At 45.2% G+C, this 72,089-nt stretch overlaps 2 protein-coding genes and 1 pseudogene across 2 annotated transcripts; 2 read left to right on the forward strand and 1 right to left on the reverse strand.

Annotated features, from left to right (window-relative positions):
* The first annotated feature begins 7,768 nt into the window (after positions 1-7,768).
* LOC140222662 (uncharacterized) lies at positions 7,769-9,020 on the forward strand (annotated as a pseudogene).
* A 3,412-nt stretch (positions 9,021-12,432) lies between these two features.
* On the forward strand, positions 12,433-19,920 carry LOC117851221 (protein NRT1/ PTR FAMILY 4.6). The gene is made up of 4 exons (XM_034732992.2): positions 12,433-12,625; positions 12,769-12,877; positions 14,406-14,623; positions 18,256-19,920. The coding sequence occupies exons 1-4, from the start codon at positions 12,623-12,625 to the stop codon at positions 19,693-19,695; spliced, it is 1,770 nt and encodes a 589-aa protein (XP_034588883.1). The 5' UTR covers positions 12,433-12,622; the 3' UTR covers positions 19,696-19,920.
* A 31,799-nt stretch (positions 19,921-51,719) lies between these two features.
* Positions 51,720-55,956, reverse strand: LOC117851977 (uncharacterized). Its single transcript, XM_034733896.2, has 2 exons — positions 52,478-55,956; positions 51,720-52,321 (listed from the first exon to the last, which is right to left on the reverse strand). Exons 1-2 carry the CDS (start codon positions 55,500-55,502, stop codon positions 51,936-51,938), a joined length of 3,411 nt encoding a protein of 1,136 aa, XP_034589787.1. The 5' UTR covers positions 55,503-55,956; the 3' UTR covers positions 51,720-51,935.
* Positions 55,957-72,089: the final 16,133 nt, after the last annotated feature.

The raw sequence follows: 72,089 nt of genomic DNA on the forward strand, positions 1-72,089 counted from the left end.
GCGAGGGCGACGACGGAAGCTCTACATCACTAGATCGGGAAGTCTTCGCTGTCTCCGCAGACGAACCTTAAAAGTTATGTACTCTTTTTACATTTTGCATTGAATAAATAAAACCTCAGAGGTTCTTTGTGTATCTACTACCTTCTTGCTTTCTTACCTGAGCCCTTACTCACGCTCGGGGGGCTGTTGGATCTAATCGACAGACTATGCCCTCGCCGTTATGCTCGGGGGCTTCCCCCATTATGCGCTGACCTTCGGGTCTGACCCATTCTCCTACCCCTCTCATGGCAAATATGACTAACTTGTGTGGATGGTGTCCTAGCTTAGCTCACGAAACATAGACAACTTTGCATCCACCCCTCTACAAGCTCGAGATCCGCTCTCAGCAGAGTGCTGGCCAGGCAACGATGGGCGCTTAGCGGGTACAGGCCCAATCTACACAATGTCCTGTCGTATACACAAAAGGAGGGATGGATGCTTTCCATTTGCACAAGTTAATTGCCTAGCTTACTTGTCTCACAATACAGATTGATACACATCATAGTTTTTTCATTACAGGTTCAACTCTTTGACTACCTCCTCTGCGACTTGTTGATACTGGTCAGTCAATTTCGGAAGGCATTTGGGGTTGCGCCCTACAAGTGCCCAGCGCACGCTTCCGCTTTTTCACACAGTTCTGACTACTTTGCGGCTTGTCCGTCTCTCTTAATAGTTGCTAAAGTACTCGGATAGCACATGCTTTAATCCGTGAAACCTCGACTCATCTTGTGATGCCCCATCTACAAGCTCAAGATACACTCTCAGTAGACTGCTGGCTAAGCAAGGCTAGGTGCTTAAATGTAACAAGCTAACTACCCGAAGAAATTACATAGCCCACAAGAGCAGCACGCACAAGAATTTACTTCTACGCTGAATAAAACTCTGAGTTATTTAATTATTAAATACTCTACATTATGCTACATAATCTTTGTATTATTCTTTTACAGCTCTGAAACTACTCGGTGTGCCCTCCCGTTGCCCGACCAACCTCTTTGGCTTGGGACGGGAGGCGACTCAGCGTGCTTTCGTGGCTCAGCCGACTCCCAGGCTCGAGGGCTAGGTACCACAGAAGACTCGGCATGCCTCCCGTTGCCCGGACGACCTCTCTAGCTTGGGGCGGGAGGCGACTTGGCGTGCTTCCGTTGCTCACCTGGCTCCCAAGCTCGGGGGATGGGCGCCACAGACGACTCGCATGCTTCCATGGTTCGATCAGCTCCCAAACTCAAGGGCTAGGCGCCATAGATGACTCGGTGTGCCTCCCATTGGCCGACCGACCTCTCTTGCTCGAGGCAGGAGATGATCTGGCGTACTTCCACAACTCGGCCGGCTCCCAGGCTCGGGGGCTGGGTGCCTTACTTTGGTCGGCGTCCCTCCTTGGCTCTGCTAGTCCTCACGCTCGGGGGCTAGGCACCACATTGAGATTGGCATGCCTCCGTGGCTGCACCAGTCCTTGCGCTCATAGGCTGGCCGCCTTACTTTGGTCGGTGTACCTCCTTGGCTCCGCCAATCCTCGTGCTTGGGGCTGGGCAGGTCAGCATGCTTCCTTGGCTCCGCTAGTCCTCGCGCTCGGGGGCTGGGCGCCTATTTCAGGTCGGCGTACCTCCTTGGACCGATCTTAAGCGCTATACCAACTATACGAATTACAAGATTCTAGACCCTTGGACCGATTACTTTAATCATTTCAAGGCTCGGGGGCTACTCCATATGGAGTGCGTCTTGTGACGCCCTCCATGTGCTTCTCTTCGACCTGCAGGATGCCCAACATTTTGAAGCTTGGCAGTTGCTTGCGTCACGCGCATTTGGTCAACACTTGCTCAAAATACAATTCTTTCTTCTTTTTTAGCACTGCGCAGCCTCTCTGTCATCATGACAAAACTGCACCATCATCCGGATACATTGAAGACCTTGCTACACATCCGTCAAGTTCCTGTTCGACTCCACATTGCTCAGGGGCTTGAAGGATACGGGTACTCACAGGCCCCACCGACTAGGATACTAGTCGGCCTGACAAGTGGGCCCTACCTGCCCGTGGCGTGTGGGCCAAGGCATGAATACATGTGGTGCACAAGCTCGAAGGCTAGGCGAATGGATTCTGCCCGAATATTGCGGGAAACACGTTGTAGTCCGACTCAGATTGCTTTCCATGTAACAACCGACTAGGATTAAATCCTATCTGACTGTAACCCTAGGTCGTCAGCCTATATAAGGTGGCAAAGGGCGCCCCCAAGGGCACGTTAACTCTTTGCACCAGCAATCAACAATACAATCCACCAGAACACAGGATGTAGGGTATTACTCTCCGGAGGCCCGAACCTGTCTAAATCTTGCGTCTCTGTGTTACCATTCGAGTTCTTAGTCTTGCGATCTCTCCCACCTACAAATCTACCACCTGGGTAACCCCCTGGTGGACTGCCGGTCACTAAATCCGACACTATATTAAAAAATATTTATGAATTTTTCATCATTATTTTTTAATAATTTGTTATCTCAAGGATAACTTTAATTATTAAATATTCTACCCTATCAAAATAATCATAAAAAATTTATGATATATTTTTCTAACATGTTTTATGATGTCTGCTATCATCTCGCAAAATTTGAACTTAATACTCCACTTGTGCGTGGAGAAAAAAAAAGATAAATTATGTTAAGGGTAAATTGAACCAGATGTTATAGTTTAGGGGTAAACTGAACCAAGAAATACTTCTGGGGTTATCCAAACTTTGGTTACACTTCAAGGGAGTAATTTGGATTTTTTTCTTTTAGTTTCAATATGCAGGAAAAAACTTGGTGACTCATTACGCCGTAAAAGCATCTGTGGAAATGCCGGTCAATTCCGAGGCTAGTCACACTTTTGGCACCGGCCCTCGAAATAGTCACACTTTTGGCGAGGCTCATTTAACAGAAATACAGAATGGTACTGGAAAAGCATTTCCATGGTGGAGCCGTATAAGCTAACAAATCATGGAAACGAGTCAATTTTTAGGACCGGTTCCAAATGTAGCCCGTGCCTAGAAATGGACGTATTTTTAGGGCCCGTCGTCTATACAGATCCTTTCTAGCCATATATTTACAGGGCTGGTCGGTATGGATGGAGTACACTGTATACTACATATTGGTCTTACAGTTAAGCTCTCAGTGTAATTTAGGGCTAGTTTGGCAGCCCACTTTCCTGCAGGATTATCAGCCTTTTCCCCGCGGAGGAAGCCCACTGTGACGACCGACCCCAAATCTTTCAAGTTAATCTTAATCCGAGTCCCTGATCTCCCTATCTCAGTTTCCCCGAGTTGAGTGCTCACTCTCAGTTCTGGTCCCGACCCCTGAGATCCGACCCCTCTCCGCTAGCCCCCAGTCCCGACCCCGCCGACCCCAACTCACCCGTCGGATCCTTCTAAGTCTTCCCACAACACCTCCCCTCAATCTGAGCAGTGGACCAACCGAGACTGACTGGTGGACCCACAAAAATCTTTTCCCCAGATCTCCCGTGACAGACGCACTCGAGTAGCATGCCCGCTTCAGAGTTCCTCCGCCACGTGGCTCAACTTCTGCGACACCCGCCGCTCCGCCCCGTCGCCGGTCACGACCGGATGGATTCTCGCGCCCCCTTCCCCAATCGCAGCGGAAGCCCCCTTCAACCCTTTCTGCAGCGCCTCACCGCTCGCGCCCATCATCACCCCGTCGGACCCCCGGCTGCAAGGCTCGATGCCTCCCGGCTTTTCCGCCGCCCCTCCACAGTCGCGCCGCCCCGGTCCGTGCTACGCGACGATTCCTCCTCCGCCAACCCCGACCCCGGCCGCGACAGTCCCTTTCCCACCTTATCAGAGCTGCGCCCGACAGTCTGTTGCTTCACGCTCGTCCGCGCGACCGCAGCCCGCCTGTCTTCTCACCTGTGCGCCCTCGCTTCTAGCTCCGTTCCCTCGATCACGTCCATCAGATCCGCCGCACGACGATGCCCGCCTCCGCCAAATCTCAACCACCGGCAAAACCGCTCCTGCGCCGCCCTGTCTCTGGTGCCCAATGGCCAACGGTGTTTTCCCCGAAGTCCTACTCCGCCGCACTGCTGCTTAATCGCCGCCCCGGCAGCGCACTCCATCATTCTTCCCAGTCTTCGCGCCGCTCCAACCTTCTCTCTTCCGCGCAGCTATAAAAGGGAATACCAGAGCTCCGCTGGAGTCCCCTTCGCCATCGCTGCCTTGCTGCCGTTCCTTTGCTTTGTGCTCAAAGCGCTACAGCCTAAATCCCTGAGGAACTCTCCTCTCCACTCCACGCCCATCCTTCCAATCCGTCCAGCCGCTTGCTCCTCCGCGCTGCGCAAGAGCTTGCTTGTTTCCACAAGAAACGCCGCCGCCGCTGCCGGAGCACCACCGGGCATCGCCTGCCGAGTCTTAGTGCTCCAGTTCTTCCGCCCAAGTCCGCTCCTTCCCGACCCCAAGCTCCACCTGTAAGACGAAGGTAAGCTGCCGACCCATCTCCGCCTTGTCCGACCCCTTCTGTTCGTCCGACCCCTGTTCCGTCTCGTCCGACCCTGTCTGTTTCGCCGACCCTTCGTCCGCCTCGCCCGAGGGCTCGGCTGTATCCTTTTCCCTGACCCGAGGGTATATGTGTAAAAATCGGGGACTACTCTGCGTTAAGTCTGAGGACCCCCAGCACATCTATTCCTCTAGTCCAAGGGTCCGATCATAAGTTCCCTCCCATCCGACCCTTATATCTTGATCTCCACCAACTCAAGCGAACTTCCCCACCTTTTTCCGTAGCCATGCTACAAAGTTTCTGGGCTAGAACTCGCAAGTGTTGCTGCTGAAATAACCGTCTAAATGCTAACTCTTACATTGCATTCGCGTAGAGCTGCGTCTCGCTGACAGCTTCTACGAGTTGCACCCGGTGCCAGAAGACGAAGCTGTAGCCGAGCTTCCGCTTCCCGAAGCCGAAGCCGCCCCAGCAGAAGACCCCTTCCCTTCCTCCTCGCTTGAAGGCAAGCCCCGGAGCATGAACCCCAGTTTCCCAAACTTGCGCATGCCTTCTGCTTCTTGTTTGTGCATTTACATATAGGAGTTGTTTGCAACTGTAGATGCATGACTTAGTTCCCTGATCTGAACACTAGTTGTTGGACCGAGTAGTTGCCATGCTTAAATAGGAAGCGGTAAAAGTTGAGTGATCCCCTATCACTCGCAAGTTGTAGGAGTTGATTATTTTCCTTCTGTCACAACTATAAGGACGATGGACGGGGTAGGGTTTTGGTTAACTCTTTGGTGGTTGGCTGATCGCCCCGTCTATCTATGAAACTTGTTAAGGCCCGACAGTGGTGGTGTTCGTGATCAAGTGTTTGAAAGTACTAACCTCATACTTATTATGGGATGAGGAAGCCGAGTACCGGATTGAACCTAGACGTGAGCGGTCGCCCCATTGTCCTTGGAACGGAGTTCCCCTGTGGCCGCACGTGGTGGCAAGTGTGGTCACAGGACGGCAGAGGCCGGGTCTGTGGAACATTGCACCAAAGGAAATGGGCCCGACACGGGTTAGAGGATTGATGGGGAAGGCCGACACAGGAAGCGACCCTCGGTGGTGCGTGGATGTCGTGAGGTTAGGTTCACCATGCATGGTTAAAGAACTCGAATCAATTCGTCTACCTCTCACAGTTTGAGACTGCTTGATTGCTATGCTACCCTGAGTAAGAAAGAAATATGATGATGACATGGTTTTGATGATGTTATATATATACCTTTTGGTTGGTTCTATGTTTGCTTAGAGTAAGTTGCTAACTTAGACCGGATAATGAACTTAGAACCTGAGCTAAAACTTGAAAATAGGTATCTACATAGTGCTTTTGGCAAATAAACCCCTCAGCCAAAGAGCCTTGCATGTCTAGAAAGGTGGAGTAGCTTTACTCTTGTCGGTTAAGTCTTGTTGAGCTTAGTAGCTCAGCCTTGTTGTGGCTTTCTTTTTCAGGTGAAGTTGCTGCTCCCGAGCATTCTTCCGTTGGCACTTGGCCGCCCCAACTCCCTCCGGGTTGGACGGTCGAGTGGGATCCCTCCTCAGACGGTGAGGAGAGGGATCACTGACGTCTTGGCTGGCCTCACCAGTGACGTCCGACCCCGGCGCTAGCTCTGCTGTTTTATTTTCCGCTGCTTTTGAACTTGTAAAACTCTGATGTTTGTTTTATTGTCAAACTAAAATGGCCAAATTTGTTTAACTCAGTGGACTTGTTGTATTCTCTGGAACCACTCACCTTCGTGTGGGTTTTGCTAAACTCAGTCCTGTCAAAGTGGTTAAATCGGAGGAAATCCGACGGCATCTCGAGTTAGCCCGATTAAGGCCGAGTGTCGCATGTTAGGCGACTTAACCGTGCCTTGATTTAGCTAATCCGAGGTGGATCCGCCACACCCACGTAGAAACCTTCCACGCATTATCTTTCCAACCCATTTGGAAGCCTGCTGCGGGGAGTTCTCCAGCCCGAGCAAGCCCAACTATCTGCGCGGAAATGCACCCGACCTACTGAGGCCTGGTATTTTTTCCCGTCATGCCCTCGACTCGACTCCCCTATCGCTTGACAGATCGCCGCTGCCACAGTCACCGTGCGTGGCTGTTTTGCTCTGTCCTCCTCCATTGCGCGCCCCTCACTGTGGTCTCCTCCACCACCTCCGCATCAGGTAAGTCCTCCTCCACCAGCCTCTCCTTGCCCCCTACTTGCTACGCATTCAATCTGCGTCCAATTCCTCCTAGGCTCCTCTCCTCTCCCTTTTCGAGTCTCTGTCGAATTTTTAGCCTCGCTTCGGTTTCTTGTTCTTTGGGAGTAGGATAATAGTTACACTACCCCTGTTGGTTTCTGATAGGAGCTCGGCTTGAATTTTCATCTGCGTCGATCTTGTCCGTGTTGGTAGTAGTAGATCCTTTCTACTAGCTGCGGCGTGCTCTGTTTCATATTCTTGCCGTTTCTTGTTCTAATAACCTATGGACGCATTCAATTTGGGTTCAATTTTGCAAAATGTGGGGGAAAAGGTAGCTTCTGAAATTGTTGTGCAAAAGCTGAGTAGGTGACAGGATATGTTGTGCTTCAGCTAAATTTCTGCAGCACATATTAGATCTCAGCAAATGATGTTTTCACCTAGTTGTGAAGTGTTTTGTGCATCTTTACAAATTTCAGTCCCCACAATGTTCTTCTGCATTAGGATTCCAGTAACATTTAACTATTAACTTCAGAGTATTGCAGGTTTAATTCCGCTGAACATTTTTGCTAGATCTAGCCTAGTCTCTCCACAAAACAGTTGTGTCTCAGAAGTTTAGGACATTAGAAAAAATGATTTGAATCCTAGCATCAAATTTATCAATTGCTAGAAAACAGAAAACATGCTCTCCCAAGTATGTTGGCACTTCACAATGATATATCATATGAGGACCCTATTTTCTATGAGGACCTACGATGGTGTGTTCGTTTTCCTATCATTGGATGTGTTCTTTTCTAAAAAAAGATATGGTCAAAATAATACCATCTCTTTCAATTTGTATCTCTCAAATTTCTATGGATGGATAGAACTATATGATTGTGGATGGTACTGTGATTGGTGCATATTTCAATTAGAATAGAAATAGGAAAGAACACAAGCAAAAGACTGCCTTAAATCTGATATATGCTAGGTGCATTCATTTCCTATTTTTTATTACTAAGTATATGATAAATGTTTAGATCATTGTGCTAATTAAGAATATGATTTATATGTACATACACTAGATAATGGGATCTTGGCAGGAGCAAGTTAGGCAGTTCTTGTTGGAGGAGGAGGAAGAGGATGATGAGCTATTTTTTGTACTTGTTCCTGCCATAATTTCGTACCTACAAGAAGAGAAAATGCCAGTGCATACATCTTCTCTTCCTGGTACCAAAAAGGTTAAGGAAATCCTTGAAGGGTACCCGAGTTGGTGTAAAGTTGAGTTCCGAATGGATCCTGAAATATTTAAAGCCACAACAGACTTTCTTAGAAGAGAGAATTTGCTTCGTGACACACGAGGTGTTGCTGTTGAGGAGCAGCTTGGGATGTTCATGTTTATGCTCTCACATAATGCTAGCAACCAAAGGCTACAGAAAGATTTTCAACACAGCGGCGAGACGATCCATCAAAAAATTACAGAATAATTCCTACCTTAACTCATCGATTTGTGAGACTTCCAAGTTTATTTCAAACTCACATCAGAATCACGACGGATCCTCATTTTATGTCTTTCTTTCAGGTCTGCATAATCCTTTCCCCAATCTTTTCTTTCCTTGCATGCCAAGTACTTAATTTCTTTCCTTCTGTGCAGAATTGCATTGGTGCAATCGATGGCACTCATATACCAATCACCATTGCAGAGGACAAGGCCCCTCCCTACAAAAATAGGAAAGGAATCCTATCACATAATGTTATGTTAGCCTGCAACTTTGACCTTAACTTCACATTCATTTCATGTGGATAGGAATGGTCAACATCAGATGCAAGAGTTCTTAGATCTGTTGTTAGCAAAGGATTTATTGTACCAGAGGGAAAGTTCTATCTTTTAAATGGTGGGTACAATACATCATCCTTTATTACCCCATATCGAGGAGTTCGGTACCATCTCAGTAAGTTTAGAAGGCGTTGTTCATCTCAAAATGGTTATGCAAACTACAAAGAACTATTTAACCATTGCCATTGCTTCGCAACCATATAGAGAGGGCCATTGGTGTTCTAAAGAAGAGGTTTCCGATTCTGAAAGTAGGCACTTTCCATCCCATAGAAAATCAAATCAAGATTGCAGCTGTAGCAGTTGCATTTCACAATATAATTAGAGGGCAAATGGTCAAGAGGGGTGGCTGGATGACCAACCAGAGTATATCCCAACAGATCAATATGTTGACGTGCCAGAAGGGGGCCGACAACTATCCAAGTGAGGCAGAGTCAAACGATGGCAGTACTCTAAGAGATCAAATCGCACACCAAATGTGGGATGCTTATAATAATAATAACTAGTTTAGAATAATATCTTTTTAGAGAAGTATGGTTCCTCTAGTTTGTGTATGATTTGCTTATGTAATTTTTGGAACTTTCTACTACAAACATTATTGTAATTAGTGCCTTTCTTAATGCAATTGTTATCTTTGTACTTGAATTTCTTTTTTTTGAGACACCTAGATCTTGCTTATGTTTCTTTGTACTTCATCTTAACATGTTTTGGGAAATGCAGCCATGGCAGGAGAAGCTGATAGGGCTGCTTGGAACTCCGCTTATGAGAAAGGTCTTGTTGAAATATTACATGACTACAAAGATAACCCCAAATATAAAGGTCAAAATGGTTGAAAGGGCTCGAAGATTATCACCATCAAGTTCAATGAGAAGTTTCCCGTAGCTCATTTCACAAAGAAGCAGGTGCAGGAGAAGGAGAAGGAGCTCAAAGCTAATTACAAGGCACTAAGAGATGCTAAAAGAGACAATGATAATGGTTGAAATGAATCTTTATGTATGATACTAACGGAACCAAAAGTATGGGAGAAGCTAATTGCGGTAAGCCATTTGGACTCTATATAAAATATGCTAAGAAGTAGCTAAGTTATTGTTGTTAACTAATTATCCTTTTCTGTTACATTCAATAGAATCACCCAAGAGTAGCAAAGTTTCGCAAAAAGCCATTTTCCCTCTTTTACCAATTGGAATCACTATATGAAGGTGAAGTTCCCTCACTTGCATATCTTAATTTGTTACTTTGAAACTCATCTAATCTGAGTTCCAATTGTCTTCGTGAACTGGAAGTGTTGCTATAGGAAATCTAAACTTTACATCATCTGCACCTGCACCTTCTACTCCTACTCCTGCACCTACTCTTGATCTCCCTCCTCCAGCTCCTGCTCTCCCTCCTCCAGTTCCTATTAAAAGAAGTAAATTTGAACAAAGCCTTCATGATGATCTCAATCTCTATGGTACAAATCCCTTTGCCTCCAGTTTTGATATCCAAGAGACCTCGAGTGCATGTAATGAAAATAATGAAGCTCAATCTGCCTCATCAAATCAAGATTCAAGGTAGGAAGAAGGTGGAAAAAAGCATAAGAAAAGTCACATTGGATCTGCTCTTGAGGGATATGTGGAGTACAAAAATAGCCAAACCAGCACAACTTTGGAAGCTCTTGAAGAAAACAAAAGGCGTGAAGAAGAATTTTCAGTTGAGAAATGTGTTGATCAAGTGGATGCTATGGTTGAATTAACCAATGAGGAGAAGTCATATGCTTTAGATCTTTTTGATTTGAGACACTCAGGAAGACATTCATTACAACCAAGAATCCTAATGTTCGATTACTGTGGCTAAAGCAAAAAATCAGGTATGTCTCTTTGAATATGCTCAGTGTATGGTTAATGAAAAACTTACTTGTCTCATCATGTTTAACCATGTAAAATTTTGCTTTGTGTGAACCTTCTGCTGCTGACATGGCTAAATTATTTCACTTTTTTTGGTTAATTGCAGAGCCCTTATGGGAAGCACTACATGATCCGAGAGTCAGTTGCCAAGATCCCAAAGGTAACTTATGTGTTGTTTCTTTCATGCTAAGTATCATAGCTTTTCCGTCATGTCAGTTTTGCTACAGTTTGCTCCATGTTTACTGAAATGATTAGTTCATTTTTTCTGAACTTTTCATAGACCAACTTATTTGCTAATTCTTGATTTGTTCCATTGATCATTGGTTGGTACAACAAGTTACTATTAATCAACTTGTGCTAGATATTACACTCTTGCTTTGTGTGAATCTTCTGCTACTGACATGGCTGAATTATTTAAAAAAAATTATTCTTTTGTTAACTGCAGTGCCCTTAGTGTAAGCACTACATGATCCTAGCATCCTGTGGATTGTCAAGATCACTAAATAATGAGTATCTAAAAGACCGAAACTTGAATATTTAAGTGACTGTGCATGCAGATTTCTAGTTACTTGTGACATTTTTAATAGGGACAGATTGGATTGCTAGTTCAGTTACCTAAGCTTCCTGAAATTTAGTCACAATGCATATAAGAAAAGTTATACCCCGAGTTTGCTTGCTTCCTGACAATGAGGATCTTGTTACATAAGCTTCCTAAAAGATCTTGTGATAGATTTTCTTTTGACTGTGTTTTTGTGATAGATTGTTGTGAACCCTTGTGTAAGTAATTCTGAACAAGTACATTTGTTGCAAGATTTTGTTTGCATTGTCATAGCAAAATTATTGTGAGCTAAGCTAATTTGTTTGGTTTTATTTTCGAGCTTAAGCTGAAGCCATATTTTGATCTTGTCTTGTCTAGTACGAAACTCTTGCTTTGTGTGCTGCCAGTCTGCCACCTTCTACTGCTGACATGGCTGAATTATTTCACAATGTTGACTCTTTTTTGTTTACATGCAGAGTCCTTGGTGGAAGCAATACATGATCTAAGAAAAATGAAGCAACTTGTGCTGAATTGGCATGCCATTTACTAGTCCTTGATGCTTGCACGTGTGTTCTTTATATGCTGAAGTGCGTGGTATTGTGCCATGATAGCAGTTCTGAAAATTTTTGAGTATGTTGTGTAACATATGAGTTGCATAGTGTGAATCATTTTAACCGTCTTTTCATTTTGAGTATGTTGGTGCTCGTCGAGAAGGGTTAAGCTTATATGTAATAGCATGTGCCTGTTACCCCCGAGGACCATGGAGTAATATTCTGCTACTTTGGATAATATCTTGATAATATATACATTAAGCTTATATGGACTAGTATAACATCTGACACTCTGTGTCCATTAATCTTACAGACAGTATATCCTTGTATTCTAAAGGCAACTGGGTTATATTGTTGCTCTATTTATCTCCTGATTAAATGTTGCTTATATATATTAGTACAAATACTGTTTACAATTTCTCTATTGCCACATGCCACCCAACAGAAAAATCTAGGCAAATTAACACCAGCCAACAGAAATCCCCATATGCTAAGCAAACACTAGCGGGGCTTCCAAATAGCAGAGGGGCATTTTTTAGGGGTATCTTTTTCAGCGGGATTCTGTTGTCCATGGAAATTCGCTTTCTTCCCTAGGGTTAGTTTGCTTCCACTGCCAAACTAAGCCTTACAGTTAAGCTCTCAGTTAAGCTAATGTCTGGCGAATGAGATAGATATGCTTTTAGACTTCCACAAAGAAAAACTTAGATGAAAATCGAATTATATCACAACGCCATGCATATTTTACATACGTACATCATATATGCACACGTCCCATCCCTTTTGCTGGTTCTACGGGGCATCTTGAGGTTGACATCCCCGACCCAGAGCAGCCGTTGTTGTGGTCGCGTCCCTCTCATCAGCAGCCCTGTGTGCCGGGCCGGTGGTGTGGGTGTGCGATGTGGTGCCCCTCCCTGGCGCCCTTTTACACCCCCTGGCGCTGCCCCAAGGACGGGGCCCTCCTCCCCCCGTCTCTCTCCCCTCTACACTTTTAAATACACCACACCCCTCCCTTCTCCCCTCAAGCACTGAACTCAAACGCGATCCCCTGATCTGGCCTCCTCCCTCCTCGTCTTCCTCCTCCCGCTCGCACTCCAGAGCCCCGAGCGAGGCTGCCGCCTGCAACGGCCGCGAGCACCATGGTGAGTGTCCTGGCGCTTGTTGATTGAGATGCTCCTCCGGCTAATCCTGCTTGGGCATTTCTTTATTTGCTCCATCGTTGCCGCTGATCCTTGGCTATGGCTGAAGGCTGATTTCTTTGCCATGGTGGTCGTGCTCGTGACAGGAGGGCGGCGCGCGGGACGCGGAGCGGTGGGAGGGGTACGTGGACTGGCGGAACCGACCGGCGACGAGGGGCCGGCACGGCGGCATGCTCGCGGCCTCCTTCGTGCTCGGTAAGCGATCGATCGGCGACGCACTCGCCACCCGCCGCTTTTGATTCCAGATTCTTCTAGAGCTCCGTCCGTGCGTCCCCCTCTACCGCCGATTGCGCCCGGGCCCCGGCGGTAGGGGACCTGATTGGGGGGGAAAGGCCTGCACGACGGATCGAATAGGATACCGGCCTCCATGCACGGACCCTCCTCTCCTCTGGCGCTCTGGCCTCTGCTCTGGCAGCAGAAGAAGTCCTCTGCAACCCTGAGACCCACGCCACGGCTTCCATTTCCCTCTGGTTTCTTCTTCCTCCCCATCCCTCCTTTTCCTGATCGGGTTCCAGCTGCTTTTTGGACAAGTGGGTGCCCGAGACCCTTTCTTCCTCGCCTTGCCTCTTTCTCCCTCCCCCACTGGTGTCCGTTGGGCTCCATTTCCCTCCATCCTTTCGCTCCCTTTCACATACAGTTTCCGTTGGCTCCGGCCGGGTGCTCTCTCTCTCTCAACTTGCCCGGGAATTCGGCACCTTTAGCGCCCAATTGCACCACGAACCCCCAAAGAAAAAGCAAGCGCAACTTGCATGCGCTACTGCCTCTGCATGACCCGTGCGTGCAATTGGTGGACGGGTTCGTTTTTTTTCTGGGGGGTTCCATGAGCAGCGGAGGAGCACTGCTCGCTCGCGTCCATTGTTGATCCATCTTCTTCAGACCACCGGCTCACCAAACTGATCGTGAGAGCTCGTGGCTGCGGCTGCCCTCGTTCCAAGGAAGGCTTCATGTTGCTGTGATCTGGAAGGCTCTGGCTGCAGACAAGCTCGGTTGCATGTGTGAAGGGGAAACTAGTTCGTGTTGTCATCGTCATGAATTCAGGATCCTGGTGTGTGTGTTCGTGTATGAGAGAGGCAGAGGCCCCTCTGTTTTTTCTTCTCTGACGCGCGCGGTTGGATTGGTAATGGTTTCAACACTTCAACCGTTGTGGTTCATCAGACAGACAAAAAAAAAATGACCCGGACTGCCGCCGGCCTGAATCGTCCCAAAAAGCCCGCATTAAAACGCGGCACGAATCGCAAGGCACGATGGGGTCGCGGAGTAAATTTGGCCGGCCGGCCGGTACGCATCGGGAACGCCACCCAGCCGCACATCAGGGCGTTAGTCAGTTACGCCGCACATGGTTTTGCTTTGCTTACGTAATTTTTTTTATTCAACCAATTCGTCGAATTTGCTTTTTAAAAAAATGGGGGAAAAGTTAGGCTACTTTACAGGATTATATAATTTGTAATTTCCGCCTAAATTAATCACTTGCAAAAAAAATTCATGTTCCAAATGGCTTGCTTAGTACCCCTTCTATTTCAAATTGTATCGTTTTGTACCCCTTCTATTTCAAATTGTATCGTTTTAATTTTTCTAAGTTCATAGATACTATGTCTATATACATAATAATATCTATAAATTTAGAAAAATCAAAACAACCTATAATTTAAAACGAAGGGAGTAATAACCTGATAACCTAATGGTATTTGTTGGTCAAAATTATGCTCATGGTAACTTACTGCAGTGGTGGAGGTGCTTGAGAACCTGGCGTTCCTGGCGAACGCGAGCAACCTGGTGACCTACCTGATGCGGTTCATGCACTACTCGCCGTCGCAGTCGGCGACGGCGGTGACCAACTTCATGGGCACGGCGTTCCTGCTCGCGCTCCTCGGCGGCTTCCTCTCCGACGCCTTCTTCACCACCTACACCATCTACATCGTCAGCGCCTTCATCGAGTTCACGGTATGTCGTCTATGCCATCTTTGATCTTGTTGCCTGCTATAGTGCTATTGCAATACAATGCAAAATAGTACGAGCACACTGCACATGCAAGTTCTTCCATCGTCTTCTACCTCTGACTGACATCACGCGACGATCGACCAAAAAATATGTGAGTTAGTTGGTAGCAGATGCTTCCGGATCGGATAGGAAAACATAGCTCCATGGTCCTCGCCGTATCTCCACGCTGGCGTGGGAGGAATATACTAGCCGATATGATTTGCAGCCCAGCTGTGTGCTTGACCTCCCACGTTGCACTCATGATCTGTTTTCTGCTGACGGGATGCATGGCTGTGGGTCAAGTAGAACATCGCAGCTGCCTCTCATGCATCGAAGCCGGCCAAACAGCTAATTAAGCTGACGAGGCAAACACGTGGCCTCTGGTTCAGCTGACACTCAAAGTCCTGTGAGAGACCGAGCTAGAGAGTCACTTTCATCACCAATCTCAATGTGATCAGAGAACGTAGCGTCCTGCGTGCGCCACGTCCATGCATCACAAATTGCCTAGTGCCCGCACTCGCACACTCAGGTAGCCGTCCATCTCGCAGTGGCCAAATTAGAGCCTGCCAAGCTCATGCACAATTCCCTGCGATTTGGGTTAAGCAGCTGAGAGCGCGGATTGTATTAGGGCCAATGATGATTGGTAGCCATCACTTTATTCGACAACAAGACGATATGGGGGCCGATTTGACTCGGTACCCTGGGTCAAAGGGAAGCTAATCACACATCTTGTTCATACATTGTGCTGTCACGTACAGCACCACCCTATGTGGCTATGGGCAGTGTAGCCGTGTAGGGCATGGGCTTAACCGTGCCGTGCGTAGGGGCCTTGTTCGGGAAATCAGTGGACCTCCCTCCTGTCGCTTTTAGAAAAGAACCGGCGGCGCAAGAACATCCATGTGAAACCCGTTACCGATCGCAAAGGATGGGCGTACTACGTACCCTACCCTCCTGCGTGTGCTAATTTCTGTGTGGCATGTTTTCTTTTCCTGCGTGTTAGGGAATGACATACTATTCATGTATTTGTTTCCTTTTTTTTAATTTTGGGGTGTTTTTTCACCTTGGCTCTGAAGCCTACAAATATCCCCTAAATATATGTTAGACATTGGATGAGTAGGATGGATGTTGATTTGTAGCGAGTAAAGTGACATTTCTTTGTGGATCACGTGGGTACTTCCTAGCAAGTTGAGCAGCATAATTGTACTTGCAAAAAAAAAAGACAAAAAACAGTCATTTGCATCAACAACCGTAAGATGTAGGGCAATGGCAACGGCTGAAGGCGATGGATGTTAATAATTTTTGTCACTACACAGACAAAAAGAATACTATATTCCCTCTAAATATCAATTCGGACACCAGTGCCCCGAAAACACACAAGTTGTTGTCAATGTGACAATGCAATGCATGTCATCAACCTAAGAGCTTTTGTTTGGGCCGGGGTGCCGCCAGGTTCGCTTTTGGAACGCCGACAAGCCGTCAGCATCTGGGACGCCGAGGTCCTAGGAGTGTTTGGATACTTATGCTAAACTTTAGCAACAAATTTGCCAAACACCCTTACTAAACTTTGCTATACTATGGGTGCTAAACTTTAGCTCTTTAGCAACCAGCTAAACTTGGGGCTGGACACCCTTTGCCCTTTATTATTGTTTGTCTGGACCCTCTCTCTCCCCCCTCGCAATCGCATTAAATAAGAGCAGATAGATCTTTCTACACCTCATTAAATGTTATTTAACCCATTAATCCAAACAGCCCTGATTAAAATTTAGCACCTTAAATTTAGCAAAGTTTATGTGTGCTTGTGACACGGCGATCTCATCCCGTCCCCCACTCCGCACGAGAGGCCAATCCCTGCGGCGGGGTCGGCACGGGGAGAGGGAATCTCCACCGCCATGTCGCGCGCGCACGCTGTGAGTGTGAGGTGACCGACCTGCCCGCGCGACGCGTCCCGGCTCGTCTTTCTGCTCTGTTTTTGCATCGGAGAAGCCAAGATCGTGCGGTCGGGTCGTCTGATAATCCTTCGATTGATGACTGGTAGATGGTAGGGACGTGATGCTTTGAGATGGAACCACGACGACGATCCACGAACGGGTCGAGGAAGGATCGGCGACAGGGACAGCTGGTAGGTAATGATCCTGGGCCGCTGGGCTGGAGCAAACAAACCGGGTGAGACTACGGCCGAACGTTCTGGAGGCTTTTTGCCGTGGTCCGTACCGAACCACCCCTGGCCATCCCCACCAGACACGTAAAACTTAGAATATTTGTGATCTGGGCACTTTACATCGGAACGGCATGATTGATCCTGATCCGGACGCCTGGGGTTTCGTCCGTGTACGGCGCTATGGTCAGCTTGCCATGCCACGTCGCGACGCGGGGCAAAAAGCCAATAGGCTCGCGTCTCGTTGCTGTTGCTGGGCACTGTGCCGGAGCTGCGGAGCAGCGGCAGCCGAAACCGCTGCTTCAGGGGCTGCCTGCGCGTGAGGACGGATTTTTGCTGTTTCGGCCGGACGCGAGCCGCCGCGGGCCCGCGCGTATCTCCAGCCTCGTCGGGAAGCTTCGGGGGGCCCTGCGCAGCCGGGAACGGGAAGAGGGAGGAAACGATTGCGCGGGGCCGGAGCCCGGAGCCGGAGGGTTGGGGGACAGCGACGGGACGAGGGCGCGTCAGGTTCCCGTCTCCCGGACGCGCCTCGCGTCGGTTCTCGTTTACTCGGTTGCTCGGCGCCTGGGATTCGGGCGAACCTGAGCGAGCCTGATTCGATCTGCTAGTGCTGGACACCATAGTCCATAGCACGACAGACCAGACTGTATTTTTTTTAACACACATTTTCTTTTCGTGCCAGGGAAAACTACGTGGAATCATCTTTCCTTTTTTTTTCAAATTACACAGTACACACTCAGACACTCACATACACGCATGCACACTCGACCTCTACAAACACAAGTAGGAAACTCTATCCTTAGCACCTCGCTGTCGAAATTGATAAAATCATTACTGACACCTCATTATTGATGGGCACGTCGACTGCCCACTCCTGGAAGTTTTAGCCAGCGCTGACAAAATATAGTGCACAGAACTGGGCGCGGCCTCCCGGTCGAATCGCCCGCCATTTCCATGGTTTTTGTCTGAACCCCGGCCGGACCCATATATGGCTGGTCAAAGCGCTAACTGCATGGGATGGGACGGCGGCCACCGGGGGTCGGTCTCCTCCCCTGCTTTGGCGCCCCGGATCACGGGCGCAAAGCGACGCTCGCGCACGGGCCGAGAGCCGGAGCAAGTAGCTCGCCCGCCGCCGCCACTTGCCCTCCTTGCCGCGCGTCCGTGCGCTTGCTTTTTGTCGCCGTCGCCTGATATTTACCCAATCATTCGACGTGATAGACTCACGTCTCGTCACTTGACATGATGATGTATCTTCTCTGAAGTAAAAATCCTGCAAAGAACTCGCGCACCAAATCATGACAAAAAAGGAAAAAAAAGCAATGCATGTAGAATTTGGGCTCGGTCCAGATACAATGGGCCACACATGGGCTGTGCAATGTCTGACTGTTTCTTCCATTAAAATGTGTGTGCTAACTGCAAGTAAATGTTTGATGGCGCGCAGGGGCTGGTGATCCTGTTGGTGCAGGCGCGGACGCCGTCGCTGATGCCGCCGCAGTGCGCCAAGGCGCCGTGCGAGCCCGTGTCGGGCGCCAAGAAGGCGATGCTGTTCGCGGGGCTGTACGTCACGGCGCTGGGCATCGGCGGGATCAAGGGCTCGCTGCCCTCCCACGGCGCGGAGCAGTTCGACGAGCACGCGCCGCGGGGCCGCAAGGGCCGCTCCACCTTCTTCAACTACTTCGTCTTCTGCCTCTCCGTCGGCGCGCTCATCGCCGTCACCTTCGCCGTCTGGGTCGAGGACAACAAGGGGTGGCAATGGGGGTTCGGCATCTCCACCATAGCCATCCTCCTCTCCATCCCGGTCTTCGCCGCGGGATACGGGATGTACCGGAACAAGGTGCCCACGGGGAGCCCGCTCACCACCATCGCCAAGGTCCTCCTCGCGGCGGCTCTCGCGCGGCGCGGCGGAGCGCAGAGCGCCAGCAACGGCGCCGTCATCGACCGGGCGCCCAGCCCCACGGGGAGCACCGACATGAAGGAGTACTGCAAGACCGGCGAGATGGGGGTCATCTCCGACGCCGCCGCGGCCGCCGGTGATGAGCCGGCCGAGCCGTCGCGGGAGCTCGCGTTCCTGAACCGCGCCGCGCAGTGCCAGGCGCCGCCGAACGGGCTGCTCGCGTGCACGGTGCAGGAGGTGGAGGACGTCAAGATCGTGCTCATGGTTCTGCCCATCTTCTTCTCCACCATCATGCTCAACTGCTGCCTGGCGCAGCTGTCCACGTTCTCGGTCGAGCAGGCGGCCACCATGGACACGCGGGTGGGCAAGCTCACCGTGCCGCCAGCGTCGCTCCCCGTGTTCCCGGTCACCTTCATCATCCTCCTCGCGCCCGTCTACGACCACGTCATCATCCCCTTCGCGCGCCGCGTGACGGGGACCGAGATGGGCATCAGCCACCTCCAGCGCATCGGCACCGGGCTCGTCCTCTCCATCGTCGCCATGGCGGTGGCCGCCGTCGTCGAGGTGAAGCGCAAGAACGTTGCCGCCGACAACGGGATGCTGGACTCGGCCAAGCCCCTGCCCATCAGCTTCTTCTGGATCGCGTTCCAGTACTTGTTCCTGGGGTCGGCGGACCTGTTCACGCTGGCGGGGCTGCTCGAGTTCTTCTTCAGCGAGGCGCCGTCGCGGATGCGCTCGATGGCGACGTCGCTGTCGTGGGCGTCGCTGGCGCTGGGATACTACCTCAGCTCCGTGCTGGTGTCCATCGTGAACAGCGCGACGGCGCACGGCGGGCACCGGCCGTGGCTGCAGGGTGCCAGCCTGAACCACTACCACCTGGAGCGGTTCTACTGGGTCATGTGCGTGCTCAGCACCCTCAACTACCTCGTCTTCTTGTTCTGGGCCATCAGGTACAAGTACAGAAACGCTGGAGTCATCAAAGGGTAATGCCATTGTCAAATAGGCATTGCCGTTGATCGGATCGCCATGGTAGTGAGAAGAGAACAGCTGGGTGTAACTGTTTATATTGGTGGCAAGGAGGGAGTAAAAAAAAGAAGTACTAGGTTAATTTCTGCAGGATGTGGGGATTATATTGGTGGTGGTTATGAGGCTGCCATGAATTTGGTTGATTGGTTCATCCACAAGTAAATCAACAAGAGGTGGTTCAGTTAATCTGATGTCCATTTGTTAGAATCGATCAAGCATAGTTAAATTTGCCATTTGCAAATCTCAAAGCAAAAACGATTACCAGCATCAATGTTAGTACTTAATTGTACTTGCAGCCTATTGCAAAACTTGGCTTAAAAATGATCTAACATGCTGACAAGATTAACATAGGTCAATACTAACATATTTGTTAAATTTTTTTTTGAAGGGTAAACTGTGGGGGAGTTCCCCACAGCACTTCATTTTCATTTCATATAAAAGGGATGCAAAAGAGAGTACAGGGGGTATACTTACAGACGGGAGAGAGAAATATACAAGAAAGCAGGGATGGGGTGGGGGGGGGGGGGGTGATTAAACTATGTAATCTTACCTAGCCATTGTAAAACTATTCATCTACGGTCCTCCCTGACTCGGTGCAGCTGAAGGACAACTTGCTCTTTGAATCTCACGACCCACAGACGTGCTGATGCTGTTTCCCCTTCAAAGACGACTGCATTCCTCATCTTCCAGATTTCCCAAGCGGAAATTAAGAAGATTTCCATAAAGAATGGCAGATGAGAAGCGTCTCTTGCGACCTGACACGATCATGTATATCAACTTGAGTACTCCAGGTTATATGCAAAGTGCTCCAGCACCTTACAGCAAAGGGGCACTCAAAAAAGAGGTGATCCCTATCTTCGTCAGTGTTGTTGTTGCACAGCACACAGTTAACTCCCGATTGAGTGTTGAAATGCCTTCTTCTGAGAATGTTTTTGGTATTCAATCTGTCCACCATTAGTAACCAGGCAAAGAATTTGATTCTTGGGGTGCACTTTGATCTCCAAATCCATCTAAATGTAGAGGGAGTGTTCAAACCAGAGAACGCCAGTTTGTACAGCCGGTTTGAAGTATAAGCTCCATTGCCCCAGATGAATATCCACTGATCCTTTGCCGTGTTGTCATATGAGATTTCAGGCAGTATTGTCTGGAGTTGTAGAAGTTCCACATAGGCTTCCTGGGAAAGGGGGAGGTTAAGAATACTTGCTAGATCAACTGATTCCATGACATCTTTCACTGAGGTTTGGGTGTTCACTGCATGGGAGTATAGATGAGGGAAGTCTTGTGCCAGAACCATTTGGGCCCATTGATCTCCCCAGAAAAGAACCGTGGACCCATCCCCCAATTTACAAGAAGCAACCCCTCTGTAGAGAACATTTAAACGAAGCACATCCTTCCACCAGAAGGACTCTACTGCATTGCCAGCATGAGGAACTCTATTCTGATAATAAGATGACCATGTTAGTTTGACCCATGGGATTTCTTGCTTTGTATAGAATTTATGAAGATGTTCTAGCAGTAGGGCGTCATTCTGTAGCCTGAGGTTGAGAACACCCAGACATGCTTTGTCCTTTGGCATTTGAATCATTGACCATGCTGCTAAATTCCCAGACTTCTTTGATAGATCATTCCCTCTCCATAGACATTGCTTTCTGGCTCTATCTATATTGTCAATGACTCCTTTGTGGATTTTCAAGGTGCACATGGCATATGTAGTAGAAGGGGTGATAACGGAGTTCACCGTTTCAAGCCTGCCTGAATAGGACAGCAGAGAGGAACACACACTAAGCCGGCGCTCTATCTTATCTATCAGTGGAACAAAGTCCTCAATTCTTGGTTTGGTGGTTCCCATTGGGAGTCCTAGATATGTGAAAGGCATAGAGCCTATCTGACATCCGAAGGTGCTTGCTAATGTCTGTGATTTTTCTGCTGACAAGTTGATTGATTTAAGCTGTGATTTATTATAATTCACTTGTAGGCCAGTTGACTATGCAAAAGTATGAAGTAAAGCTTTGAGGCATAGCAGTTGGTTGGCATCAGCCTGCATGATTAGCAGTGTCGTCTGCCTACTGGATAATTGGGAAATCATCATGAGCTTGAGGGAGAGGTGCATGCAATAGACCCAAGTTGAAAGCTTTGTTGACTATGTACTGTAGGAGCTCTGCTGCTAGCACAAAGAGTAATGGAGATAATGGATCTACCTGTCTAATACCTCTTCGACATTTAAACTTTTTACCTGGCACACCATTCAGAAGTACAGCCGAATGTCCTGATGCAAATAGCAGTTCTATCCACTGAATCCATTTTGTGGGGAAGCCCATATGTCTCAACCTCAATCATTGCAGAGTGTTCCACGGTGTCAAAAGCTTTTGCAAAGTCTAATTTGAGAATGATGATTTCCCTTTTTGATTGGTGGCACTGATGGATATACTCAAAGAGCTCTTTACGGTGGACAATACTACCGGTTGGTAGTATAGAGTATATGTCCTTTTTTAGTATGGGTAAAATTGTAATTAGCACGGTATATATTATTTGGAGAATATGTTTTTCCGAAGGTCATTTTCCCCGCACGCCAGTCCCCCGCGATCCATTTCCCATGCGCCGCCGGTCTCCCGTCGTGGGCACGGCGCTCCGCCCTCGCCCGCACGCCGCGCCGCCGGTCTCCCATCGCGGGCACACCGCTCCGGCCCCACCCGCACGCCGCGCCGCCCGCCGTCACGCCACCCCAACCCCTCCCAGACGCCGCCCCGCCCCCTCCCGCACGCAGCGCCGCCACCTCCCGCACATCGCCCCGCCGGTCGCGCCGCCACGCCCTCGCGCCGCCACGCCTTCACGCCGCCCCGCGCCGTCACCGCTCGGCCATCGCCACCGCCGCCTCGCCGGCACCGCCCGCACGCTTCCACGTCCTTCTCCCCACACGCCGCCACCCCCCCACGTCCCACATCTCCAGTAACAATTCCAGGAGATCTTATTTTGTAAGAAAGCGACCTTTCTAAGAATTTGGGTATGTAATAACATGTTTCTTGCAGTATTCATTTATGCAACTATGAAATTCTTTGTTATATTTATTTACAAATAAGTGTGAAATAGCTTATTTCTTTTTCCCTTATTAGGAATTTACAAGTTTCAGCTATTTACTGGCCTACTCTAGAAAACTGAGTTTCATCGAACTTGTACTTATTTAAGCGAGAGAAATAGCAACAAAGCTTTAACTTACATAAAACCTAGCACTGCAAACTTTTATTAGAAGAGATTAGAGAGCTGTAGGAAATGGAACCACAACTGGACTAAAGCTCCCAGCCCCAACGAGGTTATCAGATGAAAAACCATTAGTTGCGTGGGCCAATTCAGCATAAGATACCCTCATGTGTTGTTCACCAATGACTGAGCTCTGTTGGTTTGCTTTTATTTTTTTATTCTTTCTGTATAATGAAGACAGTGCAAATTCTAAAATGCAACAAAAACACAACCACTGCATGGCAACTATTATGGCAAGTTTTTGCAATGGCTTATTCCTGGAGTGGTTAGAGCAGTGTGGCAATTTCAGTTGAGGGTTACCACCACAAAGGCCATCATTTCCAGCAATGGTTAGGTCAGACGGTGTATTGCTTAGCTAATTGGTGCTGATTATTTTAATATTAACCTGCAATTGCAGATGTGGTAAGCTTTGTTAGTTAGGTTGGGATGAAGAACTTCAGTTCCGTCCTATGTTGATACGAAGGTATTCTTTGAAATGGTTGTAATACCTGTAATTTTTTTTGTTGCAGGTTACCGTAATGGAGGCAGGAGGGTACGTTAGCCTGGAGGAAACTAAAGAATATAAGTGTATTGTAGATCAGACTTTCACGAGGGAGGAAGATTTCTATGAGTTTTACAATGATTATGCATACCATAAAGGGTTCAGTATCAGAAAGGGCAGAGTTAGGTACAAGACAGGCACCCAAGAGGTGATATGGAGAAGACTCATGTGCTCCTGTGAAGGATATAGATCTGTTAAGTACTTTAAAAGGATGGATCAAAAAAGACAGCCGCGTGCCCTCACCCGTTGTGGATGCACAGCTAGGCTTGATGTGGAGTGGAGTGAAAGTATTGGCATCTGGTATGTGAAGGACTTTGTGGATGTCCATACACATGCCCTTGCAAAACCAGAGCATGTTTTTGTTTTGCGGTCTCATCGAGGGCTTAATGATCCTCAGAAAGCGGAGGCAGTAGAGCTGGGACTAGGTGGGCTGCGTCCATTTCAGATTATGGACGTAATGGAGGCCAACCACGGTGGTCCAGGGGAGACTGGATTTCTTTCGCAGGACTTGTACAATTTCTTTTCAAGGTACAAGAAGGGAAAGGTTGAAGGAAGCGATGTAGAATTTGTGTTGAATCATATGCGTCAGATGCAAGAGAAAGATCCGGAGTTCTTTTTCACATTTAGTGTGGATGCACAAGGTAGGTTGAAGAACCTATTTTGGTCGGATGCACAGTCGCAGATAGACTATGGTGTTTTCGGAGACGTCGTTGTATTCGACAGCACTTACCGAGTGAACCGGTACAATCTTCCGTTTGTCCCTTTTATAGGAGTTAACCATCATCGAAGCACAGTTATCTTTGGCTGCGGTATTTTATCGGATGAAACTATCTTGTCATATGTGTGGCTCCTCGAGGCTTTACTGGAGGCGATGCACCAGAAGCATCCAAAATCCTTAATCACTGATAGGGACGCAGCGATGATGAGAGCTATTGAGATTGTCATGCCTGATGCAGATCATAGATTGTGCAGTTGGCACATAGAGCAGAACATGCTGAAACGGTTCCGTGGTTCGAAGCTCAAGGATTTCAGAAAGTTCATATACCATGCAATGGAGGAGGGTGAATTTGATAGGCTTTGGAGAGAGTTTATGGGTACCCATAATATCAAAGAAGATAACCTATGGGTAAATAGGATGTACGAACTTAGAAGGAAGTGGGCTGCCACGTTCACAAGAGGGAGACATTTCTTGGGCATGCAAAGCAATCAGAGGAGCGAGAGTCTGAACTCAAGGCTTCACAACCATTTAGACCGAAATATGTCCTTGGTTGATTTAATGGAGCATTACGAGTTTTGCCTATCACACATTCATCGGAATGAGATTGAGCTTGATGCGAAGGCTCTATGTTCTATCCCATTCACTAAGATTTCTGCTGATGTTCTTAAGAAAAGTGCTGCGCAGATCTTCACACCAACTATTTTCCAGAAAGTGAGCTTCCAGATAAGAAAATCAAGTAATTGGTCGGTGACGGAGGTGACATTGCAGAATGGGTGTTTGAGGTATGAGGTTTCATTGCAAGGCAACAACAAGCGTTGGTTTCATGTGACTTGTACCTTTGGGTCATCGTTGGTTGATGCTAGATGCCATTGCCGGAAGCTGGAGCGGGAAGGAATTCCATGTGCGCATACTTTCTGTGTCATGAAGTATTCTCGTATAGAGAGCATCCCTTCTTGTTGTGTTTTCGTGAGGTGGACTATGAATGCGAAGAGTGCTTTCCCAACGGAGATGCGTACCAACACGCATGTTTGGACTGAACAAATGGATCGTTACCATTCCCTTCGCTCAAAGGGCAATCGTGCTTTATTCAAAGTTTCTAGGAGCCAAGGTGAGACGGAGAGGGTAATGAAGTTACTTGATGATATTTTGAACGAAGACACGCAGGAGCAAGGGATGGAAGAGGAAACGACATTTGGGCCTTTGCCGGCTCATTTCTTAGCAGCCAACCAGCCAGGTGGCACCAAAGTACTTGATCCGGTGAAGATTGTTTCGAAAGGTGCTCCGCGATCCAACAAGAGGTGGAAGGCAAGCCATGAATTCTGGGGAACTGTTTGAAAATATGCAGGTTAGATAGTTAAATTTTTTATTTATGCGATCAGGCACGCAGGTGTTTGGGAAGAAGTCCTCTTACTTTTTGTGTTGTTCGCCTAAAATCTTGGACAATCTTGTTTTTCTTTATTGCTCAAAATGAAAAATTTATTGCTCAGATCACAATGAGAATAATTGCATATGATCAGTTTGGATAATCTAAAGTTATTCACTTATTCTTGAATGCTGAAAAGGACATTGTGATGGGCTTCATCCTTTACGTTTTATTCAGGCAGTTCACATGCAGATACGATGCTTGGCTTGAGTTGTATATTCGCATTTACCAAGATTGTCTATGCATTAACTTCTTCGTTTTACATGAATAGTGGCTAGCTCAATAAGATACCTTATATCTCCTATAAACTTAGGTAGTTTTAATACTCATGATTGTAGCTTAATTGATATGGAAATGTCTTTTTTTTCTACAGGATGTATTGGACAGTCTAGAATTTGCAAGGGGGAGTGCACATTCAATATGGGGCTCTGTTCGTGCTGCAATGGGGCACCCTGAACCATTCCCAGTGAAATATGTTGCAATTGGAAATCAAGATTGTGGGAAAAAAATTTACCGCGGTAAATTTATCAACTACATATATGTTGCATCCTTTGTGGAGTTTAAGTCAAAATGGTCTTGTGCACAAGGGCTTCCTGAATCCCAATGTCCTTTTACTAGCACAGAAAAAGTTGAACATGATTCCCAGTGGTAGTTGACAAGGGAAATACTTCACCTACAATCTTTTTTATTGATGAAACATACTTTTAGCATGTCATGATATTCTCTATTTCTGTTGAACAGGTAATTACCTCAAGTTCTACAATGCTATAAGGCAGGCCTATCTAGATATTCAAATGATTTCAAACTGTAATGGTTCATCTAGACCACTTGATCATCCTGCTGATTTATACGACTTCCATGTAAAGTTCCTGTTGCCAAGTCTATTTATCTCTTTTTTCTCCTGTGTCTTGATTCCTGTGTTCTGTTAAATAATTCATTGTCAAGGTCAATTTTACTTCTCTTAAATTTCAATATCGCTTCTTTTTCTAGGTCTATACCGATTCTAAAACTTTGTTTAACATGAGGAACACCTTTGACAGAACATCTCGTAGTGGACCGAAGGTAAGTCTCAATTTTTACAAGGTAGATTTTTGTGAAATAACTCTTTCATGACCTGTCATTTACATTGATTCAGGACATCCTAACAAGGTTGCAAATTCTTAGGTGCATTCTAATTCTAAAGGACTATAAGAAATGTTGGGATACGAGGTAGGCTACACTAGCGTAAATCAAAATTCTACCGCGTAAAACCAGGAAGAACTGCCGTATAAGGATCACCGGATTACCACTCGATGCACTACTGGTGCGGAAGATGTAGATTTGCGTTGATGCAGTGAAGACGATCAACGTAGTCGTACGTAGTCGATCAACGTAGTCGTACGTAGTCGATCACGTCAACGTCCAGCAGCTCCTCAGCAGCTCGTCCACGTGCAGCAAGATCGCCCTCGTGCCGCGGCTCATCGTTGGCTCGTCGTGGTTCGTCGGCGGCTCGTCGTGGCTCGTCGGCGGCTCGTCCAAGTGCTGCAGGCGCAACACCTCCAAGGTATCCACACGTGCAGGGAGGAAGCGTCGCAAGCCGGACTGCTAGATCCGCGAGTTGCAACAGGCGAGGGCGTGGGAGGCGCGGCAGATGTGTTTCGCCAAAAGGTGTAAACCCTAGGGCGCCCCCACCCCTCTATTTATAGAGGTTCCTAACGGGCCTCTGGGTCCGAGGCCCATTAGTACTTCTAAACCTAATCCAACTCGAATCAGATCCGAATTGGGCTTCCAGCCCCTTAAGTGTGTGACCCTATGGGTTCGGATACGTATAGACATGGCCCGAGTACTCCTACTCGGCCCAATAGTCGGTAGCGGCCTCTAGCAAGACTTGCCAACTCCTATACGCACACGAAGATCATATCAGACGAACCATCACAACATAATATACATGCTATTCCCTTTGCCTCACGATATTTGGTCTAGCTTCAAGCCGACCTCTCTTTCTCGATCCTGTGATTCGGAATCCCTTTGTAGGTTAACTCTTAACCGTACGTAGCATGGTCATGCATTTTTGGATCCGATCACTCGAGGGGCCCAGAGATATCACTCTCAATCAGAGAGGGGCAAATCCCATCTTGATTGACCATGTCTCATAGCATGCTTCTTGAAAAACCCGAAAGCTACCTTTATAACTACCCTGTTACGGCGTAGCGTTTGATAGCCCCTAAGTAGGTCGATCCACATCTTGAATACATGCGACAATCTCAGGTCTAAGGACAAAGCGTATATGTTGTTTAAAGAGAGAACTACTTCTCGTGTTGGGTCAGTCCTAGCACATGTCTCCACATGTGTCCACATTATTAGTTCAACATCTCCATGCCCATGACTTATGAAACATAGTCATCAACTAATACATGTGCTAGTCTAATATTCATGTGTGTCCTCACATGAACTCCGACTAGGGACAACTTTAGAATAACCATACAAGTAAAGAGTTTCACATACAATTCACATAATTGCAAATCAATTCAAGTAGCCTTTAATGGATATTCAATGAACACAATATACAAATCATGGATACAAATGGAATATCATCATCTCTATGATTGCCTCTAGGGCATATCTCCAACAGTCTCCCACTTGCACTAGAGTCAATCTAGAAGGTACCTAATACCCATAGCTCTTACATGCGCATCATGCTTAGCCTGCGGGAGTGGTTTTGTCAACGGATCAGAAATGTTCAAATCCGTGTGTATTTTGCATATCTTGATCTCACCCCGGTTAACGAAGTCTCGAATGAGATGAAATCGCCGCATTACGTGTTTGTTCTTCTGGTGGTTCCTTGGCTCCTTTGCTTGCGCAATTGCCCTATTATTATCACAGTAGAGATTCAATGGGCTGGACGCATTTGGGAACACACCAAGCTCAATGAGGAAATTTCTTATCCAAACACCTTCCTTCGCGGCTTCCGAAGCTACGATGTACTCGGCTTCTATCGTAGAATCGGCCACCGTCTCCTATTTGGAACTCTTCCAACTAACAGCACCACCATTTAGCGTGAACACAAATCCTGATTGTGACTTTGAATCATCTCTGTCGGTTTGGAAACTAGCATCGGTGTAACCTGTTACAACGAGCTCCTCCTCACGTCCATAGACGAGGAACATATCTTTAGTCCTTCTCAAGTACTTAAGAATGTTTTTCACCGCTGTCTAGTGACTCTCACCTGGATCAGATTGGTGTCTGCTTGTCATACTTAGCGCATATGAAACATCTGGGCAAGTACTTATCATTGCATACATGATAGATCCAATAGCCGAGGCATATGGCACTCTACTCATGCGATCCCGCTCATCAGCAGTCGAAGGACACTGAGTCTTGCTGAGATGTATGACATGTGACATAGGCAAGAACCCTTTCTTTGTCTCTTCCATGCTGAACCGCTTGAACACTTTGTCAATGTAAGTGTCTTGACTTAAACCTATAAGCCTTCTCGATCTATCTCTATAGATCTTAATGCCCAGAATATATGCCGCTTCCCCTAAGTTCTTCATCGAAAAACTATTTTTCAGTGAAGTCTTTACGGACTCAAGCATAGAAATGTTATTTTCAATCAGTAATATGTCATCCACATATAAGATTAGAAATACTACAGAGCTCCCACTAACCTTCTTGTAAACACAAGATTCTTCTTCGTTCTTGGTGAAGTCAAACCCTTTGACCACTTCATCAAAAGGAATGTTCCAACTCCTAGATGCTTGCTTCAATCCATAAATGGATCTCTGAAGCTTGCATACCTTTCCAGCATTTTTTGGATCGACAAAACCCTCGGGCTGTATCATATACACGTCCTCAGCTAGGTTTCCATTCAGGAAAGCTGTCTTGACATCCATCTGCCATATCTCATAATCGAAATATGCAGCTATAGCTAGAATAATCTGAATGGACTTAAGCATCACTACGGGCGAGAAGGTCTCGTCATAGTCAACTCCTTGAACTTGTCGAAAACCTTTTGCGACAAGTCGTGCTTTATAGATGTGAACATTTCCATCCATGTCCTTTTTCTTCTTATAGATCCACTTGCACTCTATGGCTTTAACACCATCAGGCGGGTCAACCAAGTTCCAAACTTGATTGTCTCCTATGGACTCTATTTCGGATTGCATGGCACTCTGCCATTTTTCGAAGTCTGGGTCCATCATTGCTTCTGCATATGTCGCAGGCTCATCATTGTCCAACAATAATATCTCCCGCATTTCGTGGAGCCTTGCCAACCTTCGTGGTTGTGGCGGTGCTTCTCTTGCCATGGGTATCTCAACTTGTTCTGCTACGTTAGCATCACTCATTGATTCTTGCCCGATCGGCTCATCTCGAACTTCTTCAAGATGCACTGTCTTTCCACTCTTTTCTCCTTTGAGAAACTCTTTCTCTAGGAAAACCCCGTTCCGAGCGACAAACACTTTGCCTTCTGATCGGTTGTAGAAATAATATCCCAAAGTTTCCTTTGGATATCCCACGAAAATGCACTTATCCAACTTGGGTGTGATCTTGTCCGACTGAAGTCGCTTGACAAACACTTCACATCCCCAAATCTTTAGAAAAGACAAACTAGGAACCTTTCCAGTCCATATCCATATGGTGTCTTAACTACGGATTTAGATGGTACCCTATTAAGTGTGAAAGCTGCTGTTTCTAGAGCGTATCCCCAAAATGACAACGGTAGGTCCGACTGGCTCATTATTGATCGAACCATGTCTAACAAAGTTCGATTACGTCGCTCGGATACACCGTTTCTCTGAGGTGTTCCAGGTGGCGTCAGTTGTGGAACAATTCCGCAACTCTTTAGATGATTGCTAAACTCGTGGCTCAAATACTCGCCTCCACGATCAGATCGTAAGGCCTTAATTTTCTTGCCACGCTAATTTTCAACTTCATTCTGAAATTCCTTGAACTTTTCAAAGGTTTCAAACTTGTGCCTCATCAAGTAGACATAGCCATATCTACTAAAATCATCAGTGAAAGTTATGAAGTATTGGAATCCTCCACTAGCCGTCGTGCTCATTGGTCCGCATACATCACTATGTACAAGTTCCAACAAGTCTACTGCTCTCTCAGGAAATCCTGTGAAAGGCGTCTTGGTCATCTTGCCTAGCAAGCAAGCCTCACATGTCTCATATGATTCAAAATCAAACGAAGTTAAAAGTCCATCAGTATGGAGCTTCTTCATGCGTTTCTCACTTATATGATCCAAACGACAATGCCACAAGTAGGTAGGACTCAAATCATTAGGCCGAGGCCTTTTAGCACTTACGTTACAAACAGGTGAACCATCAAGATTTAAAACAAATAATCCATTCACAATGGGTGCAAAAGCCATAAACATATCATTCTTAGAGATCACACAACCATTGTTTTCACTCGCAAATGAATAACCATCCTTCATCAAGCATGAAGGAGACAAAATGTTTCGACTTAAACTAGGAACGAAATAATAATTATTTAACTCCATAATAAATCCTGACGGGAGGTGGAGTTGCATCGTCCCGACGGTCAACGCAGCAACTCTTGCATTATTGCCCACGCAGAAATCAACTTCTCCTCTTTCCACGCTTCTGCTTCTTATCATTCCTTGCATCGAATTGCAAATATGAGCAACCGATCCGGTATCAAATACCCAAGAATTAATAATTGTATCAGCGAGAAAAATATTGTCTATAACATTAACAACAAGCGTACCTGAGGTAGAAGTACTCTTACTTCCGCCATTCTTCAACGAAGCTAGGTACTGCTTGCAGTTTCTCTTCCAGTGACCAAGTTCATGATAGTAAAAGCACTCTTTGTCTGGAGCAGGTCCAGGTCCAGCTTTAACCTTGGGCGCTGGGTTTGGCTTGGACGTTCCAGCCTTGCCCTTCTTCTTCCAAGAATTGCCCTTCTTCTTAAAGCTAGGCTTGTTCTGTATAGCCATCACATGGCTGGTACTAGCGCTTTTCTTGATGTCAGTCTCTACTGTTTTAAGCATGCCACACAGCTCATTCAGACCCTTCTCCGTCCCATGCATATGGTAGTTCGAGATGAAGTTCCCATAGCTAGGCGGAAGAGACGAAAGAATGAAATCAGTGGCCAACTCTTGGCCCAGTGGGAAGCCCAGCTTCTCCAACCGTTGAGTGTAACCAACCATCTTGATTACGTGTGGTCCTACTGTTGCGCCTTCTACTAGCTTGCTCTCCACAAATGCCTTAGACACATTGAACCTTTCAGTCCTGGCCTGTGTTTGGAACATGTCTCTAAGCGCCACGATCATATCGTGCGCCTCATGGTTTGTTTCAAACTGCATCTGCAGCTTGGGTTCCATGCAAGCAAGCATAAGGCAGCTTACTTCGAGGTTAGCATCACATGCTTTCTTGTAAGCATTCTTAGCAGCAGCGGGTGCATCATCAGCAGGTTCTTCTGGTAGTGGGTTGTCTAGAATATCTTCCTTTTTCTCAGCTCTGAGAACAATTCTCAGGTTACGGATCCAATCCGAGTAATTTGTTCCATTCAACTTGTCCTTCGCAAGGACCGAACGCAAAGCAAACGGCGTAGTGCTGCTAGGTGCCATTTAATCTACAACAAAAGTAATGCAAAATACACTAAGACAAACGTATCCATGATAGAGCAAATCACATTAAACTATTTTAACATAATCTACTCCCACTAAAATCAATATCCCTCTATTGAAACTTAGTGATTCAGGATCCACAACTAACAAGTCTACTAGTGAGCTTTAGCATCACCGCTAGCAAACAAGGTAGATCGGTAAGCAACTCTTGCTAATCATATCACATATGACTCCTGTTGTTGGGTGACATCTCTATGTCTCGGCGCCCAACCTTTATGCCCCAAGGTCCTTAACCGTTAAGATAACCTTGTTAAGCAAACCAACCCTTATGCGTGTAAGTGTCCAACACAAACTCGTCTAGTCAAGGAAAACTAGTGGCACCCTAATTTCATAGACCCACCACTAATTGTACAAGACATGAGACGGTGCAAGTTTTAGTTGGGAGGGCATACTAACTTAAACTTTGTGAGGGATCGTTCTACTTCTAACATCACAACATGCAGAAAGTAAAACATAAACAGAATAGCATTCACACAGTTGTGACACAGTATGGCCCGTTTTCATATGGTGATCTCCATCTCCATAGAACCTGTTCACCATGGTGATCTCCATCTCCATGTTCCATGTGCGCCATCCTCCTGGTGATGAGTCCTCCAAGAACTAGAACATGCTATTACGCCTAATAGCTAGTAAAGAAGCTAGTAATGAAGATTACATAGTTGCTTGGATCATCACAGATTGGTACGCAGACCATTAAATACAATAAAGTGACAACACATGTGGCTCCTGCCGTGTTGCCGTACGCGCGACATGCATGTCACGAATGAGTTACACAAATGCATCACATACACAAAGGGCCATACTGATCACAAGATACATACATCCTGCAAAACAGAGTTAAGCATCCTAACGTTCCAAACTTCGGATGCCCGAAACTCCATCTTCCAAGCCGAATTTGGGAAATCTAATTTCGCCGAAAACGGCAAAGAGGTTGAATTTCATGTGTAACTTTTTCTGTAGATCAATTTTCATATAAAATTCGCCCCGATCCGAGATCGTACCGAAAAGTTACAGCTGATTTACCGAAGCATACGCATACGGCAAAAATCCCGACCCCGGTAGTAGATCCCATCTACTTTTGCACATCTAATGCGCCTGGCGTATGACCCTGGATTTCGATTCGACCAATCATATTGATCTTCGCTCACTGCAACTGGATTTACGTGTATCACTTAACTCCGATGGCGGAAACCGACCGGTAGGAGTATGTCGTTACACTACCATTGCAGCAAGAGCACGAAACCAGGACATAGATCAAACTGAAAACTCGAATATCTCCATATGCACACATCCCGAATCCAAAACTAAACAGCTACGGCTCTGATACCACTGTTGGGATACGAGGTAGGCTACACTAGCGTAAATCAAAATTCTACCGCGTAAAATTAGGAAGAACTGCCGTATAACGATCACGGGATTACCACTCGACGCACTACTAGTGCGGAAGATGTAGATTTGCGTCGATGCAGTGAAGACGATCAACGTAGTCGTACGTAGTCGATCACGTCAACGTCCAGCAGCTCCTCAGCAGCTCGTCCACGTGCAGCAAGATCGCCCTCGTGCCGCGGCTCGTCGTCGGCTCGTCGTGGCTCGTCGGCGGCTCGTCCAAGTGCTGCAGGCGCAACACCTCCAAGGTATCCACACGTGCAGGGAGGAAGCGTCGCAAGCCGGACTGCTAGATCCGTGAGTTGCAACAGGCGAGGGCGTGGGAGGCGCGGCAGATGTGTTTCGCCAAAAGGTGTAAACCCTAGGGTGCCCCTACCCCTCTATTTATAGAGGTTCCTAATGGGCCTCTGGGTCCGAGGCCCATTAGTACTTCTAAACCTAATCCAACTCGAATCAGATCCGAATTGGGCTTCCAGCCCCCTAAGTGTGTGACCCTATGGGTTCGGATACGTATAGACATGGCCCGAGTACTCCTACTCGGCCCAATAGTCGGTAGCGGCCTCTAGCAAGACTTGCCAACTCCTATACGCACACAAAGATCATATCAGACGAACCATCACAACATAATATACATGCTATTCCCTTTGCCTCACGATATTTTGTCTAGCTTCAAGCCGACCGCTCTTTCTCGATCCTGTGATTCGGAATCCCTTTGTAGGTTAACTCTTAACCGTACGTAGCATGGCCATGCATTTTCGGATCCGATCACTCGAGGGGCCCAGAGATATCACTCTCAATCAGAGAGGAGCAAATCCCATCTTGATTGACCATGTCTCATAGCATGCTTCTTGACAAACCCGAAAGCTACCTTTATAACTACCCTGTTACGGCGTAGCGTTTGATATCCCCTAAGTAGGTTGATCCACATCTTGAATACATGCGACAATCTCAGGTCTAAGGACAAAGCGTATATGTTGTTTAAAGAGAGAACTACTTCTCGTATTGGGTCAGTCCTAGCACATGTCTCCACATGTGTCCACATTATTAGTTCAACATCTCCATGCCCATGACTTGTGAAACATACACTAGTAGAGAATTGGCTTTCGATCCGACCCCTTTTGTCCCGGTTTAAAGTTGGCCCGGGACAAAAGGGGGTGCGCCGGGGTGGGGAAAATTGGAGGGGAGCATTACTCCCGGTTGGTAATTGCAACCGGGACTAAAGGCCCCCCTTTAGTCCCGGTTGCAACGGCTAGCTGGGGGGCGTCGGTGGCGGGACCCTTTTATCCCGGTTGGATCCATCCTTTTATCCCGGTTGGAGGATCCAACCGGGATAAACTTCCAACCGGGACAAAAGGTGTTTCCTTTTGTCTCGGTTGGAGTTTTTAACCGGGATAAAAACTCATCCCCCACTATATCCCGAGACAGAGACTTTCTTCTTCCTCCAGCCCGAGCCAGTCCAGCACATTGATAGAGAGCTGAGCTTCACCTACTCTCCGGTGGTGCCAAAGCAAGGGAGGTGCTGCCCGAAGTTTTTTCCCTCATTTTCGTGGGAATTTGACTCAGCCAACACAAGTGTTGCGAAGGTTTGCTACTTCATCCTCGTGTTATGCTTTGATTTATGCTTTGGAGATGGAAAGATTATTTGCTACAATGTGATGATGAAGTAGAAAAATGGAGAGGTATTTTGAGCTAGAATGTGAGGGAGATTGATGTGTCATATATAGTATGCATTATTTCAGTGGTTTAAAAATGATGCTACCTTGTCTAGACGGTTTATCTTATCAAATTCAATATGGTTTTTTAAATCCATATACTTGTTGAACTTGCATACCGTGTTCATTTCTGCTACGATGTTCTCCGCCGAGTAGCAACGTATGTCAAGAAGGAGGTTCGATTCTACGAGAAAGAGTGGATACAGACATCGTGACCGTGTCCCCTTTTCCGTAGCATCTAACCTCTTTCATGACGAAGTGCGGTGCCGCCCAACTGAGGACATCCTCGCGAAATGAACACGGTCTTCAAGTTCAACAACTTCTGTAGTGGTAAGGAAAGAATTTTTGTACATAGATAACTTCTGCTACTTGTTGAACTTGCATACCGTGTTCATCTCGCCGAGGATGTTCTCCGCCGAGCAGCAACGTATGTCAAGAAGGAGGTTCGATTCTACAAGAAAGAGTGGATACGGACATCGTGACCGTGTCCCCTTTTCCGTAGCATCTAACCTCTTTAATGACGAAGTGCGGTGCCGCCCAGTTGAGGACATCCTCGCGAGATGATCACGGTCTTCAAGTTGAACAACTTATGCAGTGTTAAGATAATAATTTTTGTACATAGATGGCTTCTGCTACTGGAGGAAGTGGCGATGGTGGGGGCGATCGTGGTTCCTATTATGGCAAGGTTCCAATCATAGTTGGCCCTCAGCATAAGCCGAAGAAAAAGAGCGCGCTGGAAAAAGCAATGCTTCGTTATTTGCAGCAACATCATGAAGAAGTCCTCCGTGATAATAACCAGTGGATGGCTTGTTGTATTGTATAATGTTGTTTGGGACTTTAATTTAAATATGTGTATTTGGATCTTCATGTTGTTGTATTGTACCATGTTGTTTGGATCTTTAATCGATTTTCACGCGTAATCCATTGTCAAGTGTAATCCATTTTCATGCGTAATACGATGCAGATGGACCGGTAATGGATGTATAATGCAGACAGGCGGAGCAAGGCGTTTATTGATGGCTTGCATTATTTTCTCGAAGTGGCAAAAGCGAACAAGCCAGAGAATGGGTTCGTATGTTGTCCATGCTTCCAATGCAATAACAGGAAGGAGTATTCAAAGGATTTCTGGGGGACTATTCACAGCCACTTGTTTAAATACGGTTTCATGCCTAACTATTTGGTTTGGACCAAGCACGGTGAACTAGGGGTTGTAATGGAAGATGGCGAGGAGGAGGAGGAAGATGACACCATTCCGGACTGGGTTGCAGGCCAAGCTTTTGCAGGTACTACAATGGGCGAGGCTGATGAAGATGAGTTTGCAGAAAATGACCCTACTGATGACCTTGGTCAGGTGATACGAGATGCATACAGAGATTGCGAAACTGAGAAGGAAGCAACAAAGTTGCAGCGCATGATAGATGATCACCAAAAATTGTTGTACCCAGGTTGCCAGCAGGGCCATAAAAAACTAGGTACGACACTAGAATTTGTGCAATGGAAGGCAAAAAATGGTGTATCCGATAAGGCATTTCAGGGGATGTTGAACATTGTCAAGAAGATTCTCCCTGAGAATAATGAATTACCGTCCACAACATATGAAGCTAAACAGATTATTTGCCCTCTCGGATTGGATGTTCAGAAGATACACGCATGCCCTAATGACTGTATCCTCTATCGTGGTGATGAATACGAGAAATTGGATGCTTGTCCCGTCTGCGAAGCCGTGCGGTATAAGATCAGGCGAGATGATCCTGGTGATGTCGAGGGGCAGTCTCCCTATAATACCACGCTTGAAGCACTTGTTCAGGAACAAGGCGAATGCTAAGTTGATGCGATGGCACAAAGAAGACCGTAAGGAAGATGAGATGCTGAGACACCCCGCAGATGGGGCACAGTGGAGATCAATTGATAGAACATTCCCAGACTTTGAAAGTGAAGCAAGGAACATAAGGTTTGGTTTAAGCACTGATGGATTCAATCTATTCGGTGAGTTGAGTAGTGGTCATAGTACTTGGCCTGTGACCCTTTGTATGTTCAACCTTCCTCCTTGGCTGTGCATGAAGCGGAAGTTCATTATGATGCCGGCGCTTATCCAAGGCCCAAAACAACCCGGCAACGACATTGACGTGTACCTAAGGCCGTTGGTTGATGACCATTTACAGCTCTGGAAGGAAGAAGGTGTACGTGTGTGGGATGAGGATAGACAAGAGATCTTTAATCTACGAGCACTGTTGTTCGTAACCATCAACGATTGGCCTGCATTGAGTAACCTTTCAGAACAGACAAATAAGGGATATCGGGCATGCACCCACTGTTTAGACGACATAGACAGCATGTACTTGAAGCATTGTAAGAAGGTCGTCTATATGGGTAATCGTCGATTTCTCCTTGCTCACCACTAGCTGAGAAAGAGCGGGATGCATTTCAAAGGGACGCCAGACCATCGTAAAAAACCTGCACACCGTAATGGAAAGCGTGTGTTCGAGATGATGAAGGATGTATATGTAGTCTTCGGAAAGGGACTTGGTAGCCAACCTATTCCGAACGACGATAACGGACATGCACCCATGTGGAAGAAAAAGTCAATATTTTGGGAGCTACCTTATTGGGAAATCCTAGAGGTTCGCAACGCAATAGACGTGATGCACCTGACGAAGAATCTTTGCGTGAACGTGCTAGGCTTCATGGGTGTTTATGGAACCTCAAAAGATACATTGGAAGCACGACAGGACCTGAAAGCCATGGGGCAACTAGATGACCTACATCCGGAAAAGAGAGATAATGGACAGCACTACTTATGTCCTGCCAGTTACACTCTCAGCAAGGAAGAGAAGGATAGCATGTTTGAATGCTTGAATAGTATGAAGGTCCCGTCTGGGTACTCCTCGAATATAAAGGGAATAATAAATATGAAACAAAAGAAGTTTACAAATCTCAAGGCTCATGACTACCACATGTTGATGACCCAGTTGTTTCCGGTTGCACTGAGGGGTGTTCTACCAGAAAATGTCCGGTTGCCGCTCGTAAAGCTATGCGCGTTTCTCAATGCGATTTCGCAGAAGGCAATCGATTCATCCAAGCTATCAAAGCTACAGAACGATGTGGTGCAATGTCTTGTCAGTTTTGAGTTGTTATTTCCACCATCCTTCTTCAATATTATGACGCACTTACTGGTTCACCTTGTAAAAGAGATTGGTATTCTCAGACCTGTATACCTGCACAATATGTGGCCTTTCGAGAGGTTCATGACAGTCCTAAAAAATTATGTTCTTAATCGTGCCCGTCCAGAAGGAAGCATCGCCAAGGGATATGGAACAAAGGAGGTGATCGAGTTTTGTGTTGATTTTATTGATTCAATTGACTCGATTGGGGTTCCAACTTCACGCCACGAGGGGAGGCTCCGAGGAATGGGCACCCTTGGAAGGAAATCAAGTTTGAGCAATGATACTGATTTGTTCGACAAGGCACACTACACTGTTCTACAACAGTCATCCTTTGTGTCTCCGTATATCGAGCAGCACAGGCAGATGATAGCTTCCAAAACCCGACCAAATCCGATGCTTGGCTTACCCATCATCACATGGAAACTTTTCCCTCCTGGTTGCGCCAACAACTTATGGGTAACTCTGAGATTCACCCACAGCTTGCCTGGTTAGCCAGGGGACCTGCTACCACAATCGTCAAATTCCAAGGCTATGAGATAAATGGTTACACATTTTACACGAGAGCCCAGGACCAGAAAAGCACGAACCAGAATAGTGGTGTCCGCATAGATGCCATGGACAGAAATAATAGCAAGGAGTCGTATTATGGTTTCATACAGGAGATATGGGAACTCGAATACGGACCGCTGTACATCCCTCTATTTATTTGCAATTGGGTGAAGCTAACTGCCGTCACCAAAGATCAGTACGGAATGACAATAGTAGATCTGAGCAAGACTGGATACAGTGATGACCCATTCGTACTTGCCAATGATGTGCATCAGGTGTTCTATGTGAAGGACATGTGCAGCAAACCCAAGAGGAATCCAGAAGAGACATGGGAGCCAAAGTGCCACATAGTTCTTCCAGGTAAAAGAAAAATCGTGGGAGTCGAGGATAAAACAGACCAATCAGATGATTATGATCAGTTTGATGGCATGCCTCCATTCGCCGTTGAAATTGATCCAAGCATCCTGCTATCCAAAGAAGAGGCTCCGTACTTACGCCGCGATCATGATCAAGGAACTTTCGTGAAGAAGAAATTTTACAACGTTGTATTGTAATGCGTTAAATGTACATGACCTTTGTGTATTAATTGATACAATTTGTAATTTACCCGGCCTATGTATGATTTCATGTGTTATTAAATTTGTTAGGTGAAGATTTTTTAGATAAACATGAACATTATTACCCACATACTAACATGGATTTTTCTGCGCATTCAAATAATTTAATTGAATAATTTCTTGATCACAGCAATGCAGTAAAATAAATATTTTACAGGCTAAATGAGTTGGTATAGAATTAATGATTACTTCATAGTTATTGTCAATTTACTCGTTAATTAAATATATTTTTGCATGTACAAAATCTGTGAAGGTTTTGTTTTTCATCCTGAAATGCAGTGAAAAGGTAAAATAAAATCCATTTCCAAAAAACAGGCGGGAGAAGAAAAATAGGAAAAAAGACCTTTTGTCGCGGGTGCTAACAGCAACCGGGACAAAAGGCCCCCCTTTTATCCCGGTTGCAGTTGGCAACCGGGATAAAAGGGTACGTTTCGTCTCCCGCCCGAACGTACCCTTTTATCCCGGTTGCCAACTGCAACCGGGATAAAAGGTCCCCCCTTTTATCTCGGTTGGTGACGGGAGCCAGGATAAAAGGGTACGCTCCCAGCCCCACCTGGCGGGGGCACCCTTTTATCCCGGGTCCCGTCACCAACCGGGATAAAAGGGGGGGGGGGCCTTTTATCCCGGTTGGTGACGGGACCCGGGATAAAAGGGTGCGCTCCCAGCCCCACCTGGCGGGGCACCCTTTTATCCCAGGTCCCGTTACCAACCGGGATAAAAGGGCCCCCCCCTTTTATCCCGGTTGGTGACGGGACCCAGGATAAAAGACTCTTTTGTCCCGGGTCCCATTACGAACCGGGATAAAAGGGGGGGTTAAAAGGCACTGTACTCCCATCTACCCCCCGCCAGTTACACACTTAGCCAAAATTTCGCAAGTCCCGCGCGTTCTCCGCCGTCGCCGCCCGTCCGCCTCCCTCGCCGGCCGCCGCCGTCGTCGTCCCCCATTGCGCCGTCGACGTCCCCCATTGCGCCGTCGACGTCCCCCGGCCGGCCCGCCTTGATCCCCTCCTCGTCCGTCCATGCGCCCGGGCCCCGGCCGCCTCGTCGCCTCCGGCCACCGGCCCCACATCCTCGTCGCCGGCTCCATCCTCGTCGCCCCTCGTCGCCCCTCGTCGCCGTCCCGCCTACGCCGCCGTCGTCGTCGTCGCCTCGGCCGCCGTCGTCCTCGTCGCCTCGGCAGCTGCCGTCCTCGCCGCCCCGGCCGCCACCGTCCTGCGCGCCGCCCGGCCGCCGCCGTCCCACCGACCCGGCCGCCGCCGTCCCGCCGCCCCGGCCGCCGCCCCGCGCGCGAGAGGTCCGCTGCCGCGTCGGCCGGCAGCGCCGAGAGGGTTTTCTTTTTAAGTTAGAAAATTGAGTTTTATTTTTAGATAGATTTCTAATTTTGTTAAGTTAGATTTTTAGATTTCTAATTTTGTTAACTTAGATTTTTAGATTTCTAGTTAATTTGTTAAGTTAGATTTCTAGTTAGTTTGTTAAGTTAGAGTTGATACAGAGATCGCCGAGTAGCCACCGTGATCGCCGCCGTCCCGCCGAGTAGCCGCCGTGATCGCCGCCGAGTAGCCGCCGTGATCGCCGCCGTCCCGCCGCCCATCACAACCTAGTAGGCACCGCCCGTGGTTCCGGTGAACCGTCCCTGCCTCTGCCGTACCGCCGCCCTGACCGCCGCCGTCCCGCCTCCGCCGCCCTGATCGCCGCCGTCACAACCTAGGCACCGCACGTGGGTATTGTTACAAATTCGTAGAAATTCGTCAAAATTCGTAGAAATTCGTAGAAATTCGTCAAAATTCATAGAAATTCGTAGAAATTTGTAGAAATTCATAGAAATTCGTAGAAATTTGTAGAAATTCATAGAAATTCGTAGAAATTCATACAAATTCGTAGAAATTCGTCAAAATTCGTAGAAATTCGTAGAAATTTGTAGAAATTCATAGAAATTCGTAGAAATTTGTAGAAATTCATAGAAATTCATACAAATTCATAGAAATTCGTAGAAATTCATAGAAATTCGTAGAAATTCATAGAAATTCGTAGAAATTTGTAGAAATTCGTAGAAATTTGTAGAAATTCATAGAAATTTGTAGAAATTCGTCAAAATTCATAGAAATTTGTATCAATATTCCGGACTTTGTACGATTCATGTTATTTTATGATTTCATTATATACATGTATGATTCTGGACTTTGTAGGACTTTGTACAAATTTGTAGTAAGACGATTTCTATGACTGTCATGTATGATTCCATGTATGTTTCCATCAATAGTTGAAATGGCAGACGATGAGACCGCAAGGTATATCACGGATGAAGATAATCGCTGGTGATGGTAGTGCCGATGGGAATGAAGAGCAACAGCCGCAGCAACAACTTGCCGTGGCGGAAGGTTCCGGCGAGGTATATACAACCATTCTTGTATTGTTTCATGCCACCGCTACTACTACGTACTAATTAACGAATCTTGAACTGTTAGCCCTCCGGATCGACACAAGGGCAGAAGACCCGAGGTCGTACAAAGGTGATGGAAGGGAGGCTTGTCATCACCGAAGTTACAGATGAGGGCAGGCCGGTTGCTCCCGAGAAAGTAGCAAAGAAGTACGTGAGTCAAATCGGGGCAATCGTCCGGGACAACGTGCCTATCAGCATCAGAGAATGGAAGGGCAGAAGCGATAATCCGTACGCCCTTCCAGAGACAGAAAAGAATATGCTGTGGGAAGGCGTGAAGAGACATTTCACATTCCCCGAAGGATATAGTGAGAAGGATGTCAAAGTGTGGACGCTTAAGAAGATGGCTACTCAATTCCAGACATTCAAGAAGATGCTGGATACCCACTACATCAAGAAGGGCAAAACTCCAGACTTCAACGCGTGGCCAAAGTTGAGGGACCACTGGGATGCATTTGTTGAATACAAGAGGAGTGAAGAAGGTGTGAAAAAGATCACGACCAACACAGCAAATGCTAGTCAGAAGGGCTACCACCATCATTTGGGGCGAGGTGGGTATGGCTCAGCAATTCCCAAGTGGAGGAAGATGGAACAAGATCTGATCGAACGGGGAATCGTACCTGCAACTATTGAATGGCCCGAACGATCAAAGAACTGGTACTACGCTCATGGAGGCTCCCTAAGCCAAGAGGATGGGACATTGATTTTCAATGACACAATACGTGAGAAGGCCGAACATCTCATGAAGAACATTGAAGATTCCAAGGCTGGGAGGTTGAGGGTGGACCGAGAAAATGATGAGCTCACATTGGCCCTCGGTAATCCAGAGCACCCAGGATGTTGCCGGGGGTTCGGGGTGGTTCCGTGGAAGTTCGCTTTCCGAGGTGACAGCGCCTCTTACAGAAGCCGGAAGCGAAGAAAGGAACAGATCGAGGAGAGCTGGCGGCAGATGCTAGAACAAAGAATGATGGATGAAATCAATCGGCGGGTGGCCGACGCAGTTGCCGAGTTGGCCCAATCTGGAGCAATGCCTAATCCTAACACCGCCAGCCCTTCTCAACGCCTCGGGAGCAGTTGTGCTTCTACAGGGGTCCCCGATGCGCAGACGCCCAGGTTACCCGTGGAGGAGCAACGGTTCCCCGTGGATGCCATCACGCAACGGACCTCATGTGAGCTGCATGCACCGTTCGGCAACCTCACTATTAAGGTATACTTATACATAATATTTATGCAATCTTGTCAATTGATCCAGGCCTCGAGATCGGAGTTCAACTTGTTTACTTCTGCTATATGTACAGGTAGCGTACGGGAGTGCGTTAGCAACCCTGGTAGGGCAGAGCAGTCATGGCATGGACATTCCAACAGGCTACGCCAGCGTCTGCGTCGAGCAAATAGTTGATCCCCAGTATGAAGGTCTAGAGCTCGACTTCCCGGGAGGTGACGGGGAAAAGACATTGGCAGATGCGCTTCATGGGATCATTCTATGGAAGAAACGCTACATCATTATTCCCGGCACGGAGCCATCTCCTCAGACCTCAAGACCGCTCCCCGTAGATCCCCAGCAGTGACCTTCTCCTCATACCTCAAGACCGGCATCTCCTGCTCCAGGACCGTCCCTTCCATCTATATCAAGGTCTCCATCTCCACCACATCCTGGTGCTGGGAGCGACGACGACAATAACAAAACCCCTCCCCAATCACCGTCGCCGGCACCAAGAGCGGCCCCCTTGAAGGAACCTGCAGCACCACTAAAGAAGTCACGAGCACCGCCTCCCAAGCAAAGATAGAGAAAGAAGAAAACAAAGGACCCTGAAGTGGCTCGTTAGGAACGCTGGGAGGTAATGTCTCATGAAGAACAATGGGCAGAAATCCAACGAGAGGCCAGTGAGTGGTTCAGGAAACAAGCCGAATTAAAAAAGGCAAGGGAGATGGAGCCACCGCCAGTAAGTCGGCGAGATTTAAACTTTTTTATCAGGATGGAAGAAGGAGCCAAGAAAAGGATACCACTCTTGTCAAACTATGAACGGGCTCTAGTAAAGGCTGATGAAAAGGATAAAAGGAAAGGAAAATCATCCTCCAGCGGTCCAGTCCCCGACCTCAACCATTTATCAAAAAAAGATGCTCAACGGGTAAAAGCAATGCCCTTGGATCAACAAGAAAATATATTGAAGTTCATGGAAGAAACAGGTCTGGGACTTGATGAATGCATAGGGCAAGTTGAGATGCCAACTGCACCGCCCCCTGAGCCGAAGTGGACTTATGAGCTAGGCAAACCTCTAGTAAAGCCTTCAATGGTACGGAAGCTATCAACAAAGATGTACGAATTCCATCAATGGTACATGATGGCATCCGCCAACTCGAGGGAGATGATCGGCATGAAGGTAAAACCGATAGATTTTCACGGTGAAGGGGAGAAAGTGCTGTGGCTAGACTTCAAGGATATATACGAAGTGTACCATCATGATGCCCTGGACGTCTCTCTGATCAGCGCTTGGATTCTGTAAGTGTCCGTTTATTATCTCTACATGTAAATTTTAGCGTGCGTCACCGTACTAACTTCATCTTCCATTTCATGTAGGATGCTAATTCAGACATGCCGCCGAGAGGCGTACCTACATGTAGGCTTCATGGATCCATCTGTAGTTAACCAACAACAGATACAATTAGCGCCGGAAAAAACCTTTGCGGAAATATACAATTTCCTACACAAACAAACATTCAAGGATTTCATACTACTTCCATACAACTTCAAGTAAGTGTGTGTATACCGTCTACTTTCGATGTCTTTTTCCTTATCTCTACATGTTAGTTAGCTCTAATATGCATGAACATTTTACAAACGCAGCTTCCACTGGATCCTTATTATAATTGAGCCTGAAAGAAGCCACGTCACTGTCTTTGATTCGTTAAGGAAAGATCCGGTGGACTACCAAGAATTGCAAGACATGCTAGGCTTGTAATAATTCTGGACCTTTATCTCTATGCAAAAATTTATTTCCTAAATGTTATCCCTGTTACACTATGTCATTCATTATTCTAATCCGCAGCGCATGGAAACAATTCATAAGGACACACAAAGGTCCATTCAAAGAAAATCTTACATGGAACACAGACTTCCCGGTACGTATGCAGTCTGCACATTTATTACATTGTATAACACGAATATTTCATAACTTATTTTTTTCCGCACTGAAGTGCTTAAGACAGGAACCCGGGAATAATCTATGTGGCTACTACATCTGTGAGCACATGCACAGTTTTTTGGGACCCAAGGGACCGAAGATGACGCCGCACAACTTTAAAGTACGTAGAATAAATATATTACTAGTTAATTATTTTCTAGCTCCTTATATGTATTTGTTCATGTAACATTCACAAATTTCCAAATTATAGATGTTAAATATTCAACAAGGACTCTTGAAGGAAGAAAGAGTAGCGGCAATATGTGAAGGTCTCATTGGATTCATAATGGACGAGGTGGTAAATCCAAGAGGAGAATTTTATTACGATGGACGACAATTAGACACTCGATCAGCAACACCACGACGGGAAGATCGTAGGAAGATACTTTGATTTATTTGTATATATAATACGCGCTAATTATGATCGATTTGTACTAAGCTAGTTGAATTGTGTATATGAATTGTGTATAAGGATTGTGTATATATATAGTAATTGTATAATTACAAATCCCATTCGTTTAAATACTAGTTGATTTCGTTCTAAAAAAATCTCAACTACAAGGTTAACAAATTAAAAGGGCCGCGGTACTACGTATACGTGATGCATGCATGAAAAATTCAGGCGTCACGGCAGTGCCATGCAAGCGCCATTTAATCCCGGTTGGAATCGAGCCGGGACTAAAGGGGACCCCTTTAGTCCCGGTTGGTGAAGTTTCACCAACCGGGACTAAAGAGGGTCCTTTACTCCCGGTTAAAAGACCCGGGACTAAAGACCCCCCCTTTTGTCCCGGTTGGTTTATCCCGGTTGGATATCCGAGAGATATGCACCCTACCAACCGGGACTAAAGGCCAATTCTCTACCAGTGATAGTCATCAACTAATACATGTGCTAGTCTAATATTCATGTGTGTCCTCACATGAACTCCGACTAGGGACAACTTTAGAATAACCATACAAGTAAAGAGTTTCACATACAATTCACATAATTGCAAATCAATTCAAGTAGCCTTTAATGGATATTTAATGAACACAATATACAAATCATGGATACAAATGGAATATCATCATCTCTATGATTGCCTCTAGGGCATACCTCCAACAGAAATATATATGTGGAGCCATAGTCCTGAGTACTGCCATGTGTGGATGTTATTTTCATGTTCAAGAACTTCATTGACTTCATCCTTCATGCCTATTGGCATCGCCATGTCCTGTTCAGACAGCAAACATATTTCTTAATATGATTCAAATGCAGGCTTTTGTGAGTGAGTACGCTGTTTGGAGAAGTGATGCAGGTAGAGGAAGTCTTCTTGCTTCATTGGCAGAAGCTGCTTTCCTTACCGGGCTGGAGATGAACAGGTGCTTTTTCCATTACTGAAATTGTTAGTTCCATGATGACCAGACCTGAGTTGCCATGGATAAATTTTAGATTTGTCCTTTTACTTTAGTCACCATGACCTGATGGACTTCCATCTGCTCTAGCTTCACTACTAAGAAAGCTTTCACTGTGAGTTATTTGACCTTTTGTTGGTTCTTTGCAGTGACATTGTTCATATGGCAAGTTACGCTCCACTGTTTGTAAATGACAACGACAGAACGTTAGTATCCATGGTTTGATGCTTTATTTGCTTCTGTTGTCCTTTCATCTAACACTGAGGTAAATTGCGTTTGAATAAAACTGTCAGATGGAACCCAGATGCTATCGTCTTCAACTCGTGGCAACATTATGGAACTCCTAGTTACTGGATGTAGACGCTGTTCCGTGAGTCCAGCGGTGCTATGATTCATCCAATTACAGTCAGTTCCAGCTACTCTGGTTCGCTCGCAGCATCTGCAATTACTTGGCAGGATTCAGAGAACAGCTTCCTAAGAGTAAAGGCAAGTAAAATCTATCACATCCATCCTAGCTAGTAGCTACTATCTGGAGGAGCAAAATGTCGTAAATAATCTCGGAAAGCTCCTGTGCTGTGCAGGTTGTAAACTTTGGATCAGATGCTGTTAGCCTCACAATTTCCACAAGTGGACTTCAGGCTAGTGTTAATGCTCTGGGATCAACCTCCACTGTCCTCACATCCGGGAATGTGATGGATGAAAATTAAATGTCCACTGTCCTCTTGTTCATTTCAGGCTGAAATTGGGAGACAGTCAGCATCAGAGCGTCAATGGGAGGTCTACAGATTGGTATCTCGAGCAATGATTGAGCTTTTGTTTGGTTCAGGGGATTACTGGATGCTGACATAGATACATGCATGAGCCGGTCTGTTGTAAATTATTTTAGTGGAGATGTTGTTGTCCTCCTGCATCTGCTTCACCACCTTTGCCTTGTTTTCCTGCCTCCTTCCTACCTTTCCTTGTATGATTGCTGCTTGTACTTTCAGAATAGAAAGAGAGGAGTAATGTAAAGCCCGGCCTCCTCATGTAAGCGCAATTTGTTTTTGCAAAGCATATGTATTCAAGTTAAATGGTGAGTTCATTTCATACTATTGAATTATTTCATATTTTTATATATAACGAATTTAACGAATTTGGTGTCAGTGCCGTCACTAGTACCTGCGAAATGCAAAAAGCCTACCGATTTGGACCATCCTTCTGGAAGCTGCTCGTAATCCTAATCTCACCACCAACCTTAACAGATAGAGAATTCATACGTGCAATACAATATTCAATTTGAAAACTAACTCTATCCATAATCTCCAAGACAGAATTGACACGTAAAGATAACATATTCAAATTGGTAGGAGATATCCGGATATCCATACAGTACAAATTCCTATATAAATAAATAACCCCCATCTGGGAATTTGTCTCACGCCACAATTTGTCTCACGCCTCCGTCTCCTCAACATGGAGCAGAAACATACACCTGACGCACAACACAAGGAGCATGCCCCACCTGCGCGACTTGATCCAATTACACCTGCGCCATCCAGTAAGTTCAATCCTGCCTGCAACAATACAGTTTATGATCAGTTTATCAATACAACATGACATGGAAAAATTGTAGAGTCCTAATTTTTTAATCAGATCCATTCATCCCAGGGAAACAATAGGGTACAGACCATCTATAATGGTCACTTGGAGAATAACACTGATGACGAATCAGATTATGAAGACCCTATCGTTAGCTTTACTGAGGACCCATTCACCTATCCACCCAAGATAGGAAGGAAGCCAGTACAATTTTTTTCTGCTCTTTTTGTTGCCGTCATCATATTTTAAGCCGTTATGATATAATTAATCACAATTTTATAGGTGTCAAAGGCTTATGGTGACATAATGGCCAAATTACACGCCATGGATACCAGGGAATACAGAGACTACAACTACCTAAAAACTGCACAAGATTCAATCTGTCAGCAAGTAAAAGAAATTACTAGCGCCTTTCACACAATTCAACGTTCGCTGATTGACATTAAGTGCTACAACCAGGTACGTACTGATGAATTTTGAATCCTACATGTGAGTTTGACTTGCCTACTCACAACCTTGTAGCCTGAAGAGTAGATCAACGAATTTGGATTGGCACAACAGAACGTAGCACAAGGATGACTGATTTCAAGCACAGCTGGAGAGGCACCTAGGCCAATTGATGAAAAAGTAAGTAAGTTCTATGATCATGATACTAAACTAGGTCCCTATGATTGTACAAAAAGGAGGCGAGGTGAGTCGGATAAACCTGATGTAAAGAAAGGTAATATGAAGTGTTTCCAATCTAACATTTGACATTAATTCATATCGATAACTGATACTATGTGATGATGTGATTGCAGAGTTCAGCTGTTTCATGGATGAATTTCTTCAAGTTATGAATATAAACAGAGGCAACGATGATGATATCATTATCAAAATAAAGGGTATTGTATTAACAAGAAAGGAGATTCACACTTTGACTATAAAGTATGACTACGACTCTTTCAACAAATGTTTAGATGACAAGGTCTGTCCTTAAACATTGTTCATTTACTTGTTGTTTAAGATACCAACATTAAGATGTGAAGTGGAGTGTCATTTAAGTACCTTGTTGTTCATGCAGATAGTAGATGCACGCATACATGACATGCGGGGGAAGATCCCGGACGACAAACGGATGTTCACCAATGTTTACCTGGAGAACACGCACATGCCTGCAAGGTTCCAGTACACACAGAGACATGAGGCTGAGCTATGTGAAGAAGAAACAATGCACAGGCGCGCAGTTGCATTTAAATACGTCAGTCATGAAATGGTAGGACATATTTACTTAACTGCTAGTCAATACTTTCATGCGTTCAATACTGACTACAACATTTGTAGGTATTTCTCCCAATGCGTGTGCAGACACACTGGTTCTTGGTGGTAGTGAACGCTTATTTGCGAACTGTACAAGTATTGAACTCCGACAAACAATTCGTTGCAAAAATAGTGCAACAAGTCAGGAATATGGTGAGGTTTAAGTATGCTTTGTACTGTTCAATTTTGATTGCACATTATGAAATAACATTATATGAAATAGGTTGAAGGCTTGCACTGTTATTTGGAGATCATTCAAAACGACGAGAAGGAGGACTACTATCGGTGGAAGGATTTTAATGTCAAGACCTGGGACATCGACATGCTCGGTGGATTACCACAACAGGATGACAGGACATCATCCGGCCTATTCATGCTCAAGTACATGGAGCACTGGAATGGTTACAGACTACAAAAAGGATTCACACAGAACCTTATTCATGAGTTCAGATCTAAGCTTGCAGCTATACTGGTGAACTCGGTCTTCAATGAGGAGCAGACTATGAAGGGATCCCCTGAGATCTAGTTCGACTCTTACAATTTAAAAAGTTATCTTCAGTTTTAGTTCCTACAATTTAAGTGTACTGCTATTCAGTGTGTTACATGCTCATTATCGCAAACAGATTTTAGAGTTATACTTGGCTAAAGCATAAGACAATATTGCGTTGAAAGCCTTAAGCCAGGAAAATATCGAAATGTTAATGAATTATTGACCCTAGTCTAAAGGTACCAGTATCTTTCCCAAGCACCAACTCGCTTTCGATTTTATATGTGGGCTCCCTTTTCCTTGTGTTAAAAGTGCCAATTTCTTAGTTTTCGTACTTGAATTCGGAATTGGCAAAACTTGATCCTATTTGACCTACTGTATAGATAGCCCTATTTAACAAGTCTGCAAACAAAGAATTCACGAAACACACATTAAGCATCCTGACCTTGTCGGGAGGGGATAACACACAGGAGGGGGGCGAGCTGGGAAGGGTCCTTGCCCGTGGAGTCCTGGACGCTGGCGCGGAGCCGGCTGAAGTCGTCTGCCTGGTTGGCGCTGGCGGCAGACCTACTACTGCTGCTTGGGGTCGGGCTCCCAGGCGAGCGATGCGGGGCGAGGGGGCGGCGCGATGCGGGAGGCGACGGAGAAGGTGGGCGCGCAGGGGTGGAAGATGAGGTAGACGGCGCCGGCGAAGGCGGCGGCGAGGAGGAGCAGGAGGAGGACGGCGGTGCAGGAGCAGCAGCATGCGCGGCGGATGAGTCTCCGTGGCCGGCGCGCGCGAGCTTCTTGTAGTGGCGCGCGGTCCGGGGGGCGCCGTGAGTCTCCGTGGCCGGCGCGTGGGAGCTTCTTGTAGCGGCACGCGGGAGCTTCTTGTAGCGGCGCACGGGAGCTTCTTGTAGCGGCGCGCTTGAAGGACGGGTGCAGCTGCAGCGGCGTGGTCTCCGTGGCCGCCGCCGCCGCGCCGGCGTCGGCGGCTAGTTGGTCGGGTCGGGGGCGGCACGATGCGGGGCGAGGGGGCGGCGCGATCCAGAATGGATCGGGGGCGGCACGATGCGGGGCGAGTGGGCGGAATGAGTAGGGTACGTAGAGGCACGAGGTGTTGTTGGGCTGGGCCGTTTCTCCAATTCGGCCTAGTACGGGCGAAATAAACAGAGAACTATATTATTGCATGTAACACCATCTAAAAAGTTTATAATTTATGATAATATAAAAAAGAAAATAGTTTGTGACAATTTAAGTTTCATAATTCAAAAACAATGATATACTTTGTTTCAATTTTTAAACTTACATGATGACCTTATAGTTTGTGTCGTAATTTGAAAACAATGATATAGTTTCATAATCCATGTAGTTTGTGTCATTATGTTCGTGTTAGATGAAGGTGCGTGCTTTGTGACTTGTAGTCTTCAAGAGTACATGTATGGCCATGTAGAGGAATATGGTACATAGACAATTGCATGATAGGCCAAAGGTGGCAAACAATTTGGACTGACATAGTGACATGTCAAGTAGCTGTCGGGAGCAAATTGTGTACATGCCACCTTGGAAAACATATATATGAACTTAAGCTCATAATTTTGAAATTACATGAATTTACAAAAAAAATGGTAATATTCCAAAAATTATTGAGTGTCCTGAATTGTCCAGGATCTAATGAAACCGTATTTGTTAATTAGTCCTAAAGAAAATAATCAGCGCTACATGGTTGAGTAAAAACTGTTGTTTGTTGCTTCTTGTTGCAGAACTCATAAGCAGTGATGTTGATAGCCTTAGCTACTACAATCTTGTTGTCTTGTTGACCTACGTTAACCGCAGAACTTTTGCTCAACCATGTAGCACTGCAAATGCTTCTTTGATGGTGATGACTTCAGCATAAACATCCTGCATTGTTGGTCGATCTTTTGGTACCTGCGAAGAGCACGAGAGCCCGAGTTTAACAAGATGCACAATGCAGCTCTCCACGCCATCTGTTGCATTATTTCCATGATCCAAATTGTAGTACACATCGCCATCTTCAGAACTTGGAACGATGCAAGGATCTAGAACTTCAGTAATCTTTTGAGGAAATGCATTTTCCACAAATTTGTGAAGGTTCAAACCATCAGTAAAGATCTCATCCGTTGGGCGTTTCCCTGTGAGCATTTCTAAGATGATAATTCCGTAGCTGTAGACATCACCTTCAGTTGAGAGTTTGCTGCCGAATCCGTACTCTGTAATATTATGTGTAATTGATCAAATAATTTTATCTCTTAATACTGGAAAAAACCATAGAATATAGTATTAAATAGTGGAAAAGTAAAACATGAATGTAGACAGGAACTGTCATAATATTTAAAATTTCTAGTATTTTAACAAAAAATTCTCACCCGGTGCAATGTATCCGATTGATCCTCTTGGTCCTAGTAAGCTTGTAGAACTTTGATGGCACGGATGACTGAAACTGTGAAGAAACTTAGCTAACCCGAAGTCAGCAAGATGTGCACCCATGGCATCATCAAGAAGGACATTGCTGGGCTTCAAATCACAATGGGCCACAGTGGGCATGCAATGGTTGTGTAGATAATCCAAAGCAGAAGCTATATCCATTGCTATTGTTATTCTTAAGTCCAAACTCAGTGAGCTTTTAAATCCGTACTTGTTCAGCTCAGGATAGAGCCAGCTTTCTAGGCTACCATTAGGCATATATTCAAGAATAAGAGCTTTGAACTCATTTCCTGATGGATCAAATGTTGAGCATGTAGTAATCACCTTTACAAGGTTCCGATGACGAGTGCTCCTTAATGCCTCACACTCAGCAAGGAAGCTCTTTGGTGCGCCAAGTTGATCAAGTTTGAAAACCTTGATAGCAACTGTACGTTCTTCAAACTCAAATCTAGCTCTGTACACTGATCCAGATTTTCCTGAACCAACCAAGTTGGATGGGGAGAAACCATTTGTTGCTTTGACTAAATCAGCATATGAGACCCTTTTGAATTCCTTGCAGGATGAGTGAGCTACTTGTTTGACTTTCTTCTTCTTCATCAATAGTATGACCGCTAAGCATGATAATAGGAGCAAAGAAAGAACACTCAATCCTAGTACCTTCAGAATTTTGGAAGTATGATTTCCTCTGGAGGCATTTGCATCACAAAGTGGCAATTTTAGCAATGGAGTGCTCCCACATAACTTCTTGTTCCCCTGAATGTACACCGTGCTTTTATTATGAAATATCCCACCAGTGGGTAATGAACCTTCGAGGTTGTTGAAGGACAAATTGAGAAGCTTCAACGAGCTGAAGGTCTCAAACCATTCAGGTATTGCTCCAGACAGATTATTTCGAGACAGATCTAGCTCGATAATGCCTCTCAGTTCCGTGAAAGACTCTGGGATTTTTCCTTCAAGATGGTTCCCTTCCATGTGAAGGGACTCCAAGTGGACACACTGGCCTAGGGTGGAGGGAATTTGTCCAGACAACAGGTTATTGGAGATGTTGAGCAGTCCGAGATTGATCAAGCCACCAATCTCAAGTGGTATTTGTCCAGAGAGTTGGTTGTGGGACAAATCCATGCCTCTAGCAAGGGAGGAAAGAGTAAGAAGCATCTTTGGTATCTGACCATCAAGGCTGTTGCACGAGAGGTTCATCATTTCTAAATTTTTGCAGTATCCTATAGCTTCTGGGATCGGGCCACTAAAATTGTTTTCCTGTAAATAGAGCTCGTTTAATTGACTTAGAGTACCGATTGAGACTGGAATTCGCCCAGAAAGTTTGTTCTGCGATAAGCTTAGTCCAACTAACCTAGAAAGATTTCCGAGTGTGTCTGGGAGGCTTCCGGTGAACTGATTTTTATCCAGGTAAAGAACCGTAACGTTTGTAAGGTATCCTATCTCGGGTGGTATTTTCCCAGATATATTATTTCCTGCCAACAGCAAAACCTTTAAGCTGTTTGCAAGACCACCAATGGAACCTGGCAATGCTCCTTGGATTTTGTTTCCTGATAAAGATAATTTGACCAACTGTGTGCAATTGGCTAGTGAGGAAAGGAAAGACCAATCTCCAGCTTCAAGCTGATTCATGCCTAGATTTAATTCTACTAAGTTGGGAAGCGAACCCAAAGAAGGAATAATTCCATGGAATGAATTATACCGTAGGTCAATCACCATAAGGTTAGTTGCATTCGCTAGTGAAACAGGGATTTTACCATGGAATCGGTTCTCTAGAAAAATCATCTTTTTGATGCTTGGAAGGGTGAAGCCAATGTTATGTGGAATTCCCCCCTGAAGGTTATTTGCGCCGATGCCAAGGTATGTCAGAGCTGACATATTGTAAAGGGAGGTTGGGACAGTTCCTGACAAATAGTTGTAAGTCAGGTCCAGTGCTTGTAGGTTCGGAATTTTACCTATACTCGCCGGGATGCTTCCTTGAAAATTGTTGTATGCAAGCATAAGCCTGATAAGGGAAGATAAATTCCCCAATGAAGAAGGTATGGCACCTGAAAGATCATTTGATGTCAAAATGAGATGCTCCAAGGGAGAGCCAGTGTGCGAGAGAGCAGGTATTGACCCCACAAATTTGTTCACCCCAAGGCCTAATTTTTTGAGTGATCTGCTATTTAGCAGAGCATATGGAATCTCTCCATCAAGATGATTGTTTATTAAGTCCAGCACTTGAAGCGATGAACTGTTATGTAGGCAAGATGGGATTGGTCCGGTGAGGCTATTGTTTGTAAGCACAACAACGCTAAGAGAAGATTTGCATCCAAGTGAAAGAGGAACTTTTCCCGTCAGACTATTTCCAGCAAGACGCAAAATTGAAAGATTATGGAGCATCCCCAGGCCTTCTGGGATATCTCCACTGAGGCTGTTATGCTGCAAGACGAGGTTCTCAAGATTTAAGCATTGGCTCAGGTTTGGAGGAATCACTCCTTGCAGGGAATTACCCCCAAGATCGATGATTTGGAGGCGAGAACAGGAAGACAGTGTGTCAGGAATCACACCACTGAGTTTGTTCGAACTGAGATTAAGGTACTGCAGCCTATTTAGTTGGCCAAGCTCAGGAGGAATTGGACCAGTAAGTTGGTTATTTGGGAAGTGGATTCTTGTGAGGAAAGTGAGATTGGCAATACAAGTAGGTATTTGGCCATTGAGCTCAAACGACTCGAGGTCCAGAGCAACAACGCGAGATGTGTGCCTCTTGCTGCATCTAACACCATCCCAACTGCAAAACTGAAGAGAGTCATTCTTCCACGAGGCTAGCTGCCCGGCAGAGTCACAGAGATGGACCTTCAGGCAAAGGAGGGTCTGGAGATCATTACTAGGTGGTGCTGTATCAAGTGATAAGGCAACAACAAGGAAGCTCAAGGACAGGGTAGTGGCAAGGAGCACTGACGAACTCAGAGTTCGTGCATGAGACATATCCTAGAGCAAGCCGTCAGGAACGCTTCATTTTTCTGGTACGTAGATGTGTGGAGACTGAGTTGTGATTTCTCGTGGTTGGGCATATGTTGCATATATAGAAGGCTGGAGGAAGTACGGGTAACGAATCGGTGCTCGCAACCTATAATTTCCACTATTTGCTTCAAAACATAAATTAGATCATACTATTTACAAGTGATTCTTCCCACCCAAAATAAGTTTTGCAACCTATAGCTAATCTTAGAAAAATACTACTCTAGAAAGTAAAGCACACAAGTTGTAAGTATGAAATGCGGAAACGTAAATGGCTCAGCATGACGATTTATCCCGTAGTATCGGTAGGCAAATGCCACCCGGATATGCTTCCGGTCACCAAGTCTCTCCCGATCAACGTCGTGGACTCACCACAAAGGTTTGTGCCAAGCCGGATGAGAAGTTTGCCAATAAGGCAAGGCTCACCACTCCCTCTCTTTCGGTCACCTTGACGCCGTATCCACCTTGCTTTCGTAAAGAATGCATTTGTGAGAAGTTAGTATTACTGTAGTAAATACTTCTCATCAGTGAACGAGAGAAATTCTTCATAATTGTTACCTTTACGATCGAACCAATGAATCATTTCGATGTCCGGTCCAGTCCTAATAACTATGATAAAAAGTTTTCGGGGACCTCAAATTTGGATCCCATACTAATATTACCATATTACCATCAGTACCGGATTCAAATCCGACTAATGCTAACGAGTTGGATGAATGCTTGTTTTTCTAGTAGCGGATGAAACAATTGTGCAATTTTTTTAAAGTAAATTGATTGTTGCAATTTGAAGAACCAGTGACAAGAGCTATCATACTTTGACAGGTAACCGCTATTGGCTTGATGCCGGCAGTAAATAAATTCAAGGGATCCCAAATTTCAAAGTCATTCATAGTCACGCGGACCTCGCGTCACTTTGAACCGTCCTTGCACGACACATGGCCTGGTTTGGTTACTCTTTGCTTATTTTTAGCACCCGTCACATCGAATGTTTAGATACTAATTAGGAGTATTAAACGTAGACTATTTACAAAACCCATTACACAAGTGGAGGCTAAACGGCGAGACAAATCTATTAAGCCTAATTATTCCATGATTTGACAATGTGTTGCTACAGTAAACATTTGCTAATGATGGATTAATTAGGCTTAATAGATTCGTCTCGTCGTTTAGCCTCCACTTATGTAATGGATTTTGTAAATAGTCTATGTTTAATACTTCTCTTAGTATCTAAATATTCGATGTGACACGTGCTAAAAATAAGCAAAAGGAACCGAACAACTCCTATCAATAAAAATAACTCAGAAGCGAATGGTGTTTATTTCTGTGGCACATGTTTGAAATGCCCATGGGTCGTGTCATCGTCTGAGTGCGTGACCCGTGCAAAACACGACGAGCTGACCAGCCAGAGGCATTACTTTGAAGTTACTTTGTTTGAACTGTTCTTTGCTGTGACGAGCGTTGCTTTAGTGGAAATGACTCAGAAGTAACCCGTGCAACTGTGCAAGGACACGGCGAGCTGAATGCCTGCAGGCACCTTCGCATCTCAATAAAACAAAAGGTATTTTCTAAAGAGTAAATTTCACCGGCGGTTTTTAAATTTATGCCAGGTTCTCATGCCCGTTCCGATACTCTCGAAATGCACATTATAGTCATAAACTTATCCCGAGCTCTCATCTTAGGCCCGGTACTCTCGAAATGCACAACTTATCCTGAGCTTTCGTTCATATCCACAAACTTATTCCGAGCTCTCATCTAGACCTATAAACTTGTGCCGAGCTCTCATCCACTAAAACTTTGAGTTGGATTTGAAACCAATTTCAAATCCTCACGAATTTTTTATCAATTTTGAATGGGATTTGAACTTGGCTTCAATTCCTTATGAACTTCGGATCGAATTTGAGTGAGATTTGAACTTTTAGGATTTGAATCCCCCTGAAATTGATCCAAAGTTCATGAGCATTGGAAAACAAGTTTGAATCCTATTCAAAACTAAAAAAATTATGAGGATTTTAAACCATGTTCAAATCCCACTCAAAGTTTCAGTGGATGAGAACTCAGGACAAGTTTATGGACCTAGATGAGAACTTGGGACAAGTTTATGGACTGTTATGTGTATTTTGAGAGTACCGGGATCGGGATCAGAGCTCAGGACAAGTTTAAGGACCAGGATGAGAGCTCGTGACAAGTTTAAGGATCGCCATGAGCATTTTAAGAGTACCAGGACCAGGACGAGAACTCGGGATAAGTTGAAGGGTCGCTGGTGAAATTTACTCTTTTCTAAACTCAGCACTAATCCTGTGTGACGCCGAGGGAAAAGAAGGATTTATTTTTAGAAAATATTTCACATGGTATATTTCCTAATCCAGTACTACCTAGAAAATAAAAGATTTATTTAAAGAAAAACATGTTTTTGACCGTTACTACTTATATATATCATACGATTATCTTTATTTTTCTCTTACAATCTTTCTCTTTTTATCACGGCATGATCTTTTTTATTTGCAGGCGACCTATGTCCACCAATTTGCAATCCGCAGTCACCGTCTTGCCCTTAGCACGTGAGTGTACATCTTTGCGAAGAACAAATGGAGAAGCACAGACACTGTGATGATGATTATTTTTTCCTTCATCTTGTGCCTCACCTTCCTCTATTTTTGCTCAACAGAATAGCTAAAAGATCATCGTAAATTCTAGAGTGCGCAATGGATTCCAACCCGACTCGCACCCACGAGGCGGTGCCCCATCAGGCACAGGTCCACCAGAACCCACAATAACAAGACCTAGGGCCTAACTCAACCTAAAATACTAGCCTGATGGGGTAAGGGTTGCTCATCTTATATGTTGTGCTTCCCACCATCAATTTCCGATATGGGACTAAACCTACCAGTAAAAGCTTGATTTTATGTTGTTGTAGATGTCGGAATTTCTATTTTCTAAAAATATGTAACATGAGTTAGTACATTAGAGTTTTGGTCAAATTCCAAACATATATAAACGTATCATATATAGGAGTTCTCCCCACAAAAATAAGTCCATGTACAACACCTGTACATGTGGGATGAGCCTAGGCACCCTCCAAAGGGGGTGCCACGGCCCATACGAGGGGGACTCAGGATAGGCGTACGGATCAAGATTAAAGATCGGTATCAAGAGATATAGTTACAAATAGGAATGTTTAAATATGTAAAGAGATGTCTTGTACCGAAAGGTAGTAGATTTCCTTGTAACCGACTAGTATTAGATCAAATCGGATCTGTAACCCTGCCCCTCAGACTATATGAGGGCGGCAGGAACCCCTAAAAAATCCAAGCCATATTCGATATGTTTACGCTGAGAATACAACCCCGAGCACAAGACGTAGGGTATTACACCAATTTGGTGGCCTGATCCTGGTAAAGTATTTTGTGTCCTTGTGTTCATCCATCTAGCTCTAGGTGCGGCGAACCCCTCCACCACCTTGTCTACCCCGTGGTGGACTGCTGGACTATTCCCCCAACAGTTGGCACGCCAGGTAGGGGTTCGCTGTGTCAGTTGGCGAGCTTGATGGACGTTGTTAAGATACCAAAGAGCTACATCATCTTCGCCGCAATGGGAGTGGCAATTCCCTTATGGGGACATCACACTGCCTCCGCCACCGGCGATCATGCGGCCAACCACTCGGTCCCTCTCGGGGGCCAATTCTCATCGGGGAGGTGCCTTGCATCATCCCTAGTCCCTTGGTCGAGAAAGGCACAAGAAGGTTATTTTCGGGAAATTTCAAAATCCAAGGTGCTCGTGCATGGATTTGCTAGGGGATCATCCTAGATGTTCTTGCACATGTCTTAGCACTGATTTGCCCCCAAGAAAAATACCCCAAACGTTGCCAATCATGAGATCCAAAAATTCAACAAAAAATGCTCCGAAAGCAGGAAAAAACATAAATTTCAGATCTTGAGAAGGAGAAACAATTGAGTACGAAATTGATTCTTGGATTACTTCATCATATCCGGTTACAAGCCACTCCTAAGCACAATCCAAGCTAGGATGGCAACAAGATCAACACAAAGATCCCTCCTCTCTCCCTCTCTCCCTCTACCAAAGGCTCTCACAAACAAAATGAGAAAACCCCCACCAAATCAACCAAAGGGATGGCTACCCCAACTAGCCATCTCTCATATATATAGGCATCCCTAAAATATTTAGAATGCCCTTACATGAAGCACACAACTCAAATACCCTCTAGGGGTAAAATCATCAAACTTTTTCCTCGTACATCGAACGGACTCGACGCCTTCACGACATCACTTTGCCTCGACACAAGCTTCGCGATGGTGCCACGCATCCTCTGACTCGATGCCATCCAGCCGCACCGAACTCGTCCCCTGATTTTGAGGCCAAATCGGTCAAACCCTCATGCACACCCCGTAGGCGTGACTCATCCCCAGTTTTGAGGTCAAACCGGTCAAACACTCTTGCACGCCCCACAAGAGGTGACTCACCGTTGTCGACGCGTGTCTAGCCTCCGCCAAGCGTTTGATGCCTCCAAGTCTTTCGCTCCCGCTCCCGAGCCGCCTACTCGAGTTGCCTCCGTCCCGCTTGACTCGACCGACGTCGTCTCCATCACCATCAGTGTACTCTTAATCTTCCGTGCACCATGTGGATCGCCCATGACTCCTCTCGGACTCCTCGGGTCTCTCAGTCCAATCCTACTCGTGTCCACCCTTCACAGCCCTAGTACATTGACATGATCCCTTCGCTTGACCTTCACCTCATACCGTCGACCATCATGTCGCATCCTACACCTACACATTACAAGCCAAGAGACACAACACACAACATATGGTTTACACAAACACCACAACACAATGCACACAACAGAACACATCCAGTTAGCCGTTAGCATAATCATGCACATATGAAATATGAACTCAACCGGTAAAGCCTCAAATCATCTAGTCAATCACCCATCACAAATAGATCAAGGTACATCTCAACTTGGTCTCTCAATCTCCCCCTTGATAAGTGCATTGACAAAAGGTGATTTGAAAGCAAAAGAGAGTGCCCAAAAGTAAAAGCAAACACAAGGCCACTTGATATGAGAGAAGATCATGCAAGTCCCAAATAAAAAACACTTGGTTCTTAAAGAAAGAGCAAAGGCTAAACACAACCAAAGAGTCAATCAAGAGACACAAAATCTTGATGAATCCCCAAATGCCGTCAAAGCCATTTCAACATTTGTCAAACGCTCATCACAATCAAATCAAGTTTCATATCAACTTTATTTTCTCAATCTCCCCCTTGATGAGTGTGTTGACAACATTCTGGCATAAAGAAATGGTTTGAGAGGGAAAAACCAAAAATCTCATCCAAGTGATCAAAAGTCAAGTAAAAACTATGATTAAAGTCACTCGACATGAGAAGCATCACAAAAGCCAAATCAACTTGGAAAAGTCTTGGTCCCCAAAGACATGGGCAACAGCTTGACACAATTGAGACAAAATAGCACATGATCTCTCAAGAAGAGGCAGAAAGGGTTCAACACCAATCCTGTGAAGATTGTAAACACATGATCCCTCGAGAAGAGGCAGATAGGGCTTAACACCAATCATGTGATGATCGAAAGCTCAAACCAAATGCTGGTTCCTGAAGAAGAGGTAACAACTCAACACAATTGGCAAAAGAGCAAATGAGAGAACAAAACTCACAAGCTCCCCCTGAACACATGCACTCCCCCTAAAAACATGCTACCATGAAATGCATGCACAAGAGTAAAAGAATGCATGCTCCCCCTCAAATGCAAAACTCCCCATTAAATGCAAGACTCCCCCTTAAATGTAAACATAAGATACACATGGGAGCACAAAATGCATGACATGGGTGTACAACCTACCAAGCTTCTCAAATATATCACAAAGCACTTGCAAAGGCTACAAGTGAGATAATGCACAAGCAAGTAGATCATAAAGAGCAATTACATCGCCATCAAGAGGATATTATGATATAAGCAAAAGACGAAGCAAGTTGACAAGCTTTGCAGTTTATAAAAGTATCACCATATGAGCAAGCATCTAGTCATAAATCACTCAAGCAAGAATTAAACTAGGCCATCAAAGCTCGTACAAGGAAGATACATTCTCAACAAGAGATCATTGCAAACACCCACATATGCATCACAAGTCATGTGAAGGCTTGTTGAAACCATGTGCCTACTTCTTTTGGTGGACAGCATGTAACAACTAAGCAAGCAAGGATATCAACATTAAGCACAGTAACTTGATCAATTACTAAATTTTTTTATCATCATTCATATTAAACAAGTTACATGAAGTGACTTTGCGACACAAAGAAGCCATGCTTCCCCAAGGAATGCATCATGGGCTAAACATTTGCAATGTTACCTAGATCTTTGATCCAATTGAAAAGAATATAAATTCCAAGCAAAAGTTAAACATGGAACTAGCATTCAAGCAAGAGCAATGCATAAATAGGTAACTAGTCATGGGTGATAAGCATTTCAGAATTCATTATTCAAGATTAACATTTGATTCACAAAAGCATTTAGCTCAACATGGTTATATGGCAATATCATCAAGAGCATATGCTGCACATTGCTACATAATCACCAACCAATGCACTAGCTCAGAAATAGCATAAGGAAATGCTAAGGATATATAGAAGAATCTCATCTAGTGCAAAGTGTATAAGGTGCAATATGGTACAAATGCAATGCGATGCTAAAAGAGATGGGTTCGACTGAAATCAAGAAAGCTCATGAGGGGTCAAACCAATCTAGGTAAAGCTCTATGGCAAAAGAAGAACCGCCAAGGATCCCAATTGAGTACCATAGAAAAGATATCAATTGAAGGATCAAAAATTGATATCACTTGAAGAAAATGAAATTCAACTGAAAGATCAAATGTAATACCAATTAAAAGATCAAAAACGGATACCAAAAACCAAAGCATATCCTTGGACCAAACTCCCCCTCGAATGAAGCCGAACTCCCCCTCAATCAAAGACGCATTAGCAAAAGAAAAGCTATAAAAAGAAGGGAGGCAAAAGAAAAGCTCCAACTCCAATCAAAAAGAAGAGAAAATGCAACCCAAAGACAAGGAAAGCCCAAAAGCAAGATAAAGCTCAATTCATGTCACACAATGCAATGATGATACCAATGAGAGGAATTAAAGCATTGCAACATGATTCTACATTTATGAATAAAAGATTGGGCAAGCAAATATGTCAATAAGGTGCAAATGATCATACAAAGATACTAAGCTAAAATGATACCAAATGAACAACATGCCATACCCAATATGAAGACTAAGCTAAAGCATGGCGCGATGTTTATGTGGATCATCCACCAAGATAAATTACAAAGCTAGTATGACAAGATATACATGAAGATCACACATGCTAACATGAAAAGGTGGCTAGCCTACCATGATATATTCACAATAGGATACAAGGATAAAACATGCAAATAGTATACAAGTGAGTAAAAAAGTGTGGAAGGGAAAGCTCACTATACAAGTATACAAAGACCTCTTAAGGGCCATCCAAATGGTGTGGAGAACCATCAAGTCTTGATCACCTCAAGCAAAAGATCAAGTCCCTTCGAGCTCATGTTCTCCACCCACATCGCCGTACCTACACATGAGGGGACAAAGAAGATCGAGTCTTGGATCCCAAAAGGTTAGCAAGCATATACTTGGGAATCCAAAACTTAGTCACATGGGTAAAAGATGCACTCAACTTATCATGTGGGTTAGTATGATGCAAATGCCGGTTCAAATGAGAAGGTTTTGAAACACCCTTGGAACCATACCTCAAAGAAGCAACTCGAGAAGAAGAACGAGTGATACCATTAGCAAAAAGGCAATGATCCCCCGAGGTCTTAAGAGAAGAACCAACACAAGTACCATGAGAACCATGTCGCAGACCAACATAAGAAGAACTAGAAGCATGTGCATGAGCATGGCCTAGCTCACTAGAAAAGGAGTCATAAAACCCATCAATGAAATGTGGCTTCTTACTAGGCTCACAAGTGTTCATGTCATGAGAAGCACCCTTGCCACTTGAATTGTCTTGGGCACTACCGGAAGAAGAAACAAGCTTAGGAGTAGTTATAAAAGAGCTATCCAAAGCACTAGCACAAGTATTATTGTCCAAAGACTCAAGCTCAATAGAAGAAACCAACTCTGGTTGAGAAGAAGCAATTTTGGAAATACCAACATCGGAGTGACAAGAATTGCGAGAACCAAAAGACTTAGCACAAAGACTCTTGCATCTTGTGGTCAAAACCTCATTTTCATGTTTGAGGCGATCACAAGTACCACATGGAGTATTTCTTAAATTATCGATCTCCTTTTCAGTGCAAGAGTTCATTTTCTTTCTCAAGGTTAGCACTCATCTCATTGTGCTCAACGAACTGGGCGCTCATATCATCGTGCATTTGCTTCAAAGCCAAAACTTCACTTTCCAATTCAATGCATGATGTGCAAATAAGACCGCATGAAGAAACATCATCATTCACATCAAGTAAAGCATCATGATTATCACAAGAAGTAAGGCAAGCATCATCATCAAGAATCAAAGAGCACATGCTACAGGGCATAGACTTTATTTCACAAATTTTAGCCCTACCATGCTCAAGTTGTTCAACACATGTGGTGTGAGTCAATTTTAATTCATTAATTTCAGCAGGCAAAGACTCACATGAAACACATGGTAAGGAAGCATTCGACTTCAACAAAGAGATTTCATTTCTAGATTTATCAAGATCATTATTTAAAGCAACACATGAATTACATGGTAGAGAGCCATTAGATTTCAACATAATCAATTGAGAGCTCATCAATTGAGAGCTCATCAAGTAATCTTCTACGAGATTCAGGTTGCTTGTAACCAAGATAAACATCTCTTTTTAGTTTCTTATTTTTAATGTGCAAAACATCACAAGATTTGAATGGTAGAGGTAAGCTAGACTTTCATGAAGTTGAAGCATTCACATTATCAAGTCTAGATATGTCCAAATTTTTCTTAAGCTCAGCGATCGTCTCACCATAAGCACAAAGGCGAGTAAACAAACCAATTATACCTTGGGAGAGTTTATGTCTACTCATCTTGTGAAGCTTGCATCGGAGATCATCTTCTCGAGGCATCTCATTCATCAAAAGACGCATCAATGCCATCGCTTCATCATCCTTGTTTAGCTCATCCCGCTTCTTTCTCCACTTGTGGTCGTCCTTGGATGTGACCACACCACCTAGGGACAAAGAACCAACAGAACAAGAGCTTGGTGCCATAGCTCAAAGAACCGGTTAGGATTAGCAAAAAAACAAGCTCAAATCGCGAAAACCAAATGCGCAAGCAAAAGCGCTCTTTACCTTGTCGCCCTGTGGATCACAAAGCCGATTAAGATTGTGTGATCCTTAACCAAGCTCTGATACCAATTGAAGGACTGGAAAGGCAATCAGAGGGGGGGGGGTGAATAGGAGCCGATTCAAATTTTCTCAAAGAACTTCGGCAAAAGTCCCAAACCTAACCCCAAAACCTCTCTTCTAGCAAAATCAAGTCCACTTAGCTATGCACGAGCTAATGGACCTAGGAATGATGCTAGGAACCCAATTTGATACCAGCGGAAGCAAGAAGGAGCCCAACCAAGTGTCGGAAGAAGAAATTTGAAAACCAACACCTAAGTTTAGAAAATTTCAGAAAACCATTCGGAAAATTCTGAACTTTCGCAAATTTTTGAAAAAACCTTCGAAAACTTCCGGAGCTCCGGAAATTTTAGGAATATTCTGGAATTCCAAAAATCAGCCTTCATGAGGAGGGTGGAAAAATCCAAAACTTCATCAAATGACTTCCAAAAATCGCGAAATTTGAACCATATCCTCACAATAACATTCCAAAGGTGTTCCAAAAGTTTCAAGTTAGAAAGCTTACGAATTCCTCACAAGATTTCATGAATTTGGAGAAGGGCACAAGAAGGTGATTTCGGAAAATCTCAAAATCCAAGGTGCTCGTGCATGGATTTGCTAGAGAATCATCCTAGATGTTCTTGCACATATCCTAGCGTCGATTTGGCCCAAGAAAAACACCCCAAAACTCTGCCAATCGTGAGATCCAAAAATTTAACAAAAAATTCTCCGAAAATAGGAAAAAAGATAAATTTCAGATCTTGAGAAGGAGAAGCAATTGAGCACGAAATTGATTCTTGGATTACTTCACCATGTCCGGTTACAAGCCACTGCTAAGCACAATCCAAGCTAGGTTGGCAACAAGATCAACACAAAGATCCCTCCTCTCTCCCTCTACCAAAGGCTCTCACAAACAAAATGAGAAAACCCCCACCAAATCAACCAAAGGGATGGCTACCCCAACTAGCCATCTTTCATATATATAGGCATCCCGAAAATGTCCAGAATATCCTTACATGAAGTACACAACTCAAATACCCTCCAGGGGTAAAATCATCCAACTTTTTCCTCATACATCGGACGGACCTGGCGCCTTCACAACTTCGCTTTGCCTCGACGCAAGCTTCGCGATGGTGCCATGCATCCTCCGACTTGACGTCGTCCAGCCGCACCGAAGTCGTCCCCCGATTTTGAGGCCAAATTGGTCAAACCCTCCTGCGCACCCCGCAGGCGTGACTCATCCCCGATTTTGAGGCCAAACCGGTCAAACCCTCTTGCATGCCCCGCAAGACGTGACTCACCAATGTCGACGCGTGTCCGGCCTCCGCCAAGCGTTTGACACCTCCAAGTCTTTCGCTCCCGCTCCCGGGCTGCCTACTCAACTCGCCTCCATCCCGCTTGACTCGACCGACGCCGTCTCCATCACCGTCAGTGTACTCTTGCTCTTCCGTGCACCATGTGGATCACCCACGACTCCTCTCGGACTCCTCGGGTCTCTAAGTCCAAGCCTACTCATGTCCACCATTCACAGCCCTAGTACATTGGCATGAACCTTTCACTTGACCTTCACCTCATGTGATGGACCGCCATGTCGCATCCTATACCTACACATCACAAGCCAAGAGATACAACACACAACATATGCCTTACACAAACACCACAACACAAAACACACAACACAACACATCCGGTTAGCCATTAGCATAATCATGCACATATGAAATATGAACTCAACCGATAAAGCCTCAAATCATCTAGTCAATCACTCATCACAAATATACCAAAGTACATCTCAACTTAGTCTCTCAAGGAGGTCGCAAGGTAGCAGGCATTGCACCCTTCACTGTCGTAACATTGAGCAGGAGTTCACCATGGAGTACAGTGGTCATAAGTTTTACATGACTCCAAGGAGAACCTTGTCGCCGCCAATGAAGAAATCACCAAAGTTCTTTCCAACACTTCAGGATTGGCTTGAGCGCAAGCGATGGTCCAAACCACTGCAACCCTGATCAACCGCACGGACCCGTATCTGCTGGTTCGATAGAAGCGGGGTGGATCTTCCAAGATGCAACACTCTAGCTCACAGCGAGACAAAGACGTCCGCGATTGGATCAAACGAGGACACGACGCGAGGCACATGATCAACCGCCGCGTCTCCCATTGAGAGGATGATGAGATCTGGCACAGGAAGGAGTATGACCGAGAGCACGAACCTCCCTGGCAGGGCGAACGTCATGGCAATACGCCTGAACCTGAGTCGGAGAGTGGCTATGAGGAATCCGACTACTCGGACTACTCAGACTCCGCAAGCGATGGCTACACCTCCAGAGAAAGATCAATCCGCTATTCCCGTAAAGGTTGGGGAAGGGCTCCGTCATACGATGGATTCCTCTCCCTCACCAAGAGACTTTGCCAAGTTACATGGTCGTGCGGTTTCAAGCTTTCCGACGTCGATAAATACGACGGGAAGTCTGACCCCGCCCAATGGATCAAGATATACCCCATTGCTATCAAAGAGGCAGGGGGTAACAACGACGTGATGGATAACTACTTACCCATCATGCTCACCAAAGACTACCGCAACTGGTTGGCAGGGCTCCCACATGATGCCATCGACAACTGGAAACAACTCTGTCTGCTGTTCACTGGTAACTACATGGACACCTGGACTTTTGCTTATTGTTATTCGCATATGAGGCTTAGCAGTATATGTATGATGAGATAAAAAAAAATAAGGTGATGTAGACAGATTAATATCAAACAGGACAGTTGGAGTGTTGGATCGGTGAGCCATCTTAGCAATAGCAAGTTAAGAATATGAAACAGTAATTAATTGTTCATGTTGATGTCTTCAGAGAAATTCAAGAACAGCTGGTGTAGAAAAATATAGTGCCGCCTTGCTTGCTCGTTGCTGTCCGTCATGCCCAACGTGTCAAGATAGCCAGAACGACGTGAATGGAATGCTTTTCTAAAGCATGCATGAATTGCCTGAGTCCAAACAGCTAACAAGCAAACAAAAGAAAACAATCGTACTACCGGAAAAGTGACTTTTAGTACGATTATAGACCCCTTCAGTACCAGTTGCGATTTGGAAAACCGGTACGGCTACGTCAGCACTAAATGTGGGGCCTTTAGGTGCGTGCGTATGGGATTTGAACTCAGGACCTCAAGCCTCGCGCGAGCCTTTTTTTACCACCTACACATGTGATGGACAAAGAGATGCTTTCTTTTTGAAATAACCGTGGAGGACCTTTTAGTACCGGGTCATAACATCACCCGGTACTAAAGGGTACCTTTTAGTTCTGGGTCATGTTATGAGTCTCTGTGGCTACCGGACGATGTTATGACCCGATAATAAAAGAGTAAAATGTTTCCGGGACCTCAAATTTGGATCCCATACTAATATTACCATTAGTACCAGATTCAAATCCGACTAGTGCTAACAAGTTGGATGAATGATCGTTTTTCTAGTATTGGATGAAACAATTGTGCAACTCTTTTGAACTAAATTGATTGTGCAATTGAAGAACCAGTGACAAGAGCTATCATACTTTGACTAGTAATTAACCGCTATTGCCTTTTTTTTTGAATGAAACAGGAGGGGCTAGCCCTACTGAAATATATTAAAAAGAAGGTCTGAAAAGGTTACAAGGCGAACAACACCAAAAAAGATACAAGGGAAATAAAATAAACAAACAACAAGGAGGAAAATTAGAGGGAGCGAATCCAATCTAAACATTCCTGGCCTAAAACAGAGTTCATCCTGTGCGAGGCTACCAACGAAAATTCAGATAGAAATTTGTATCGAGTTCCTGAAATCGACGGATCCACATTGTTAAATGTCCAGTCATTCCTTGTAGTCCAGATACTCCAAGACATGAGGATGATGATTTCCATGAAGAAGGAGGCGTTCAGATGTCTTCTAATCTGATTGAAGATATGAACTGACGATCTTGTGGATATAAAGGAAATCCCAATCGAATTCCAACAAGCTTTTGCAAAATTGCATCTTAGGAAGAGATGTGTGGCCGTCTCCCTTTTTTGGCGGATGCACATTTCACAGACGTTGGATTCCAGATGCATCCCCCTTCTCTGTAGAACATCTTTTGTGTTTAGTTTGTCTATTATCAGAAGCCAGAAGAATACTTTGTGCTTTTTCTGACATTTCGATTTCCATAGCCAGCGATGGATTGGGTGTGTTTCCCTTTGTCCTGTTAAAGCCTTGTATGCTTTACTGACCGAGAAGGTTGAGGATCCCCAAATATAAGTCCAAAGATCAATATCATTCTGAGAGACTATATTATGCGTTAACTCCTGGAGCATAAGGAGTTCCGAATGGACTTCTGTGGATAAAGGCAAATGGAACAACAAATTGAGATCTGCCGTGTTTACCGCTTTGTAATACGTGATGTTTTTGTTCCGGGCGAAAGAAAAGAGGTGGGAGAGCTCAGATGGCAGGAAGTGATCATTCCATGAGTCTTGCCATAGCAGAACAGTGCTTCCATCCGCAATCTGAGCAGATGCAATTCCTTTGTATTTATGTAACAACTTGACGATATCCTTCCACCAGAAGGAACCCTTGTTCTGGACACCCGGAAGGGTACCATTGCTGTACAACTTATCCCATATCAAGTGTACCCAAGGCAGATCAACCTTGGAGAAAAATTTGTGTAAGAACTTTAATAAAAGAGCCTCATTCTGTGTATTTATGTTGAGCACCCCCAATCCCCCTTGACTTTTGGGCAAGCATACTAAAGGCCAAGCTGCTTTGGATGGTTTGGCAGATGTTAAATCTAAGCCTCTCCAGAGGCAATGTTTTCTGAATTTATCAATCTGGTGGATTACCCCTTTGGGTAGTTTCAATGTGGCCATCTGAAACATAGCTGATGAGGTTAACACTGAATTTACCAATTGTAACTTTCCTCCTTGTGAGAGCATAGATGAGATTCCGCCTAATTTTCCTTCTATTCTCTTGATCAAAGGGAGGAAGTCTTGCATGTTAGGTTTACGTAACCCCAGAGGTAATCCTAGATAGGTGAAAGGGAATGCACCTGTTTGACAGTTTAGAATACCAGCCAAGAGGTCAAGCTTGTCCTGCTGAGTGTTTATGGGGACCATCATAGATTTGTTGTAATTAACTTTTAATCCAGTAGACTCTGCAAATGTATCCAGAAGGCTCTTTAGGTGTATTAGCTGGTTCTGGTCTGCTTCCATGAAAAGTAAAGTGTCATCTGCATACTGAACAATTGGGAGGGAAAGGTGTCCTTCATCCTTAGACTTGTTAATTATGGATTGGAGCAAGTCAGCAGCAAGCACAAAAAGAAGAGGTGATAGTAGGTCCCCCTGCCGGACCCCTCTTTTGCAATGAAAAGTTTTACCTGGAACACCATTCAGAAGCACTGACGACGTGCCTGATCCAAGAATGATCTTAATCCATCCTATCCATTTCTCCCTAAAGCCTTTATGTATTAGGATCTCTAAGATTGCCTTATGCTCAATATGATCAAAAGCCTTTTCAAAATCCAATTTGAGTATGATGAGGTCCTTCTTTGAAGTTTTGCAACAATGCAGAAATTCTAGAGCCCAAGCCAAGCAGTCCTGAATGGTCCTGGATTTGATAAATCCATATTGGTTCTGATGTATGAGTTTAGGGATGACCTTTTGTAGTCTCAACGCTATAGTTTTTGTAATGAGCTTTATTGATGAGTTTAGAAGGGAGATTGGCCTGTAATCGCTCACGTGCAAAGGGCCAGCTTTTTTTGGGATGAGAGTAATGAAAGAAGAGTTGATGCTGCGCACACATACTTCCCCATTATGGAAACCTTCACATAAGGCATAAAAATCTTCAGCTAACTCATGCCAGCATCTTTTAAGGAATTCTCCATTAAAACCATCAGGACCTGGAGATTTATTTGTAGGTAGATCTTTGATGATACCATCAATTTCTTCTTTGGAGAATGGCTCCTCCAAATCCTGTAGACCCTCTGATGGAGATAGAATAGCGCTTAGATTGATATACATGTGATGAAAGTCTGACCTGCCCATTCTATTTTTGTAGTCCGCCCAAATGAGGTTTGCCTTATCTTCATGACTTTTGACATTCTGTCCATTCTGATCTTGCAGCGTCGAAATGTGGTTAATCTTGTTTCTTATGGAAGCCTTTGCATGAAAGAACCTTGTACTCTCATCTCCCATTTTAGCTCAGTTGATAGAACTCCTTTGCTGCCAGTAGGTTTTCTGTTGCTGTAAAAGGTTTTTGAGATGATCAATGATAATATCTCTTAAATTCCATTCTTGCAGTGATAGATCTCTAGATTCTTCCAGAATATCTAGGAAAAGGATGACCTCCTTTGTGCTTTGGATAGTTTTTGCCAGACTTGGTAACCCTGCTTTCCAGATTCTGAGTTCTCTTCTCAAGTTTTTGAATTTTGCACCAATGATTTTAGCTCTATCAGTGGAGGAAACTGGAGAAGTCCAGACATTATGCAGAATGTCATTGAATTGTTCATGATGCATCCAATAATTTTCAAATCTGAATACTTGAGAAGAAGGCATTAGATTTGATATGGAGATGATACATGGATTGTGATCAGAAGAGTCTCTTGACAGAGTTGTTGCCCATGTGTTTGGATAGACTGAAATCCAGGCAGGAGATGAGAAAAACCAATCCAACCTCTCTAGGAGCGGGTTGTTCTGTTTATTTGTCCAAGTGTATTTTCCTCCTTTGAGTTGAATCTCTGTTAATCCTAACCTGCTGATTGCTTCATTAAACAACACCATTTCTTGGGGATGACCTCCAGGTCTGTTCCTATCTGATGGTCGTCTTATCAGGTTAAAATCCCCTACAACTAGCCATTTTTCATCATCCGGCATCCTAATTCGCTTGAACCAATCCAGGAATTCTATTTTACCTTCTGGGGTGCATGGGGCATAAATGTTGGTTAGGATCCATGTTTCCCTGACATCTTACACTGTAGCTCCACAGAGTGTGCAAATCTATTTTGGAAAATGGGCTGTCCCTGAAACTTATTAGCATTCCATATCATAATGGCTCCTCCTGAATTTCCGATAGACGGGATGAAATCAAAAAGGGTGAAGGCAGGGGGACAGAAGTTTCTGAGGTATGTGTCTGTGAATATTTCCCTTTTGGTTTCTT

Source organism: Setaria viridis, chromosome 4, assembly GCF_005286985.2.
Source record: "Setaria viridis chromosome 4, Setaria_viridis_v4.0, whole genome shotgun sequence".
Lineage (NCBI taxonomy): Eukaryota > Viridiplantae > Streptophyta > Magnoliopsida > Poales > Poaceae > Setaria > Setaria viridis.

Bases quoted from the DNA above. Each gene is read 5' to 3' on its own strand.
- LOC117851221 (XM_034732992.2), top strand. The intron at 12,878-14,405 runs GTAAGCGATCGA...AACTTACTGCAG, and splicing joins CGCGGCCTCCTTCGTGCTCG to TGGTGGAGGTGCTTGAGAAC. The intron at 14,624-18,255 runs GTATGTCGTCTA...GATGGCGCGCAG, and splicing joins GCGCCTTCATCGAGTTCACG to GGGCTGGTGATCCTGTTGGT.
- LOC117851977 (XM_034733896.2), bottom strand. From the start codon at position 55,502: ATGTCTCATGCACGAACTCTGAGTTCGTCAGTGCTCCTTGCCACTACC. The intron at 52,322-52,477 runs GTGAGAATTTTT...ATAATATTACAG, and splicing joins AATCGGATACATTGCACCGG to AGTACGGATTCGGCAGCAAA.